The sequence below is a fragment of the Triticum urartu genome, chromosome 2 (genome assembly GCF_003073215.2).
Source record: "Triticum urartu cultivar G1812 chromosome 2, Tu2.1, whole genome shotgun sequence".
In the NCBI taxonomy this organism is placed as follows: Eukaryota; Viridiplantae; Streptophyta; class Magnoliopsida; order Poales; family Poaceae; genus Triticum; species Triticum urartu.
Window position 1 is genome coordinate 454,254,135 of NC_053023.1, and position 72,089 is coordinate 454,326,223.

General features: G+C 45.9%; 1 protein-coding gene and 1 long non-coding RNA gene across 11 annotated transcripts; both read right to left on the bottom strand.

The window, feature by feature from the left end:
• Nucleotides 1–10,512: 10,512 nt before the first annotated feature.
• On the bottom strand, nt 10,513–17,256 carry LOC125537842. 10 transcript variants are annotated; one of them, XR_007296112.1, is made up of 11 exons: nt 15,547–17,255; nt 15,212–15,463; nt 15,053–15,120; nt 14,804–14,898; nt 14,512–14,684; nt 13,840–14,024; nt 13,544–13,690; nt 12,928–13,038; nt 12,514–12,650; nt 11,964–12,105; nt 10,513–10,923 (listed from the first exon to the last, which is right to left on the bottom strand). It is a non-coding gene; the product is annotated as an uncharacterized LOC125537842 (long non-coding RNA). The 10 variants fall into 10 exon arrangements; XR_007296116.1 differs by having other exon boundaries at nt 14,610–14,684; nt 15,547–17,254; XR_007296117.1 differs by lacking the exon at nt 14,512–14,684 and having other exon boundaries at nt 15,547–15,853; nt 16,079–17,251.
• Nucleotides 17,257–26,427: 9,171 nt separating this feature from the next.
• On the bottom strand, nt 26,428–34,876 carry LOC125537843 (probable protein phosphatase 2C 38). Its single transcript, XM_048701159.1, has 5 exons — nt 33,946–34,876; nt 28,993–29,367; nt 28,737–28,854; nt 27,152–27,375; nt 26,428–27,059 (listed from the first exon to the last, which is right to left on the bottom strand). Exons 1-5 carry the CDS (start codon nt 34,411–34,413, stop codon nt 26,658–26,660), a joined length of 1,587 nt encoding a protein of 528 aa, XP_048557116.1. The 5' UTR covers nt 34,414–34,876; the 3' UTR covers nt 26,428–26,657.
• Nucleotides 34,877–72,089: the final 37,213 nt, after the last annotated feature.

The window sequence follows — 72,089 nt, forward strand, 5'->3', positions numbered from 1 at the left end:
AAGTTCATGAAACAGAAGCAAACGGACAACAACAATTTTGGTAACATGAGATTGAGAGCACACACACAAAACATAATTTTGTTTGTCACATTAAAACCCTAAAAGCATACTAGCAGCGTGCACGCTTTGTCGTGAACACTGTTAGTGACATCAGTAGCAGCGTCTTAGGACATCAAACACTGCTAACATGAAGAATACAAATTTCCTACAAGATATCTTAGCAACCTTTTATAAATCCAACAATTGGATATGTCACTAGGAATGATGTACATAATTACATGCATACAAATATGTTATGTCACAAAAATAACATCACCACCATGTCACTCTCAAACCGGAAACTCTCGCCCCTTCGAACGTATATATAATTTGCCGCTTGATCTCTTGAACGTGTATCATAACTTGTGTTTGACCCTTTGAAATTTAACCACTGGTTCAAGTGATCAGTAATTGACACCATGCAATTGTTCCGGCGGTATTTTTTTATTAATTCAAAAGGCAGTTTTAAATAAATTATGTAATTTCAAGTAGCACATATGGATGTTTGGATTTATGAATTAAATTCATGAAACAAAAAAATCGTAGGAGCTTGGGAACACACAAAAAATACCTAATTGCTCTTGTCACCCTAAAATAAAATCTGGCTAGGAAACTAGGCACTGCTAGTGCACTTACTGGCAGTGTTTTATGTATATGATGATCGCTCCTAATATGAGGAGTACTAGCAGCGCTTGCCTTTCTAGAGAACACTGCTAGTTATACACATATATAAACCCACCTCGCGGGAATTGGGGAAATTTTCCCTTCAACCGCTCGACACTGTCTCTCTGCCACTCACTGTTGCTGCCTCTGCTCGGCAACGGTCATTCAGTCGCCTCCGGTGGAGCCCCGCCCATCCGCCGTCTCCCTCATGCCGCGAACCGCTACAATGTGCACACACACCCGCCAGATGTCATCCCTCCTCCTCTTCTCCGGCAGGTTATCCTCATCCCCTCCTGCCTAACTTCTGTTAGTGGCTAGGGTTAGTGGTGAGTGTCACTATTTAGGTAAGTGTTTTGCTTATTGATCTTAGATTTAGTTGACTGGTCAGGATAGTAATCATTGATGGAGTTGATCTGCCCATGCATATAGGTACTTGATGATTGTAATTTTCCCTGGATATATGAATTGATCTATTGATGATTGTAATTTCCTTTGAATGTGCATTTTTGTTAGAAAAGCAGCAGCATATAATTCGGTTGCTTTTGATGTAATACTTTGGGACAGAAGCCGAGGCATTTTGTTTTTGCTTTTCAGGAACATACACATGAGTGCCAATGTTTTGGGGAAATGTTGATTCACCGGTAACAGGATCGTCGTAGAATCCAATTGGGTTCTCACATTTTTATAGAATGGTATTGTCCACTATGAGACGTGATAGACGGATGGCCTGACTAGGATTTGGTGCTATGGCCTGGTCACTATGGACTACGAGAAATAAGGCATTGATAGAGGGACAATTCATCAAACATTCGGCTGATTTGCTATACAAAATGATGTCTTTCTTGCAGTTGTGAAAGCCACTAACAAAGGCGCAAGACCGAAGGCATGTGAAGGAGCTCGCCTCAAAGGTGTGTGCAAAGTATACTGAGCTGCGTCGATCGACACAGGGGGCATCACCGACTTGACGTCGCCCCTTGCTACCACGAGAGCCCCGATCCCGTATTAGCGTTGCGTCGCTTGATCTCGCCTACGGGCATGTATCGCATGGCTTTATCTTCTTTCTAGTTGTACTCTATTAAACTTTGTTAAACTTGTTGAACTCGCAAGGGCCTCAGTTTAAGGCCGGGTAAGCGCCTCTTTTTAAAAAAAAAAATTGATTCATCAATGTTTCACTAAATTTCTGGCACTGGTTTTTTTTTGAAAAATTAGCAAAGGTCATGGCGATTTTTTATGGCCGCTGCTACGCGTAATCCGGCTGATGCAAACCAAAGGTAAATCGCCTTGTCTACCGTTAGATAAGATAGATCATGCTCGTCTGCTAGTCTCCAACTCCTCCAGCACACGCCGCAACGCAGTCTTAGGGCATCTCCAACCGAGCCCCCAGGAACGCCCCCCCGACCACTTTTTTGACACCGGCGCTTAAAAATCGTCCCAGCCACGCCCCCAAGACCCTACTTTTTGCCGGATTTGGTAAAAAATACAGCCGGCGCTCTCGGGGCGAACCCAGGCCACCAGGGGGCTGTTGGGGGCGGAGAGAGAAGATTTTGCATGTCATTGGCCCACCATCAGCCTCCCACTCGGCTCTGTATACTTTTTCTCCTGGGCCCCACCAACGTGCTCTCTCCCACGCCGCCCTCCCCAACCTCTCTCCCGCGGCCCGCCCCAACCTCTCTCCCTACCTCGCCGCGGCCCTCCCCTACCTCTCTCCCTCCCTCGCCGGCAACCGCCTCTCCGGCCCCCTCCCCGCCAGGCTCCACCGCCCACTCCGGCTGGATCCCGCGGGCACTCCCGCTGCTGGTCGCGGCCGCCTCCTTGCCGCGCGCCGGCCTCTGCTCACCGCGCGCCGCGCGCTGCCGCACTGCTCATCGCGCGCCGGCCCGGGCGTGCTGGAGCTGCCGCAGGGCGAGCTCGAGGAGGCCGCTGGCCGGAGCCGCCATACAGCGAGCTCGAGGAGGCCACTAGCCGGAGCTGGCGAGGCGGGGGCGCGGCCGGAGCGCGCGTGGGCGGGGCGGAGGAGAAGCGTGCGTGGCCGGGCGAGGAGTAGCCGCCGAAGAGGCTGCGCGCGTGGCCGTGGCGCGCGGAGCTCCGCCGCGAGGTCCGCCGGTAGGCGTAGAACGACGGGCTGGGCACGTACTGCTGCGCCGTCGTCGAGTTCCTGGACGGCGAGTCCGGCATCGTCGCGTAGCTCTGGCTGTTCTGCTCTTCTCGTCATCAATGTACCTCTCCTCCACCCACCGATCCAGCCAGTTCCTCCAGCTATTCTACTCCGGCGTGGACGTGCTGTTGGCGGACGACACGGCGTGGGCGTAGTCGGAGCGGCGCGGATGTGGACTGGGCAGGTGTGTGGGTGGGGCGACGACTGGAACAAATCTCACCCCTAAAGAAAAAAATTCGCCGGGGCCTCCCAGGAGGCCGAAAAAACGCCTCCTGGGGCACAACGGCTGGAGATGCTCTTAGCGCCTGCATCTATCGCTTCGCAAAACTCCTCGTAACATCATTCTAGACGCGGCAGCCCGGAAGCCCCGGCAGCTCCGAAGAGCAGTAGCCGACGGCCGGCTCGCAACACCATACGCCACCGAATGGTATCTCTCCGTTTTTGCTGCAAACTTATCATCTCTGGAGCTAGCTTTAGCTTGCACGGGCTTGAAAGCTTGAAGCAGTGTGTTGTTCTTCATGGTAGCACCAGCGTGCACCTCCTGCGGCGCCTCACAGCGAAAACCTCCCAATACGGCGACGTCCATTCGAGCACGGCGACGACCATCACAAACATCTGACCCACGGCTCCGAACGTCCATTGTCACGCCGGCGACCATCACGACGGCAAAGCCGCAGCTCCGAACTATCGTTACAGAAGAACGACCATCACAACAGCAGCCCGCGGCTCCCATGCTCATTGCAGTGCGGTGACGACCATCACAACACCGGCGCAAAGCTTCGGACGCTCTTTGCAGCCGTGTGTGACCATCACAGCGTGGCGACTATCATCACAACACCAACGGGAAGCTTCCGACTACCATTCAAGTGCTGCGACGATGATCACAACCACGACCCGCAGTCATAACACCGACATGTGGCTCCGGGCGCCTATTGCAGCACGGTGGTGACCACGACAACGCCGGCCCACGGCTTCGGACGCCCATTGCAGCATGTCGGTGACCATCACAACACCGGCCCGCGGTTCAGGTTGCCCATTACACCACGACGGCGGTCATCACAACACCGACCCACGGCTCCGAAAGCCCATTTAAGCACGACGGCAACCATCACAACACCGGCCCGCGGCTCCGGGCGCCCATTTAAGCACGACGGCAACCATCACAACACCGGCCGCGGCTCCGGACGCCCATTGCAGCACGGTAGTGACCACACAACACCGGCCCGCGGCTCCGAACCCCCATTGCAGCACAGTGGACACCACCGGCACGCGGCTCTGGACGCCATTTGCAGCATGATGGCAACCTTCACAACACTGGCCGTGGCTCCGAGCGCCCATTGCAGCACAGAGGACAACACCGGCCTGCCGCGCCGAAGGCCCATTGCAGCATGGTAGCGACCATCACAACACCGGCCCGCGACTTCAAACCCCCATTGCAGCATAGTGGACACTACTGACACGTAGCTTCGGACGCCCATTGCAACATGATGGCGACCTTCACAACACCGTCCTGCGGCTCCGAACGCCCATTGTAGCATAGAGGACAACACAGCCCGCGGCACCGAAGGCCCATTGCAGCAGGGTAGCGATCGTTACAACACCGGCTCGCGGCTCCGAACCCCCATTGCAGCACAATGGACACCACCGACACGCAGCTCCGGACACCCACAACAACATGATGGCGACCTTCACAACACCGGCCTACGGCTTCGAACGCCCATTGCAGCACAAAGGACAACACCGGCCTGCGGCACCGAAGGCCCATTGCAGCACGGTAGCAACCATCACAACACCGACCTGCCGCTCCGAACCCCCATTGCAGCACAGTGGACACTACCGACACGCGGCTCCGGACACCCATGGCAGCATGATGGTGACCTTCACAACACCGGCCTGCGGCTCCGAGCGCCCATTGTAGCACAGAGGACAACACCGGCCTGCGGCACCGAAGGCCCATTGCAGCACGGTAGCGACCATCACAACACTGGCCCGCGGCTCCGAACCCCCATTGCAGCACAGTTGTAACACCCCGGATATGACTTTCCCAATTTGTACTCCAACTCTTGCCGTTTCCGGCGTTAAGTTATTTTATTTTCTCGGGTTCGGGTTTTTTTGTCTCCGTGTGTTGTGGTCGTTGTCATGCATCTTATATCATGTCATCATGTGCATTGCATTTGCATACGTGTTCGTCTCATGCATTCGAGCATTTTCCCCGTTGTACGTTTTGCATTCCGGCGCTCCGTTCTTCTCCGGTGGTCATTTCTACCTTTCTTTCGTGTGTGGGGATTAAACATTTCCGGATTGGACCGAGACTTCCCAAGCGGCCTTGGTTTACTACCGGTAGACCGCCTGTCAAGTTTCGTATCATTTGGACTTCGTTTGATATTCCAACGGTTAACCGAGGGACCGAAAAGGCCTCGTGTGTGTTGCAGCCCAACAGCCCTCCAATTTGGCCCAAAACCCACCAAAACCATCTTCATCATCTAGAGCGTTCGATCACGATCGCGTGGCCGAAAACCGCACCTCATTTGGACTCTCCTAACTCATCATATGCCTATTTAAAGATCCCCGAAATTTCTCCTTCTCCTTCCTCCTGAAAACCCTAGATTCACTCATCATCGCGCGCCGCCGGACAAAACAGCCGCCAACGGACATGTCCGTTTTCCTCCCGCCGCCGCCACATGGCACCACCTGATTCGCCCGCTCGGGCGCCCACATCGCCGCCGACCCCGCGGGCCCGCGAGCCCATGCGGGGCCCTCGCCGGCCCATCCCTACGCGCCGCCCCGCGCCCTTCTTCTTCCCCGCACGCGGCGCCCCTCCTCCCTCCGGCCGCCGCAGACACCATCGCCGGCGGGCTACGGTGCTCCCTCCGGTCGGCGCCGCACCGGGCCGCCGCGGCCACCGCCGCACCCCGACGCCGCGCGACGCCCTCCGACCGGCCGCCGCCTCCCCGACCTCGTCTCCGGCCAGATCCGGCCGCGGGAGAGCCGGATCCGGCGACCCCGTCCTCGCCGGCCGCCATCTTCGTCTTCTCCGGCGAGATCCGCCACCGCCTCGGTTTCCGTGCCCTGTTGACTTTTACCTCGAGGTTGTTTTTTTGCACTAAGTCCCTGATTCCCAAATCCATATGCTCATGTTCATCGTGCCGTAATTTTGCATCCGTAGCTCCGTTTTGGACATATAGCATATCAAAATGTTCATATCAGAGAGTACATCATTTTATTTCATTGCATCATTTTCATTTGAGTTCATCTTGATGCCCGAAATGCTGTTAGAAGAGTGCTACTTGAGATATTTGTCAGATCTGCTACTCCATTTAGGTATTTGTCATTTTTTGCCATGTTTATTGTGTGCATGATATGCCCATGAGCTCTACATGTGTTTTGTTAAGGGTTTTGCCATCTTTCCAGAGGTGCAACCCATGTATTTTTGTGATGTGTGTGGTGACTAGCACAAGCTTGCAAAGTGGGACACTTGCTAACGCTGATTTCAGGGACTTAGCATTTCCACTAAGTCCTTGAGCTGTTTATCTCATATGGCCATATGTTCATGTTGTTTCCTAGTGATCCGTGCCTCTTTTGAGGATGATCGGTAAGGAAGTTTTGTTATTATTGTAGTGCTCTATCCATCCATGTCTTTGTTTGCAATTATGGAGCACCCTATCTTGAGTCAATCGAGCTCTACTTTTATTACTTCGTGAATCTGGGCAGATTGTCTACTTATTAGCGATTTTGCCGAGGATGTTGTAGTTGATCCGTGCATGCTATGCTATTGTTCTTGCTATGTCTAGTTTGCATTTTGTGTATTCTTGATGGTTTTATGCTTAGTTGGTCATGACTTACTCCGTAGTGAGTGCATCGAGCTCGTAAACATGCCTACTTGATATCTGTTTTCAGCATGCTCCAGTTTTCACTAAGTCTGAGAACTGATTATGTTTTTGCCATGTTCACATGCTTGCAATTGTATTTTCTGATCCCTTTTGGTTTAAGGTCACTAAGGTACTTTTGTTAAGCTCTTTGAGTATCTCCATTCCATGCTTTACTTTGCCATGTTCAGGTCCTGTAGCATCTAGTTTTGTTGCTCCGAAGAGTGCTATCTGATCTGAAATTCCAGACAAGTGTTAATTTCACTAAGTCTGAAATCTGTTTGTCATATGCATTTTTGCCATACTTGTTTGAACCTGTTAATGGATGAATTGGCCGTAGCTCAGTGCTAGACTTTTGTTAAGCATCATCAATGCATCCCTTCCATGTATTTTTATGCCATGTTTGGGTGCTGTAGCATGTTCATCTCGTTGCATTTAGACGGCTACTTGCTGTAAATCGCAGACCGGTGTCATATTTGAATCGCTTGCCATTTCCAAACCGTAACTCCGATTCCGGCGTTCTTTATATAGTTTTCAAGCGATTTCATCTCATCTTTCCAGTGGCACACTTGGATTTCCAAGTTGAGGCCAGGTTCATGCACCCCTTGTCAAATCTTGCATATGCATCCCGCATCGCATCCCGCATAGCATACCATCTTTGCATCATATTGTTTGATCATTGCACGTGGTTGATTGTGTCCTTATTGCTTGTTTGTCTTGTTTGGGTAGAGCCGGGAGACGGGTTCGCTAACGAGGAGCCCGTTGAGTTTGCTTTCGAGGATCCAGTCAACTATGACAACTTTGCAGGCAAGATGATCATACCCTCGAAATCACTACTATATTTGCTTTGCTAGATGCTCGCTCTTTTGCTATGTCAATGTACGATGCCTACCACTTGCTTTCAAGCCTCCCAAATTGCCATGTCAAACCTCTAACCCACCTTGTCCTAGCAAACCGTTGATTGGCTATGTTACTACTTTGCTCGGCCCTTCTTATAGCGTTGCTAGTTGCAGGTGAAGATTGAAGACCGTTCCTTGTTGGAACATTATTTACTTGTTAGGATATCATTATATTATCTTGTTATCTTAATGCATCTATATACTTGGTAAAGGATGGAAGGCTCGGCCTCTCGCCTAGTGTTTTGTTCCACTCTTGCCGCCTTAGTTTTCCGTCATATTGGTGTTATGTTCCCGGATTTTGCGTTCCTTACGCGGTTGGGTTATAATGGGAACCCCTTGATAGTTCGCCTTGATTAAAGCTTTTCCAGCAATGCCCAACCTTGGTTTTACCATTTGCCACCTAGCCTCTTTTTCCCTTGGGTTTTCGGAGCCCGAGGGTCATCTTATTTTAAACCCCCCCGGGCCAGTGCTCCTCTGAGTGTTGGTCCACCTGTCAGCTGCCGGTGGCCACCAGGGGCAACTCTGAGCTGGCCTACCCGTACCTAGGACAATCTGAGTGTGCCCTGAGAAAGAGATATGTGCAGCTCCTATCGGGATTTGTCGGCACATTCGGGCGGTGTTGTTGGATTAGTTTTAACCTGTCGAAGTGTCTTGAAGAACCGAGGTACCGAGTCTGATCGGAACGTCTCGGGAGGAGGTCTATTCCTTCGTTGACCGTGAGAGCTTGTCATGGGCTAAGTTGAGACTCCCCTGCAGGGATTTGAACTTTCGAAAGCCGTGCCCGCGGTTATGGGCAGATGGGAATTTATTAATGTCCGGTTGTAGATAACTTGAACCTTAACTTAATTAAAATGAATCAACAGTGTGAGTTACCGTGATGGTCTCTTCTCGGCGGAGTCCGGGAAGTGAACACGGTGTTGGAGTAATGTTTGCGCAGGTTGTCCTCTAGTTTCTCGCTCGCGCTTTGCCTCCTCTTCTCGCTCTCTTTTTGCGAACAGGATAGCCACCATATTTGCTAGTCGCTTGCTGCAGCTCCACATATTTACCTTGCCTTACCTATAAGCTTAAATAGTCTTGATCGCGAGGGTGCGAGATTGCTGAGTCCCTGTGGCTCACAGATTACTATTACACCAGATGCAGGGCCTGATGATTCCGCTCCAGGTGACGCGCTTGAGCTCAAGTGGGAGTTCGACGAGGACTCTCAACGATACTATGTTTCCTTTCCTGATAATCAGTAGTGGTGCCCAGTTGGGGGTGATCGGGACCGTGTCGCATGTTGGGTTATCTTTTATTTTGACGCCGTAGTCGGGCCATGAGTGTTTGGATGATGTAATGTTATTTATGTACTTGATTGACGTGGCGAGTGTAAGCCAACTATGTTATCTCCTCTTTTATTATCTATATTACATGGGATGTTGTGAAGATTGCCTAACTTGCGACATATGCCTTCAATGCGATTATGCCTCTAAGTCGTGCCTCGACACGTGGGAGATATAGTCGCATCGAGGGTGTTACAACAGTGGACACCACCGGCACGCGGCTCTGGACGCACACTGCAGCATGAAGGCGACTTTCACAACACCGGTCTGCGGCTCCAAACGCCCATTGCAGCACATAGGCTTGTGGTGCCGAAGGCCCATTGCAGCATGGTGGCGACCATCAGAACACCGGCCCGCGGCTCCAAACGCCCATTGCAGCACAGTGGACAACACCTGCCTGCGGCGCCGAAGGCCCATGTAGCACGGTGGCGACCATCACAAGACCGGCCCACGACTCTGGACGCCCATTGCAGCACGACGTCAACCCTCACAACACCAACCCATGGCTCCAAACGCCCATTGCGGCATGACATCGACCCTTACAACACCAACACACGGCTCCAAACGCCCACTGCAACACGACGGCGACACATGGTGGACAACACCGACCCGCAGCTCCGGACGCCCATTGAAGCACGGGGCCACCATCACAACACCGGCTCGCGGCTGCAGACGCCCATTGCAGCACAGTGGATAACACCGGCCCACGGTGCCAAAGGCCCATTGCAGCACAGTGGCGACCATCACAAGACCAGCCCACGGCTCCGAACGCACATTGCAGCATGGCGGCGACCATCACAACACTGACCCATTGTTCCAGACGCCCATTGCAACATGGCGGCGACACATGGTGGACAACACCGGCCTGTGGCACCGAAGGCCCATTGCAGCATGGCGGCGATGCATGGTGGACAAACACCGGCCTGCGGCATCGAAGGCCCATTGCAGCACGGCGGTGACCATCACAACACCGACATGCAGCTCTAGATGCACATTGCAACATTTATAAAAAATATAAATTGGCAACTTCACGCTATTACAAAGCTCGATGCCTTGAAGAACCCTGTTCTAGACATGGACATCTAGCACAGCAAAGATAGAAATACTGTAGGGGCCATCTAGCACAGCAAAGATAGAAATACTGTAGGGGCAGCAGGCCGTCGACCGTGTGCATATGGAGTTGTAGGTGCCTAGCCGAGCTTCCTGCTCAGCAACGACAAGGCTGGCAACGGCGGTTCTGCAGCCGCACTATATACTCCTGATGTAAAAGTAGCAGCAACCGAAGAAGTGAGTGCGTGATGGATTAATCCTACTAGATGACCAGTTGCGCCAAATGACACAAAGACCCGTTTAAAACCATGTTTGTGTTGAAATTTTTTGCATTTTTTCAATAGCCGTATATTTGAGTACATTTGGTAAGAACTTATACCCCCTATACATAAAGGAAATTAAATGCAAATATTTTCTAAAGGTAATAATGCCACAAATTAGATCAGTAGGTCAAAATAGTTGAGTCTGCAATTAGGAACGCCGAGTAGCTGTAAACTTGCATTAAAAAGAGAAAGCACAAGTGACACAATAAAATGTACTTAATACATGAACTCGTGAACATTTGTACATGAGAAGTTAATAGAAATAGTGGTCAATTACATCATATAATTTGGTTCTATACTCTTGTGTATATATCCTGAGTGCTACCCCTTTGTGATCAACTCTTTGTCCCTCGAATCGAATGGCACGGCTACTGCCCCTTGTAGAAAAAGAAAGGACTCTATAATACCCATAAACGTAAACTTATAATTGCAAAAAAAAAAAACCCGCCACAAGCACCATATATAAGGAAATATTACAAAATACAATGCAGTTCATAGGCTCATTCTTCAATTGACATTCTGGACATCAAATCAAAATTATGAGGTATTGTTGTGAATTGCAAAACTTCTAAACCAGGTGCTAGCCTCAGAACATCCTTCAGTATGTACCTACCACAAATTATAGTAAGATTAATAAAATACATATCCCTTTTTAGAAGCAAAAATACACAACCATCTAAAATAGGGAAACTTGGCGGCATGCGGCATAAAGAAGATATTGCTCATGCTCGCTTGAGACAAGGAATATAGCTAAAGAATTTTCCAAACCTTGAGAACGAACTACAATAAACAGCCAAAAAAATCTAATATTCTACATATGCTGGACACATGGATGTTACTACAAAAAGGGAAGGCATCAACAAGCATAAGTATCTCATTTTTAGCTACCAATATTAGCAAATATTCTGTTATGAGAAACTATTTAATGGTAGAAACTCTGAAAGACACAAAGTCATTCGTTTCACATCATCATCTTGCTGGTGACCAAATAAACACTATTGTTTCATGTGTAGTTCAAGGCTGTATTTCAGAAAGTCTAACTGTGTCGGAATTTTTTTTTGAAACCAACACTGTAAAAAAAAGCGTGCCTAAAACTGTCAAAAATTTGAACCTAGTCCAAGCACTTCCTAAAATACCTTGTTATGTTCTCTATGAGTGCACTTATTAATCTGTCAGTTGGTGTCGTAAAGAGCATCGGCGAGACACTTTACTATGCGGCAGCTAGTGTCATGTAAAAAGGGGTGGAATCATCAGGTGAAGATTTTGCATCCCTGAGTATAACTAATAAGGATATTGCACTACCTCCTGGTTGTCCTACCAGTAAACAATCATATCAACATATGAACCACATAGTTGCTGGGAAAACAATGGTTTCTAGGTGGGTTTTTAACACCAACCCTTAGAATATCACAATGTTACTCATGCTGATACATCAACTCTATTCAACAGTGTACCAAATATGTCTTGCTTCAGACAGAGATAATGAATTAACAATTCCATCCTGTGTTTTTCAAACCCAGCAATTCTTAATGTTGCATGACCTTGTGGAGTCAGGTAGATATCACAAAATTCTATCAAAGACTACCAGCCAAAATGGCAAAAGAAAAGAAAGTTCAGCAGAGCAAAGAGAATAGAAAATTCATTATTACTTGGAAGCGACACATGTTCATTAACTGGGGGAGGCATGGTGTCATCTGTTTTCAATGGCCTGAAATCAATCCAACAAGCTTCATCTACCAACGAGATAACCCATTAGGCCTTTTAACACTCTGCATCATCATCCCATCTGATCTGTCAGGTTGATAGTCAGCGAACAATACTTCAGCTTTGCACATGATTTAAGGACAATCTAATGGGAGCAATCATAGCAAAGTAAATCAACAGTGAATTGTTGTTTTTGCTTTTTTGGAGACATCTCTTACGATTAAAATACCTATCCAGAACAATCAATATAAGGCATTGTGAGCAGATAAACATTATTGTTTCATTATCTCCCAACAAGCTAGATCAAAAGCATTAACCAACTTAGTGTGTGCCTAGCCTTACAGAATATCATAGCACAGACATTCATTGAAGAAGACAAATGATTATAAACTCTGAGCCAGTCACACTACCACAAAAACATGATAAACCTTGAAAAAAATACCAGCTCGAAGGTATGGAGGCAAAAGCATCAAAGGTATATGGGGAAGAACTCACCAGAGCAAAACCAATGGAACAATTAGTAATCCCACTTACATGCAGCACCAGCGAAACCAATGATAAATTTAGACCGGTGCTTCAGCAAGAAATTACTTCACCACAATGGCAACCAACCACAACTCCTTTAAAGATGACTATAATGAATTTAACAGAGTAGTAGTTTAGTTTCCACAAGTGAAACAATGAACAAGCTTATTGTATAAGTTTACTTAATTTGGTCACAGTAATAGGGAGGCACATTTTCTTCAGTCCTGATTACTGAATGGCAGGTACTAACTGAAGTAAACCAAGCATGTATGTGCTCTGAATATTCACAATTGCCAGTAAACAAAGTAACTAACTATATTTACCAAAATGTACAATGCCCAAGCTCAGCGAGGGAAACAAACACAAGGAATAGAGGTCGCACACCTGAAACCTGCTGAACTTTGCGTCGGTCTCCCTCTCAAGGGCCAATCTAGAAGCAAAATCAGCAAGCTATGTGCCTCCATGGTAAGTTTTCCATCTATAATTGAGAAGCACCTGCAAAGATGGAATAGACATCAGCCATAAATCACAAGTTCTAGGCAAAGAAAGAGAATTCCTATAAAGCAAGTATCAAAACATTGCTCCCTTCAAGATGCTGTCCCCTCTGCATCATAACATTTTTTCCCGACCTTTGAAGACACTGCACTGAACCCTCTTCAGCAAATAGAGCATAGATTCATGAAGAGCTCCAGAAGAGATTAAATGGGTACAAATGACCATTACACATGTCATGAGTTAAATAGGTTCGTTATAATGACAGGAGCAAAAGCAAGTATACTATAAGGAATTAATTACGGTATGGGATTACAACTTTGAGAAAACACTATAATAGGGAGAAATAATAAGGTACCCGAGCAAATCGGAAGAGCGGCGACAGAATAATAAGGTACATAGATATTAGAGGCAAATTGTTATCCGAAAATATATACATGATTCAGTCTTATTTCAGAAATTAAAATTTTGATTTTTGTGTGACCCACATTATAGAATAAGTGCTAACCTTTTGACGAGTCCTATGCAATATCAGGAATCTAGATCCAACCAATGCACTCGACTTGCCCTGCAAATATATACTCCCTCCGTTCCGAATTACTTGTCGCATGTATGGATGTATCTAGATGTATTTTAGTTCTAGATACATCCATTTCTACGACGAGTAATTTGGAACGGAGGGAGTACATGGTTCAGAGTTATTTTCAGAAATTAGGATTTCAGCCACAGTTGCAACTCCAACACCAAAAAGAACTGACCATTCATTTTTTAGAAGTTTGGACAGAAACAAAGAACAATGCTTACCTGATAGAAACCAACAGAGTTGAAACATAGACTCTGATTGAGAAGCCAAATTGAGATGCCATTGAGCACTCCAAATCCCATGAAGGTCCTTCCATAGAAAGATTTGTGCTCAAAGGGCTTCATACATAATGCCACATGAAGTCAATAGAATGGAACAAAGAGATGCCAGGCTGTCAACATGGTTGCTGCACAATAAAGAATAAGGTTGAGTAAACTTTTAGGGTAAACCAATCTACTTTTGTTTTTCTAATATGTTTAGACTGCTACTCTTTCCTTCTCAAAAATATCATTTGATAACTGGTACAACACAATCTCACTCTAGCTCCTTCTGCTCGACATATTCATTTCGGTAAGTCACCCTAGCTGAGTGGCTGTATCATTCGAGTTAAGCTCACGGCTTGTTTATTTTGTTTTAACCATGGTGTGTTACAACCCACAATACCTATACATACCGAAAAACAAAATTTGCAGCTCGCACTAACCAACATAGTTTTTTTTCCTGAATTTACACTTGCGATACCACATACCAAAATGGATGTGGTAGTTACGTGGAGTAATTAGGCTGTTAAAAATAATATGTAAATCTATCGATGCTCCAAGTATATATTAATTAAAAGCCAACCTAGTGTAATTTTCATTTAAGAATAATATAGCATTGACCCTGCGATATACTTGTATGCGGATTTTCTCAGAATCACACTTGCTTCGCTATTTTGTACACCGGCACGCTCTCTTCCATACTAAGCATATGTTGGCTACTTCAGTAGCACCTATCCATATCTTCACTTTGCTAGGATATCCGCTGGAAGAGAAGAAGTGAAGACTCTGTTCTTCAACTTTGTTGCCTATGCATACATACACATATTCAGTTGACGAAACATGGTTTACTTTATACTTACACACATGATCCTAAATCTGAGAAACCAGAAATGGCCTAGTCAAGCTACAACCTTTGAACACATACCTTATTTTGCCAGATGGTGTGCAGTGTGATGGCCACGAACAACAAGACCTGGACCAAAATACCGAAGATGATTCCCATCCAAAGGCCCTACCCACCTGTATAAGGAAGCAAGTGAAGGCAAGTTCAAAAGCAAGCATGAGAACACATGATAACCGAGCTAATATGTTCACTGTTCGTTGTTTTTTCAGAAGGGGGTGACCCTGGCCTCTGCATAAGTGATGCACACAGCAAGTATTGACTGATGCATACCAAAACATTTTGTGGCTTCACATCCCCGTGACAGACTCCAGGAACAGTAATGAATGTACACGAGCCCCCTGAATAGACACCACCAATGTAGAATTGACTTAGAATAGTTGCACAATGGAAGACACACATTTCACATTTATTCATTGACAATTCACAAACCTGATAGGTGTAGAGCTTGATGTAGATAAGTGACATCCCCTGTTTGGCATTACTGTAGTTCTTAAGCCCGCGGTAGAGCGTCTCCGGGACATACTCCATGACAAGGTTCAGAAACAGCTCACTCCACTTGTGGTTGAGAAGAAGCAGTGCTTGAGGGAGACAACATTGGAATGGTTAATCGAACGCATAAGCTGCAGCTCCCGACAGTACCTTCTTAGTGGCCACCGTCTCCCCAGTTTCCAAGCATTTAGCCTACACATGCAACCATTTCGCTAAACATCAGGCTGGTGATGGACAACACAAACAGAGAAACAAACATTGGCTAGAATAATCACCTGAAAGACGGCGCCAAACGAACCAGTGCCCAAAATGTGCTCTGCCATGTAGCTTTTGCGTTCCATCTGGTTTCATCCTTTCCAGGTCTGAATTTTGAGCAGGCAAATAAACTCGTCTCATGGAGCAGCAACTGCCAAATCCACCTTCTTTTGGCACTCTGGTTTTCCATCACATGGCTTCTTTGTCCAGTGATTTTCAGGAAGGTGGCAATCTCCCAACATACTTCTCATAACAACTAACAGGCAATGCCGTTCCTACCAGTGTGACCACCAGCAGAACCCATTCGGGCTTCCATGGCCTTATCCTCTATTATATATTTATATGAAGACTGGTTAGTGAAATAGGCAAAGTAGTAAAGTAACTGATTTGTGTATCATAAGTACAAATTTCTGATTACTGCGAGTAATCAGTAGTAGTAGCATCTGGGACGAAATTTCAGTTTGGACTCAACAACACATCTCACTAAGGCAATACTGGCCGTAAAACTCAGCCCAAGAGACACAAGGGAAACATAAGAGACGGACAGCGCACATGTCACCGGCCTGAGCTCGACCGCATGTTGTCCTCGTTTCCTCCAACTCGAGGACGGCGTGCGGAGGCAGGGGAGGAGTCGCCGCTGGCGAGCAAGAGGGATAGGAAGAGGGCAAATCAGAGGGAGCAAAAGGGGCGGAAGGAAGACCAACGAAGGCTACGACGGCGTCCTTCCCTGCCTCGTACCCTCCCCAGATCGGGCCCCGGAACAGCCGCCACCATCTCCGTCGTCTCGTGCCCGAGCGGCACCTCATCGCAGCTCGACGCCGCCACCACCGCTCCTCTCGCGCCGCCGCCGACGCATCCGCCGCTCCCCCGCCTTGAGCCGGTCCGCCGCCATGGAGCCTTAGCGGGAGGAGTAGAAACACGAAGGGGAGGAGGCGGAGGGGGTGACACGGGGCTCGAGAGCGGAGGGATTGGTGGCTGGAAGACGCGAGGGGAGGCCCCAGATCGAGCGGAGCAGCGGCGATGGAGGGAGAGGAGGCCGCCGGAGTTGGGGTTTGGTGGTTTGGGCGTGTGCCCCCGCCCGCTACCGCCCGTCGGCTCTGCAGGCCGCGTCCCGCGCCACCCGCGCGAGCCCGCTGCTGCTTCTGGGCGCCACCCACGCGCGCTGCTGCTCGCCCCGCCTGACAACCCCGTGCGCGGCTCGTTTGCGCACCGCACGCGCCGGCCGCGCCCTGTCCCGCGCCCTTCAGCGCTGCCCCGCGCACGCCCGGCGCTGCTCGCTTTCGCTGCGCCCTTCCGCAGCCGCCACGCCCGCCGCCGCCGCGGTCCGACCGCGTCCGCTTCCCTTCACCGCCCGCCTACGCCTGCCGCTGCACGCCCAGCGCTGCTTGCTTCTGCTGCGCCCTTCCGCAGCCGCCACGCCCGCCGCCGCCACGGCCCGACCGCGTCCGCCTCCCTTCACCGCCCGCCTACGCCTGCCGCTGCCTCCCGCTTCGCCGCTGCGCGCCCACAGCCGCGGCGACTGCAGATGGAGGATGGGGAGGCGTCGTGGGAAGAAAGAGACGAGCGGCGACGGCTACAACGCGCTGGGCCTTCGAGAGGAGGAGGAGAGAAGTGGAGGGGAGGAGGAGGCGGCGCAGCGAGGAGGGGACGCGGAGGATTGTCCCGAGAGCGCTAGGTTTCCGGGAGAGGATTGGCCTGGCTCTTGTCAAGGATCTCGTTTTCGGAAGTGGATTGGTCTGCCTCGTTCACCAGATTCTAGAAAACCCTCCCTCTGCTCTATGGGCCTATAGGCTCGCGACCCCACCCATCATCCTCTTTTGAAGCAGTCACGAAGGTTAAAAAAAGTGGACGGCTGACCAGACGCCAGCAGCCAAAAAATACACTGTTGCACTTCGAGCAACCCAATCCTGCGGCGAACGTGTCGCGCGCTCGCAATGCGGGCGGGTATTTTAGCAATGTTTGGCATTGTGCCAAATATTGGCAACTATTTGGTTGACTACGAGTTGTTTTGTCTCTCTCATATAAAGTTGTCAATAGTTGACAAGTCTCGGTATTGCCAATAGTTGACAGTGTCAACATTTGACAAGTCAAATATTGGTAGCAAACCAATTATGCTTTATATGTTCAACTAGACCATGATAGCCCACGTCGTCGCGCCCGACAAGTTTTACAGTTAAATGATAGGTACTGCTGAAAATATATATTTGCAACCATAAAATATAAATGTGTCCATAGCAAAACTACATGTTGCTTATTTTTAAGTTGGTCTATTTTTCATTGCTGATGTCATCAACACATTTTGATGGTAGTAACAAGAAAGATTAAATAGAAGGATTTGGCAAGAATGCATTTGATCAAGCCGAATGGGACACATCCATCAGTCAAGAAACCATATGTGGTGCCTCTCCAGGAGAAAAAAGAATTTCATTTTTGAAAGAGCACACACATTTTCTGCAAAGTAGATCAACACAAACTTTTAACAGCTCATGAAAGGAACAACTGGATCTAAAGACAAATTATGCATAGAAATAACATGCCTTTTGCGCCCACTTCGCGATGCTGCCATTCCTTGTTAGTAGGGATGGAACGATGTTGCACCCTGGTACTCGTCTTTACTCCAGTCCTTCCTTCTCACGCTCATCTCGGTCTTCTTGACTTGCCTTGGGAAGCTAGAGGGTGGGAGTGGATGCATCAGGAGTTGAACAAAATAGAGCTTACGGTGGAGCAGCAAGTGAACACGAAGCAGTACCTACATAGGTAACTACAATACCATTGAAGACCAAAAAAGTGTAATATGTGATAAGCATGAGAACATATTTACCGAAACTTTGGACATGATTTGTTTGACACTCAAATCAATTAGAATCCATCATAAGTTAGATGCAGAGCTGACACTTCAGGCTTGGAAACTGGGAATGAATTTTGTTGGATATAACAAAACATGCAGACAGCTTTGAAAATTCTCCAGATGCAGCCATAACTGCCAAAGGTTATAAAAAAACAAGACATACAAAACAGGAAAAGTACTGTTGGTTGAGGATCTGATGTAAGAAGTCACCTCGATTGCATATGTATCGGTCTTTATTTCCTCCCAAACCTGCATGACGTGATTAGTTAAGAGCATCTTCAGCCGTTGGCCCCCGAGAGGCGCTAAAAATCGCCTCTGAGACGCATCGGCGATAAACGACGCGCTCGGAGGTGTAATGCCCCCAGTCACGGCGTCCACATTTTCTTGAAAATATAAATTACGGCACAAACACAGCGCAAATTCAATCAAACTTCGGCGAGTTCGTTCATATTTAAAATATTTTACAAAAAGAAAAAAACTACTAGGTTGCTCCTCGCCATCTCCCTCGCCGCTCCTCGCCGCCCGCCGCCCTTGCAGATCTACATGCCGAGGTGGCTGTAGAACCGCATGTAGTCGCCGCCGCCGCCGCCGTCGTCGCCTCCGCCGCGGCCGCCGTCCCTGCTGCAACCCTCCCTCGGTTGGCGCAGCGGGTTGGATGGTTCGGGGGCGTCGTCGTCGTCGTCGCTGTCGAGGACCACGATGTCGTGCTCGTCCTCGCGCCCACGTTTGCGGGCGGCTATCTCCTCCAGGGCCCGGCGCTGCCGGACTATCTCGTCGCGGAGGTAGTCGTTCCGCGCCCACTGCATGGCGTCCTCGTCGGAGATGCCGCGCCGGGCTATCTCCTCGTACTCCGCGGGGAGCCGGGCTCCGGCTTCGGCCTGACAAGGACGAGGCGGCCAGAGGCGGGGGCGGAGTCGTCAATGCGGACGCCGGAATTGCGGGTGCGCGCTCACAGGCGTGTCCTGGGGCTCCGGCTTGGTGGGGCGGAGGCAGGGAGAGCCGGTCGACCGACCTGACGAGGAGGACGCCCCGGGGTCCATGCGCCTCGGCGTCCACGAGCTCCCACGGCGGCGAGAGAAGGACCGGGGGAGGGGTACTCTAGCCTCGGCGTGTTGCCGCCCTCGATGTACTCGAGGACGGCCTCCAGCGTGCGGCCGGGCACGCCCCACCATCGGCGCCGCCCCTCGGAGTTGAGCCTGCCGGAGGGAACGACGCCGTTCGTGGTCTCGAGCTGCTCGGCGTGGCGGCGGCGGAAGTGTGGCTCCCAGAGCAGGCTGTCGGGGACGTAGCGTGGCCCCTCCCTCGCCGCCCACGACAGGGAGGAGCGGATGCGCGCGATCTCCGCGCGCCGCGCCGCCTCGGTGGGCGGCACGGGACCCCGCCGGCGCTGATTCTCCAGGCCCCGGGCACCCGCATGTCCGGCGGGACCGGGTACTCGGCCTCGAAGAGGAGCCGACTTTCGTACTCGTGAAGGTGGCGGCGGCCGAAGCCGTTCGCCGCCGCGCCGTCATCTGGGAAGCGTTCGGCCATTGTTTGAGCTAGAGACGGCGAGAGGAGAGGGGGGAAGGGGAGAAAGGTGGCGCCGGCGGTGGAGACTCTGTGCGTGCCACCGGCGCGCTGGGGGTCGGCTTTATGTAGGCGGAGGCGCCGCGTGTACGTGTGGCCGTCGCGTTACGCGTGGCATGCGATGAGACGCGCGTCGTCTCGTTTTCACTGCGCCGCCCGTGAGGCATCAACGGCGGAGGCTGACCGGCGCAGCAGCGCGCGGCAGTTTTGGCATTGATTCGCCGCGAGAAACGAGGCGATGAGGACGACGAAGCGGTGAGAAGCGAGACGAGTCACTGGCAAGGAGGGCCCGCGGCTCTTTCGCGCCAAAAACGATTCGCCCAGCGCCCCCAGCACGCCGGGGTCGGGTTGGGTCCGCCGATGCTAATTTCGGCCCGAGACGGCGAAAATTGGGCCCTTGGGAACGCGACTGGACCGATTTTTTGGTGCCGGCGGCCGAAAACTCGCCTGGAGAGCCTTGTTGGGGACGTGGCTGAAGATGCTCTAAGTTAATCTGAATGATTTTTTGTATGCGGAGGATGAGAACCTGAAATAGGGAATGGAACATACAAAGACACCAACATCGTCAAAACTTCATGCCCCACATCGTCCCTGTCCGCCCGCGAGCGTCGCGCACCGTCTCTTGGCCCGATGCTTCGTGTATGGCGGCTTCGATTACGGGAGCGGAGGGCATGCGGTAGAGCTGCAAGGCATAAAGAACGAGAGGAGAGGTTTAGAACCATGGTTCAGCCGAACCTACAGTCAAAGCCGTCCGATCTAGCATGACTCACATGTGGATCCGAAATCTGTCAAGATTCAAATTTCTCTTATGTCGTGCTATCATTCTTAATATGTCTCTCCGTTAGCGATGCCTAGGCTTGGGGTCTCTATATTTTTTTGAGGCATGATGAGCTGGCACACCTTCCCATGCTACTGTAGCACAGGAGCCAAGCACGAGAAATACAAAAATAATTCTATGCCAGGCTTGTCGGAACTGTTTTTTTTATGGAAGCAATGTTCAGTAAAAACTATATGCCACATGTACATCGAGAGAAGTCTGAATATTGCTATTTGAATAACAAACTTTCCACTTATGACTACGAGTCTATTCTCAAGATATCCAAAAAAGCTAGAACTGGAAAAACATTTAATGCCGCCGTATTGACCATAAATTAGAACTCTAGCATGCAACAAAAATATTAGATAGTATTCCAGAAATATTCGATATTGCACAAATTTCAGATGCTCTCACTGTGTTGCCAGTAGATTTATGGTGTATATGTCAACATCTAAAATTTTGTATGCACTAAAACAGCCGTGAACAGTGCAATTGCATGGGAGACAGCTCTCACTTCTTTCAAGAATGGCCCATTATTTTATTCTCTATATTGTTAGCAATCAGTAGCATTAACGCGGGATGGTTCCCGCCATGTGACTTAATTGTTTCCACTATGCATTACCACACTCGTCATACACAGATCTCCACAGAAGCTGCCCTGAGATGTGTGGCTCCGAGCATAGGTTCGAGTGGACCATGGTTCCACACAATATTTTCGAATGAAGGACGATGTAGCAGGAAGGGGCTACGGAGGAGGGGGGGCGAACGTACCGGCGCGGAGTCAGCCGCCGCAGCATAATCTCGCCCACGGTGGATCGCCAGCGCATCGAGGATGGAGGAACGCCGGTGGATCGCCGGCGCATCAAGGATGGAGGAACGCCAGCGTACGGAGAGGAGGAAGAAACGGCGGCACGGAGGAACTGGGGAGCCCCTAGCTGACGCTCGCGTGCGTCAAGAAGATGAGCATTCGCGCAAGGCACGGTTGGATGGACCGGCCCGTTTCTTGGCGTTACAGCGAGCCAGTGCCAAAAATCCCAAAAAAGAATGTTGTACGTAGGAATCAAACTCCCAACCCAACGATAGAGAGTTAGCGTTCCTTACCACTGGAGCTGCTGCGTCATTGCAATCAAAACACTGCGTGAGTACTTGAGAACTAGTATATGTACTGACTGATCCAAAAATAAAAAAATTGATCATTGAACATTTTTTGATATACGTTGAACATTTTCATAATATACGATGAACATTTCTCAAATACCCATTGAACCATTTTTGTCATATATGCTGAACAATTTGAAAAATACATATTTAACATTTTTGTGATATAACCTGAACAATTTAAAAATACACATTGAACATTTATCTTCGGAGGGCAATTCCATAAAATGAACATTTTTTTTAAAATGAATATACGCGCTGAACAATTTTCGGATACACACCGAACTTTGTGTAATATACAATGAACAAAATTAAGAAACATAGTGAACATTTGTATATTCATTGAAAAAACAAAACTAAAAGAGAAAAACCAAAACCAAAAGAGGAAAACAGGACAAAAACCAAAAACCAGAAGAGAAACAGGAGAAAATCAAACCAGAAGAAACGTAAACAAAACTAGAAGAAGAAAACCGGAACAAAACCAGAAGAAGAAAACAAGTGAGAAAACCAAACGTGGAAGAAAAAAAAACTAATGAAAGAAACATGAGCGAACGAAAAAGAAGCACGTGAACCCCGTAGTGGGCCGGCCCAATATGCACGCGAACGAAACAGCTGCGAGCGTTTCTTCGACAGCTTGCCGCCCGCGCGCGTCAAATAGGAATTGCCGAGGAACTGTTCATTCGGGATGGGATAGCGCTGAAACCTGGATAAGTTGGGTTGCGTCTGAGTCGGAATAAGTGGGCCTTAATGGCCCGATTACTGGCAGGAACGGGAGGTAGTTTCCTGGAGCAGCGGCCCAAGAGACGGTGTGCAACATGCGCGGGCGACCAGGGACGCCCGATCTGCATTGTACGTCCTAGGATCCGACGGGTGAGACAGCCAAATCGCTGTGGAGGCTCTTAACTACTCTAGTTGTGTTATACTGTTTTTTAATATCGGAAAAAAAGGCAGTGCGGAAGTCCAGGATCACGGCCGAGGCAGGGGACACGTGGTTGGCTAGCAAGGCGGTTGACGCTGCGCGTATCTTCAGCCGGTTGATTTGAAACGATTTCCATTTTTATTGAATACTATTGTTTTTATAAATATTATCTGTATTTTGCAGAAATGTCTTCACAAGATCCCGGCGCTGCCTCTTCTTCCGAGAGCACGCATTTGGGCAACCAATTCTTAGAACCATCGTCCAATCGTGTGGGTCCGACACACACGACAATTACTCCACGGATGGGCCGGATCAGGAGTACGCGGACCATATGAGCATCTGTACGAGTCAGAATATGGAACAAAAGATAAGTTTAGAATATGAAACAAAAGATAAGTTTGGTTTCATGCCTCGAAGGACAATTTATGGTGTTCATTGCCTTGGAGAAGGCCTGCAGCAAGATATCAATGTGGTGGGCTTTGAAAAAGTACCATCACAAGAAAGTACATTGCCCTCGTCAAGGACATGTATGATGATATTACAGCTACGGGTCAACTTATTAACCCATCCAAGTGTTCCATCTTATTTAATGATGATTGTCCTGATACGGTTTCTGTGGAGATCAAAAGGTTTCTTGGTGTGACTCAGGAAGTTTTTGATGCAAAATATTTGGGTCTCCCTATACCAGACGGGCGAATGCATAAAGGGAGGTTCGAATTCTTACAATCACGTATGAGCAAGAGACTTGTGGATTGGAGTGAAAGATACTCATCTTCGGCGAGTAAAGAAGTTTTGATCAAATCTGTAGCCCAGACCATCCCCACCTATGTAATGAGTGTTTTCAAACTTTCTTTCTCGGTATGTGATGATTTGTCCAAGTTGATGAGACATTACTAGTGGGGCGTGCAAAATGATAAGAAAAAGATGGCTTGGTTGGCATGGGATAAATTTGTTCTACCTAAATCCAAAGGAGGGATGGGGTTCAGGGATATGAGGGCGTTTAATCAAGCTTTGCTTGCTAAACAAGCCTGGCGACTCCTTGTTGCACCTGAATCGCTTTGTGCAAGACTACTACGGGCTAAATATTATCCAAATGGAAATCTACTGGATACAGTTTTTCCGAGTAACTCGTCAGCATATTGGAAGGGTATCGAACATGGATTGAACTTGGTGAAAAAAGGTATGATCTCGCGAGTCGGCAATGGTAATCTTATTCGAACTTGGCGAGATCCATGGATTCCTAGGGGTATGCCTTTTACGCCTATTTCCCCTAAAAGAAATTGTCGTCTAAATAAAGTTGCTGATTTTCTGGATGCTAATGGTGCATGGAAGGTAAATTTATTGGAACAATTTTTCTGTCACGTTGATGTTGAAGCTATTTTGAAAATTCGTACGTCGCCAAGACAGCGGGAAGATTTTATTGCTTGGCCTTTTGAGAAGTCGGGATCTTTCACAGTTAGGAGCGCCTATCATTTAGCTATGGGTGAGCACATGGACCGTTTCTCGCAAGGAGCAAGCAACACATGTCCTGGTGGTGAACGTGGTATGTGGAATATTGTATGGCGTGCCTTGATTCCTCCTAAGATGAAAGTTTTTGCATGGAAGGTAATTACTGGTACACTAGCAACTAACTTAGAGAGGAATCGGCGTCATATTGGTACAAGGGCAACATGCGGAATGTGTGGGCGAGAAGATGAATCGTCATTTCATGCTTTACTAGTCTGTCCCAACGCGGCAAGCTTATGGGACGCAATGAAGGACCGTTGACCATTGCCAAACAGGTATGATATTGCATGTACGGGTGATGAATGGTTTCTTCACTTGCTTGCTGGTCAGCAGAGCAATGTTCGAGACATGATCATTATGGTGCTCTGGAGGGTTTGGCATTTACGTAATGAAGTCATGCATGCCAAACCTATTCCACCGACGGAGGTGTCTTGTGATTATCTATGCAGCTATCTTAACTCTTTGCTACAATTAGGCTGTATGGGTGTGGAAGAGGTGATCAAAGGTAAAGCTCCAATCTTGATGGAACCAGTGATTGAAAAAACTCGGTCATCATTGCCATGTCTTCCTTGGCCGGCTCCTCCGCCGGGCTGGGTAGCTCTCTTTGTTGATGGTTCTTATTATGCGGAAGACGGAGCTGTAGGATCAGGTATGGTTTTTACGTGATGACAAGGGTGGTGTTATTTTTGCGGCTTACCGACGCATTTGTCACTGTAATGAGGCGCTGGAAGCGGAGTTACATGCGATTATGGAAGGAGTAAGTCTCGCAATTCAACGGTCGAATCGACCAGTTCAGCTACAATCTGATTGTTTGGCAGCTTTATCAGCACTACCTAATGATTCACTGGACAGATCAGCATATGGTCATCTTTTGGCAGAAATCAAAGGTTTACTGGAGAATAGGGTGTTTGTTCGTGTTAAAGTTTCTCGTGATCAAAACAAAGTTGCACATTGCTTAGCAAATTATGGTAGATCTGGGGATAGCACTGCGTGCTGGCTTAACCAACCCCCTCCTTTTATTTCTGAACTTATTGCTAAGGATTGTAATTCTGTGAGTTTGAAATAAAACACCCTATTTCCATCGCAAAGAAAAAGTGTTTGAGTAAGCGATGATGACACTGATGACTTTCAAATAGGAGTGCACCAAGGGCAGCGTTGAGTCCTTATATTTTTTTTAGTGGTTGAGGTCACAGGAGATATACAAAAAAAGCTATCTCATGGTATATATTCTTTGTAGATGATATGGTACTAGTCGATGATAGTCGAACGGGGTTAATAGAAAATTAGAGCTACGAAGACATACTTGGGAATCAAAATGTTTTAAGCTTAATATAACGAAATTAAGTGCATGAGATGCATTTTAAGTACAAGTAGAGACAATGAGGAGATTAACCTTGATGAGAATTTGGTACCTCAGGAAGACACTTTTGATATTTAGAATCAATGTCGCGGAAGGATGGTGGGACACTATTTTTTTAAGGCAATGTTGCAGAAGGATGTTAATATCGATTAAGGCGTGAGTCATCGAATCAAAACCAGATAGATAAAGTGGCATCAAATTTTGCTAGAAGGCAGGTTTTGTAGGACGGCAATTCAACTTAAGATGTTGTATGGCTAGAGTGTCACAAAAGCTACATGTTCCGTAGGGCAGCTTTTCGAGTTACCATGTTGTATAGCACAGAATGTTGGCCACAGTTAAGTATGCAACATGTTCAACGGTTTAGTGTGGTAGAAATGCACATACTAAGATATGGATATGTTTTTTTTATAGGTTACGAAGATATGGATACTGGCCACACAAGAAAGAATCGGGTTCAAAATGGTGATCCAAACAAGCAGGCCAAAGACAGATCCAAATATTCAAGACTGACGCTTTGACCCGCCGAAAGAGTGAATTTAGGACAGAACCTAAGGTTTACTGGGGAAAAGAAGTCCAAGGCCACAGGTTACGTAAAACCTAGCCCCAGAATAATTTTGCACAGTGAACTAAAATTTTAAAAACAAGCTTCTAATTTCTCGAAAGATGCTAAGAAAATATGTACACATAACACAAATGCAATAACAAAGACACGGCCAGGAGGCATAGATGAATCTAGCAATGCCGTCAACGAGGACGGGTCATTATTATATGGACAAAGAACAAATATAACCAATCACAACCTATAACTGACCTTTTACTTTACAAAAGAACAAAATCGAGGCTTACACCCACTTGCGAGTAGAACTCGCACTGGCTTCCCATCAACATTGGCCAGTGTAAGCAAAACAAAGTCACACAGCTCTTGAACTAACTGAGCATCTCAGCTGGCAGGCAAGTTCAACCTTTCATGCTTTGGTTTGCAGCTGAAGTAGGCGTCAGCAAATTTGTCGGAGTGGCAGGCATTGGGTCGCCGCTAAGGACAGGCCACTCATTACCTGTTACGAATGCGGTAGCAAGATCTGTAGGAACCACAGTGCTTGATTTGACAGTCGAGAAATGCTTACCACCGTCCAGTTCCACATTAGTTGCGAAATCTTTGGTTCCTGAATCGGACGATTTATTTGTCAAATCTGTTTTCAAGAATAGACAGACAGCGGCGCAGTCATCAACTTTTGCTGTGGGAAACCGTGTTCTCCACGTACGGTGAGCCGTTTGGACAAGAAGCCTTGCTGCTGAGGCCTCTGAAGTGGATTCACTGACAATCTTAATGACGTCATCGTTTGAAAGTACATCCCACACCTACAGTGACCAAAGAAATTAGATGATCACATGCCACAAAAACCATCTAGCTCGCAGAAATGTTCCAAGTTAATATGTGGTCAGTTGCTCACCCCATCAGTCGCCAACACAACGAACTCATCCTTTTCTGTGATGTGATGGTACGAAACATCAGGAACAGAAATTACACCATAACTCTTTAGACAAAAGTCTCCAAACGCTCTTGCCATGGCCAACCCTGGGGAGTTGTACTTCGGAAGCCAAACACGAGTAACATCTGGCTCGTTTGGGAGAGAAAATACTCTGCCCTTCCGTTCCCTGATCCGTGCTGCTTCACCTGCAAAACATGCATCTTGCTTCATTTACATGGGCATCTACTCATAACAAATACAGTTCTTCCCAGAGAAAATGTAAACCACAAAAGCATTGTCGTCACAAGATATTAATAAGCTTGTGACGTCCTTAAAGGGAGTGGGACATGAAATCTGAAGTTAAGATTACAAAGTGAGCTATTGGAATATCAAAATCTGCTCCCTGCATAAAATGCAATGTAAAAAAGATTGTCGTTTCGGGCCAGATATGTCAGGTCCAAAATTTTAACATGTGGGCCCGTTCTCAAGTTTGTACTGTCAATGATAAGTTTTTTGAGTGTGTGGTGTCCATGATAGGTTATATTTACACTTTTTATTAGTACCAATTCAAAGTTTTGATATCAAGGTATCTTTAAAGAACTGACTCTGAAGAAAGTCAGATCTAAAACTGAACAGCAGATGCAACATGTTGTTACATCCCTATCAGATCAGAAAAAAGGAAAATCAGATTGAGCTTTTTACTCACAAAAAGCAGGGCAGATTGTAAAAAGTTCAATACAATATTTTTACTTAAATACTCCCTCTTTGTATTGTGGATGTTGAAAAAAATTATAAACTTGGTCAAACATAGAAATGTTTTGAATTATAAAAAACCTAATATGGACTACATTTTGAAACAGAGGGAGTATAATAATTCTCATATCTTACCATAACTTCAGAATTATATTATAATCACTTTTCAAAAAAAATAAAATATTGTTGTCATAGATATTTGATAAAACTACCACATGTCATGTAAATAAACCAACTTCATTTATTTGTTAAAATAATTTTCTAAGGCACAATACATCCTACAGTGTCACGACCTGAGACCTTTTCAGTTATGTTTCCAAATTTTGTGCACATACCATACAAGGAGTTCTTCAATTAGGGTGTTTTTAGTTGGAGGCAGCAAGTAGAATCATGCATCCGATTTTAAGTAACCCACAAGTGAAATACTCCCAGCATCCTAACTGCTCCAACAAGCAAATTAGAAACCACCTAACTAGAAACCAAAAAGTAATCTATAAAATATCACCATAGTTGAAGAGCTTTGGTAAATTTAAGAACAAATACAACAGGACACTGGCAAAAAAATTACACGTTTTGCAATGCATATATCATATCATGTAGTTTCATTATCACGTACTGATGCATGATGTATTTAAGAAATTGACTATACGATAACGCTGATTCAGCAAAAATAATGAAAAAAGTGTTACTGCTACTAGAACTCTTTGTAACACAGAAAGTAAAAGGTAGCTAAGAGTCACACAAGGAAAAGGAGGAAAAAATTGTGTTGTAGACCTTTAAAAGAACACACGGGGATCATTAAAATATAACGTACTTGGGATGCTTGGTTTGAGATCGACTGTCAGTTGAAGAGCAAAAAGGTGATTATCCTCATCTTTAGTGGCCAATATAGCTCTAGAGTCCCCCAAGTTGCCGATTATAAGATCCTGCCCCTGTAGAAATAGCAAGAAGAACATGTTAAAATAAAAAATATCAAGCGAAGCTTCACAACAAAGTAAAGTACAAAGTAAGAAATATCAAGTGAAGTTCCACAATAAAGTAAAGTAGAATCATTGTTGCAACGAAAATACCTGCTTGATCAATGTGACTGCTGTGGTTCCACTGAACAGACAATCAATATTTTTATGTGACTTCAAATCCCTGTCCATTACATAAAATGCCCTCAAGAATGAAGTTCTCAATGCTGTGAAGATTTCTGGGTACCCTCCATTCTCTAAAGCTCCAAGGGTAGCATCGGTATCTTCAACCACAGTTTGCACAGCATCTCCTTCAGTTGTCCCATTTGTGACAGTGTTATTTGACAACTCTTTGTATTCATCCCTGGCTATATTTGCACTCAACTTCACAGGGAGAAGATCTCTGACCATCTTGGAAACCAAATGGCCTTGTGGTCCATGGCCATCAAAAACACCACAAAAGATGGTACCATCTTTTGAACCAAAATTCTGCAAGCGGAATGCAAACACGTTAAAATCAACTATATAATGCCCAAAAGGACATCATTGAACAAGGAGAAAGAAGTGCACAATCCGTACAGTTTCAGCCTACAAGCAGGTCAGAACCACGAAGCCTACGCGACTTATAGCTAAAGGAAAACTCTTGGTCATCAGATAACACGTGGTTCCAAGAACGCCAAAGTGCATCAAACGGTGCATGCCATGCATAAATGTGTTGTCAACTGTAGTCCACTAAACAGGGAAAATTATATTTGCTTATATCATATGGGTGAGCTCACAGTTTCGGAGAGTCACATTTGATGGATTTTGATTCACATACTAGTTAAAGATCCTTAAGCTTGATGTGGGCCAGGAGTCCCGGATCCTACACCATGCCAAGCAAGATCTTCGGGCAAGGCTCAAGAAAAGGGTGGTGAGCTTGGCGGTCCTTGAGCATTCAAGAAAGAAGCAATGTGCTCGAATTGCAAATCCGAGAGAGGGCGATGCCAATATCAAATACTTCCATAGGCATGTCAATACGAGAAGGAGAAAGAACCACATTCATCGGGTGAGTATAACAATGGTTGGGTCACCGAGCATGAGAAAAAAGAGGAATCATCCATGATCACTTCTCCCACATCATCCGAAAGGCAAGTGAGAGAAAGGACTTCAACTGGGAACAATTTCATTTTGAGGATTGTGATCTTAGTGCTATTGACGACCCCTTCATCACGGAGGAAGTGTGTCATGTCATTAGCCAAATGTCAAATGACGGTTTTACCGGACTGTTCTTCAAGAGATGTTGGGACACAATTAAAGTTGATGTCATGCGCGTGATCCACCTTTTTGGTAGCCTCCATGTTGCTAACCTCCAATTGCTTAACTCTGCAAATGTTGTGTTCTTGCCTAAGAAAGATGGAGCGGAGGGGATTGGTGACTATAGACCAATTAGTCTAACTCATGCCATCGCCAAGATGCTCGCGATTCGCCTTGGGCCTCACATGAATAGCCTTACCTCCAAGGCCCAAAGTGCTTTCATAAAAAAGAGAAGCATCCATGATAATTTTATGTATGCGTGTACAAACTCCTGCCATTCTTTTCAAGGTTGACATCCACAAAGCCTTTGACTCGGTGCGTTGGGGTTACATTCATGATCCTCTTCAATGGAGAGGCTTTCCAAGTAAATTTTGAGAATGAATTGCTGCCTTGCTATGTACCTCCACTCCTCGGATTCTTCTCAATGTAGCCCCCCCCCCCCACACACACACACACATCAAGCATGGTCGTAGCCTTCGCCAAGGAGACCCCCTCTCACCTCTCCTTTTCGTCACTGCCATTGATACACTCCAACAAGTCCTAGACTTGGCCACTAGGCATGTCTTGCTTCACAAATTTAGAGGCCGTCGAGCTGTTTGCAGAACTTCCATATATGTCGATGATGTGATGGTCTTCATGGCCCCCATTAAACAAGATATTGACAACCTCACACGCATCTTGGGCAGTTTTGCCGAGGTCAACGGTATGGAGGTCAACTTCCAAAAAGGTCCTATGTCCCATTGAGAGAGCAACCCGTAATCTCGAGGACATCCTTCATAGTCTGTCGGCGTCTCACGCCTCACTCCTCATCCGCTACCTGGGCCTCCTCCTCTCCATTTGGCAGCTCAAAAGAGCCGATTTCCAATTCCTAGAAGACAAGGTGGTGGTGACGCTTGTCCCATGGGATTGGCAAAATGTCACTGCTACGGGCATACCACTCTTGTTAAGGCAGTGCTCACCTCACAAGTCATCTACCATACTACTACCCTCATCATTCCGCAGCAGGTCATAATGAGCGTCAACAAAATTGAAAGGGCTTTCTATTGGGTGGGAACAAACAAGATCACCGGTGCCAAGTGCAAAGTTAATTGGGCCACAATGTGCAGACCAAAAGAGCTACGGGGCTTTGGCGTGCTTGACCTTGAAAAGTTAGCATGTGCCTTACGTTTGCGCTGGCTTTGGTATGAGTAGAAGGAACCCGGCAAGCTTTGGGTGGGTATGGGGAACTCGTGTGACAATGTGGACGTTGACTTCTTCTATGCTTCTACCATCACAACCATTGGTAAAGGTGTCATTGCCCCCTTTTGGGACTCCCCTTGGCTAAATGGCAAAAAAACTAAAGGACATTGCACCGCTCATTTACATGGCATCCTCAAGGAAAAATTGAAAGGATGGAGAGGCCTTGGCGGATGATGCATGGATTCACAAGATCAAACCTGACCAGATCCTTTCCATGGAGCACCTACGGCGATTTGTTACGCTTTGGCGACTCCAAAGCCACACACAACTCCATGAGTGGGCATTACTCTTCGGCTTCAGCATATAAGGCACAATTCATTGGATCAACAGGCTCCACCTCGACGTGCTTCATTCGGGGCATTTGGGCCTTGCCAAAGGTGAAATTTTTTGCTTGGCTTGCAATCCAAGATAAAATTTCGACGGATGATAGGCTTGCAATCTAAGATAGAATTTCGACGGACGATAGGCTTGCTCGGCGGGGTTGGCAAAATTGTGACCTTTGCCCGCTTTACCAACTTGCATGAGGGCAGGGCACATCTATTCTTCAAATGTCGCTTCACCGTTAGGCCTTGGAACTTAGTCAAGGATTGGCCTGGCCTTCATGCTATTGACAAGGCGGCTTGGGCAATGAAGTACTCTTTGGCATTGATGGTGCAAGATGTCGAGAAACAACATTCACAATAGGAAGGCTATGGCATCTCTCACCGTACTTGTTAGTTGGACTATTTGGAATGAGAGAAACGCACGTGTCTTCTGACACAAGTCAAAACACCACCACCGATCATTTTTGGCACCATTAAGAGGGGAGCAAAACTTTGGGTTGTGGCGGGCGCAAAAAAATTGAGCAACATCATGTCAGGAGAGTAATGACCCATCACCCATAGTACTATCGGTGTGGTGTAACAAACTCTATTCTCCTTTCTTAATTAATGGATGAGGCAAAGCTTATGCCTCCGTTTTGAAAAGAAAAAAAGATTCAACTATGTTCAAACCTAATTACTAATGAATCGGTATTACAACAGATATTTTGGTTTAAGGACAGGACATGCAAGATGCAATCTGAAGCGCTAGCTTGTTACAAACGTTCTCCTCCTGTTCTTTTTTCAAACGGTCCTTTAGTATTCATATCGTTAAACTTCCTAAAATTTGATCATAGAAGGACTAAAAATTTCTAGATTGGGCAAATGAAAATAGTAATTATTTTCCTTCAAATTGCAGCTCTGATATACAATATAAAACCTTAAATGATGGTGCATTAAGTAAAACATGTAAATTGTAAATGATGGTGTTATAAAATGAACATTTAAGAGACCACGGAAAAATTGATAATAACATTCATAGAGGAGAAAACTGTGAAGACCACACGCTACACAAGGTACTACAACAACAAACCATGGGATTGTATTGTTCAAACTTATTGAACTCTGGAGATAAACAATTTAATAAAATCTCATGGATATAATCAGTGGCAGAGGATGGACCAAAATCGAGGTAGGGCGGACGGATTCTAGAGCGTAAAAGAATATATCATGCAAAACCTTCATGGCCACTTGCCGCTGGCACCACCTCTGCACCGCTCTGCACCCCGCCTACGCTGTTCCGCAGCTGCGTACTTGCTTCCCTGTGACCTGTGGCCTGGAACAGGCTGGCACCCACGCTGGCGCCGCCGTCCGCCTACCTGCTGGTGCCGCCGCATATTGCTAGGCATTCTTGGCTACCCCCTTGTTCGTCCGCCGTCACTGTTGAGGCCATGGCCTGGTCCAGCTGAGCTCCTGGTTCACGGGCTCATGGCCCACCAGGTCTCCCCTTTCCTCCCCCCAACCACAGCGAGTACATGATACAGCGGCGTACGTGTATATTCTTTTGTTCGAAAAATCAAGGTAGGGCGGCCACCCGGCCTTGCCCAAACGAGTCCTCCGCCGATGGATATAATGAAATATGCTCCAGTTAATAAAACACAAAGAAATGACAAGTCTCATGTATTCAACTCTAGGAGTTCATGCGAAGAGAAGATAAGATCGTCCTTAAAAGGAAATATTAAGATAACGATAAGAATCATGTGCCTGCTTACAGGTTTCTCCATTTGGGAGAACAATAATTGAGCCCAATTAAACTACCAGCTAGAACACTCTGCCGGCGATTCAGTCGGCCATATCCAATGGCAATCCATGCCCACTTAAACGAGACAAATGAAAATGGTATTCTATTCCAGAAGTTGTTGAATCAAACAGGCATTCTACAGCAAGACCCCACATGTGCGTCTTACGTGAAAGTAAAAAAATCTTTGTCCAGCTCAAGCATACCTAAGAAGACATGTATTAAAATTTTGCCCCAATCAGACAGTTATGTTTCTTCATGCAAGTATCAGGATTGGCTCACGACGAACAAAATCATGAAGACATCCTTTTCATCGTATCCAAATACTTGTGGAGCATATGCAGTAGGAGTCACACATCACCGAAAGGCACCCGTGGAATTAACAGAAGATAAAAATGGAAAAAAAATACAGAATTAAGAACTCAAAGAGTATACCTCCACGACAACCATGGCGTCCTGGTTGACCCCCTTCTTGCCCTGCATCGTGTAAAGTGAGGCGCTAGCGCAGGCGCCGTTGCCGGCGATGCGTCCGGGCGCGTCCCTAATAAGCCCGGGACGCCTTTCCTCGGCGGAGGCGCCGCTTGGCGAGGAACCCCCGTTCCGCTTCCGCCGCAGCGGTCGAGCGGCCCACTTGAACTGCGCAGGCCCCGCGCTTGCGGGGGTCACGCCGAGCCCCCGGAGCAGGCAAACGAGAAAATCGACGCAGCACCCGTCGCCGCCGCCGCCGCCATACAAAGCGGCCTCCGTGGCCGCGGGCTTCGCGGCGGCGACGCGCGCGGCGACGGCGACCGCCAGCATCCGCTGTTGCTGCGCCTGCGGGTGCTGCAGCTGCTGCTGGCCCGCACCGCAGCCGGACCTCCGGCGGCTGAGCACGGGCCGCCTCCCAGCCGCGACCGCCACCATGCCCTCGCTTCGAATGATTCCGCCCCCTTCCCTCGTCTCTTGCTATCTGCTCAGGTCAGGATCTTGGCGCAAGAAGCGAATCTCTTGGCCGGAGTCGGATCTTGCAAGGAGAGCAGGGTGGTTTGGTAGATGGATGGACCTCGGTGTGGCGAAGAGTAGACGCAAGAACTGGTCGCTGCAAGGGCGCGAACGAGGAGGGCGTGGCGGGCACTAAGGAGGGCGCTGGCTGGGGCGTGGAACACGCACGGTGAATACTAGCAAAGATATTAGTTTTACTGGTTCAATCGACGATATTATTCTATCGCGACGGCGAAAGGGGAGCTGGAGAGGACAAGAAGCCCAACAGGAACAGGTGCCACCTCCCCTCCTCTCCCGTGGCCTGCGCGGCGCCTCCGCGGGTGTGGACCGGAGAAGAGAGGCGGAGGCAAGAATCTCCGTGGCGGAAAGGGAGAGGAGGGGGCAAGTGGGCGGGGAGGAAGAGGGGAGGTGGGGCCTCTTCGTCGGCTGGTTGCGTGGTTGTCCTGAGACGGCGACGGACCCAGAGAAACACGTTGCAAGGGGCTCGGTCGGCAACTGGAGTGAATGGCCATGGGTGTCCCGCTGAAATTTGTTTACCTTTTCCGTTTGTCTGTGAGCACCCTTTCACAAAAGACCACCTATCTTTTTAAGGGAAACACTAACGTCCACATGTGTGGCTGTTTGCATTTTGCCCACACGCGAATCCGCGTCCGTTTGTGAGTGTATAAATCTTGACATGTTTGTGGTGCCACATAGAACTAGACTGGTGTGTAGGCATTCAACGATCGTCCACACGTCCGTTTCACCACACGGAGAGGCTGGTGTGTGGGCATTTAGCAGTTCGCTCACACGTCAGTTTTCACTCACGCATAAGGGTTTGTGTGTGGGCATTTGCCATCTCGCCCACATTGTCCGTCTTCTCTCCCACACCCAAGCCCTAGTATGCTTGTAAACAGATGGCAACTCTCTTTTTTTTACCCGAACATGTCAGTTACCATGTGTTTTGCAGGGTACACGGCAACTACCCTAGTGTGATTGTAAGCAGATGGCAACTCTCTCTTTTACTCGAACATGATGTTTTGTCATGTCTCTTTGTAGCGCTACACGGCAACTGCCTAGTGTTAGTAGGTGACAATTCCTAAGGTTTTCAAATCATGGCAACTGTAGTAAACCTAACCATACATGGCAACTGCTTAGTGTTAGTAGGTGGCAACCTCTAAAGTTTTTAAATCATGGCAACTATAATAAACCAGACCATACATGGCAACAGCTGCAGTTGTCCAAAATGACATCTGGCAACTGCAGTTGAGCAACCATGGCAACTATAGTTGTCCACATGGCAACTGTAGTTCAGCGACATGGCAACTGCAGCTCAACGGACATTGAAGAGGGTCCGGACCATGGCAACTGCGGGGACGCGTGATGACTGTCACACGGGGCGTGCGGGACCGAGAGGTAGGTGGCTGAGAGAGGTCGTGTAGGCGTTATGTATTTTGCCCACACGTAGGCGTGTGAGAGGGACCGCAAGAAAAAAAAGAGGCGTGTGGGCGGTAGTTGTTTTGCCCACATATAGGCATGTGGGCTTGTCCTCTTAGACAGCATACAAAACATATAGGCAGGCCCCTTAACGTCCACATGTGTGGCAGTTATCGTCGTCCTCTTTTAATTATTTTGAGAATAAATACTTTGTAGTATTACTAAGAAAACACTACAACCCCTTTTATCTTATAGCGAACATAACAACATTGTTGTTCGGCCTTCAGTTCTACCAAAGTTTGTCACGAAGTGGCTTACAACATGCTGATAGTAATGTACACATGTAATATTTCGGCCTCTCATATTTTATTTGGCCTTCAGTTCTACCAAAGTTTGTCATGAAGTGGCTTTAATAGTAATGTACACGAGTAATATTCTGATCTCTCATATTATCTTTTATTTCGTATAGTGAAAAAACATAAGCACAATCTGATTGTCTCCGAGCTTCAAACCAAATTCACCACTTTTAGACAGTGGGTCTCGGTTAGAACAAGCAGAGTAGTTCATTAAAGTGCAACCCCTCCATAATCTCAGATAATTCAACTTCTAAAGAATCATAACAAGACATGGCAAAAGTTAAAGATTGCCTTTTCGGCCTGCTCACGCAAAAATCATACTTGTTCCTATTCCCATGGTATAAAGTAGAGGGGGTATCATCTAGTGCATGTGACTCATATGCTTGAAAGTTTCCATAAAGTAACACCCCTTACCTTTGTGACGTCTTGGTTCCGGTACTGGGTAGTCACCAACAACGAGTTGAGGTAGCTTTGAAGAAAGCGTCGAGAGACATTAATAATTAAAGCGGGCTATGAATAGGCCAATTCATTTCTCACATACCAAATACATTCCAATACTGGGTAGTCACCAACAACGAGTTGAGGTAGCTCTGAAAAAAGCATCGAGAGACATTAATAGTTGAAGTGGGCTATGAATGGACCAATTCATTTCTCACATACTAGATACATTATAGTAGCATGAATAACATAATTCGACGTGTTTCCGAAAGCCACATGCAATATGAAGTACCCACTCTGGTCACGTGTTCTGGAGCTTGGATATACTGAAAAAGGCTTTCGCCCCGTTTATATATAAAGTAGAGCCACTACATCCAACGTAAGTTCACACCACACACACACGCGCAAAGAAAATAGAGAAACATAGTGCGAAAGGGTTCTGCTGAGGGCACAGATCAACAAGCCCTTAAAGGAGAAAATGAGGCAGTACAAGCTGCAGCAGGCTAATCCGGCTCAGGAGGTGGTGGAGGAAGCAGCGGCGCCAAGCGAAGAGCCATCGCGTGAAGATCTGCAATGGTGATGTTGACGGCGTCCCGATCCTGGGGGCGGCTAAGCGGCCGCCAAAGCTGCAAATAGCCACACATTTTAAAATTGCGTCAGTGACACATCGAAGAGGAACACGCTGGATCACAAGTTTATTGCAGACGGTTTATTGCAGACGGTCCAAAGCCCAAGCGAGGACCTCAATACCCAGCCACCTAATGTGGCGGACGCACGAAGGGGACACCTGGATTTCCGCAAAGAGGTCAGGAAATTGGTGTTGCACCACTGACCACCAATCATTTCGCGGAAGCAACTCGAAAGGAATTGAGCGGGCACGCTGTCGGATGTGGGGTTCCGGCAAACCCTTAAGGTTCAAACACTGGGGTGCGCGCGAAATCTTTCCCTCCCACCGATCTACGCCCTAACTCGCTAAGATCTCGCGGACGAACTCGATGAACTCGCAACACAGAAAGACACAAGATTTATACTGGTTCGGGTCACCATTGTGGTGTAATACCCTACTTCAAGTTGGCAATGGTTAACCATTACCCACATCCCCGTGGGTAATTACTTTATTAGGGGACGGGGATGGGCCAGCTTTAATGCCCACAGGGAAGTTGGTGGGTTAAATACCTTACCCAGCACACAAGACGGGGATGGGGATGGGATAGCATTACCCGTGCCCATTACCCTCTTACCCATGAAGAGCTTACATGTGAGCTCTGAAAATAGTAGACCCCATGTAATTCCCTCCTTTACCCACCCAGATTTCTTCCCATCACACCCCTTTGGCCAAAAACCCTACGAAAACCATAACCTAGCGACAACATATTATTTATTGTGCTAAAATGCTATTTTTTCTACCGAAATGCTATCGAAGGTTGTTGTTGATTGAGTGCATGGGTTTCCCCATGGGGATAAAAAAATGACGGGGACGGGGATGGGAATGTTTTGATCCCCGCGGATGGGTATGGGTATGGGGACGGGCATAGGAAGGCTATTGCGGGGACGAGGATGGGAGTCCAATACCCGCATGGGTAATCCCCATTGCCAGCCTGTCCCTACTCCAGTGTGGTGGTGGTGGATTTCTTCTTGGGACGATGATGAACAATACAAGGGGAAGGACAACCTCCTGAGGTTGAGGTGTTCTTGTGCTTGGCTAACTTGTGTGGTTGAGAGTGATCTCCATCCTTCTCTGGTGGCTAGCTCTACTTATATATTCCCTGGTCCTCTTTCCCAAATTTTGAGCGGGAAGGGAGCCAACAACGGCGGGCTAATTTGAAGGGGGGCAATTAGTACAAGCCATCCTGACAAAAGTGGTCTTCGTCTGCGAAAATCTCTGGTGGTGACTTCGTCTTGGGCTCCACGATGACCTCCCTCTTGCCGTCCTTCTGGTCCTGGTCTTGTTGCACCAAAATGGCAACCTTTGCCTGATACCTCGGTACTCCTCACATGCGCTGGCCTCCTTAGCACCAAAATAACATGACCAAAGAAAGTTATCCCTATAAAATCATATAGTCTGGCTATGCTCTATCTTCACCACACAGTATATGTAAATCATGCACAACCCCGATGACAAGCCAAGCAATTGTTTCATACTTTTGGTGTTCTCTAACTTTTTCAATCTTCACGCAATACATGAGCGTGAGCCATGGACATAGCACTTATAGGTGGAATAGAATGGTGGTTGTGGAGAATACAAAAAGGGAGAAGATGGTCTCACATCAACTAGGCGTATCAACGGGCTATGGAGATGCCCATCAATAGATATCAATGTGAGTCAGTAGGGATTGCCATGCAAAAGATGCACTAGAGCTATAAGTATATGAAAGCTCAAAAAGAAACTAAGTGGGTGTGCATCCAACTTGCTTGCTCATGAAGACCTAGGGCATTTTGAGGAAGCCCATCATTGGAATATACAAGCCAAGTTCTATAATGAAAATTTCCCACTAGTATATGAAAGTGATAACATAGGAGACTCTCTATCATGAATATCATGGTGCTACTTTGAAGCACAAGTGTGGTAAAAGGATAGTAACATTTCCCCTTCTCTCTTTTTCTCTCATTTTTTTATTTGGGCCTTTTCTCTTCTTTTTTTATGGCCTATTTTTCTTTCTATTTTTTTTATTTTTCGTCCGGAGTCTCATCCCGACTTGTGGGGGAATCATAGTCTCCATCATCCTTTCCTCACTGGGACAATGCTCTAATAATGATGATCATCACACTTTTATTTTTCTTACAACTCAACAATTACAACTCGATACTTAGAACAAAATATGACTCTATATGAATGCCTCTGGCGGTGTACCAGGATATGCAATGTCTCATGAGTGACATGTATGAAAGAATTATGAATGGTGGCTTTGCCACAAATACGATGTCGACTACATGATCATGCTAAGCAATATGACAATGATGGAGTGTGTCATAATAAACGAAACGGTCGAAAGTTGCATGGCAATATATCTCAGAATGGCTATGAAAATGCCATAATAGGTAGGTATGGTGGCTGTTTTGAGGAAGGTATATGGTAGGTGTATGATACCGGCGAAAGGTGCGCGATATTAGAGAGGCTAGCAATGATGGAAGGGTGAGAGTGCGTATAATCCATGGACTCAACATTAGTCATGAAAAACTCATATACTTATTGCAAAAATCTACAAGTTATCAAAGCAAAGTATTACGTGCATGCTCCTAGGGGGATAGATTGGTAGGAAAAGACCATCGCTCGTCCCCGACCGCCACCCATAAGGAAGATAATCAAAAAATAAATCATGCTCCGACTTCATCACATAACGGTTCACCATACGTGCATGCTATGAGAATCACAAACTTTAACACAAGTATTCTTCAAATTCACAACTACTCAACTAGCATAACTTTAATATCGCCATCTTCATATCTCAAAACAATTATCAAGTATCAAACTTCTCATAGTATTCAACACACTCATAAGATTTTTATTATTATTAATCTTGTATACCAAGTATATTAGGATTTTAAGCAAATTACCATGGTATTTAAGACTCTCAAAATAATCTAAGTGAATCATGAGAGATCAATAGTTTCTATAAAACAAATCCACCACCGTGCTCTAAAAGATATAAGTGAAGTACTAGAGCAAAACTACATAACTCAAAAGATATAAGCGAAGCACATAGAGTATTCTAACAAATTCCAAATTATGTATGGCTCTCTCAAAAGGTGTGTACAGCAAGGATGATTGTGGTAAACTAAAAAGTAAAGACTCAAATCATACAAGATGCTCCAAGCGAAACACATATCACCTGGCGAATAAAAATATAGCTTCAAGTAAAGTTACCGATAGAAGTAGACGAAAGAGGGGATGCCTTCCGGGACATCCCCAAGCTTTGGCTTTTAGGTGTCCTTATATTATCTTGGGGGTGCCATGGGCATCCCCAAGTTTAGGCTCTTGCCACTCCTTGTTCCATAATCCATCAAATCTTTACCCAAAACTTGAAAACTTCACAACACAAAACTTAAAGTAGAAAATCTCGTGAGCTCCGTTAGCGAAAGAAAACAAAAGACCACTTCAAGGTACTGTAATGAACTCATTATTTATTTATATTGGTGTTATACCTACTGTATTACAACTTCTCTATGGTTTATAAACTATTTTACTAGCCATAGATTCATCGAAATAAGCAAACAACATACAAAAAACAAAATCTGTCAAAAACAGAATATTCTGTAGTAATCTGTAGCTAGCGCAAGATCTGGAACCCCAAAAATTCTAAAATAAATTTCTGGACATGAGTAATTTATCTATTAATCATCTGCAAAAAGAATTAACTAAATAACACTTTTCAAATAAAAATGTCAGTAGTTCTCGTGAACGCTAAAGTTTCTGTTTTTTACAGCAAGTGTAACAAGACTTTCCCCAAGTCTTCCCAACGGTTCTACTTGGCACAAACACTAATTAAACACAAAAACCACAACCAAAACAGAGTCTAGATAAATTATTTATTACTAAACAGGAGTAAAAAGCAAGGAATAAAAAAAATTGGGTTGCCTCCCAACAAGCGCTATCGTTTAACACCCCTAGCTAGGCATAACAAGCAAGGATAGATCTAGGTATTGCCATCTTTGGTAGGCAATCCATAAGTGGCTCTCATAATAGATTCATAAGGTAATTTAATTTTCTTTCTAGGAAAGTGTTCCATGCCTTTCCTTAATGGAAATTGGAATCTAATATTTCCTTCCTTCATATCAATAATTGCACCAATCGTTCTACGGAAAGGTCTACCAAGAATAATAGGACATGAAGGATTGCAATCTATGTCAAGAACAATAAAATCTACGGGCACATAATTCTTATTTGCAACAATAAGAACATCATTAATTCTTACCATAGGTTTCTTAATAGTGGAATCCGCAAGGTGCAAGTTTAAAGAGCAATCATCAAAATCACGGAAACCTAACAAATCACACAAAGTCTTTGAAATCGTGGAAACACTAGCACCCAAATCACATAAAGCATAGCATTCATGATCTTTAATTTTAATTTTAATAGTTGTTTCCCACTCATCATAAAGTTTTCTAGGGATAGAAACTTCCAATTCAAGTTTTTCTTCATAAGATTGCATCAAGGCATCAACGATATGTTTAGTAAACGCTTTATTTTGACTGTAAGCATGAGGAGAATTTAGCACGGATTGCAACAAGGAAATACAATTAATCAAAGAGCAATTTTCATAGTTAAATTCCTTGAAATCCATAATAGTGGGTTTAGCAACATCTAGGGTTTTAATTTCTTCAATCCCACTTTTATCAATTTTAGCATCAAGATCAAAAAATTCCAAATTCTTGGAACGCCTTCTAGGTAAAGGTAGATCATATTCAGTCCTGATAGAGGCAAAGGTGTCCCGATATTTCGATGATATGGTGGCTATCGTTTTCTGTGGGAGTCGACCTTGACGATCCGACTACGAACGTGCGAGACGTCGCGCCTTAGCAATCACTAAACCAACTTTTGAGGGTTATTGACCACGCCGGAGCACGATCAACCTGACCACGAGGGTCTGTTTCCTGCAAGCAAACGAAGAACAAGCAAGAAACTGAGATTGCAATCTGGATATTGCGAATATAAGATGAAAGCTTTATTGATCAAGGTGGGGTTCTGTGACGCCTTGGTCTGGTCGTTGAACACAAAAGAAGTACGCGAAGTTGCAGCTATGGCGAACTTTTAATCTAAACAAAACTCAAAGTCTAAACGATGCCCTAAGGGCTGTATATATGGAGGAGAGAGGGGGAATTTCGTGGCCCTTGGAGGAGGGGTCCGAAACCAACCCTAACTCTTGTTTCCCCACACATACGGACTCTAAAAACAGCCTATACTTAAGTACTTTGAAAATACATGGGCCTGGCCCAATAATAAGGTGACACATCACCTAAAATAGCCTCTGGATGAAATTTATGAAGTGGCATCTTGTATATTTCGTCCCATGCTTCATGCACTCATTATGGTGGCTTCAAAGTCCTGGAATCATCACTTGTAACTCCGTTCTTGTTCCCCTTGCGCATGCCATCATCTCCATGCTTGAACTTGCTCCAAGGTTCATATTTCTTGTCCAAGCTAGGCCATTCATTTGTAAGCAAAACAAATGTATCCAATTTAGGCAGCATCATATTCTCATGAACATTAGAATCGTTACCAAGAAACGAAAGTACCTGATAATTCAATTGGCGTGCGCGAGCTCTAGTAATCAGTCTAGTATGTATAGCAGCAGGGGCTGTGGGTGTAACAATGGTATTAATGTCCTCATCATCCTCCCCTTCTTGAAATGAAGTCGTCCTCGATGAAAGTTCATCGTCCTCACCCAAATAAGGCTTCAAATCTGCAATGTTAAAAGTGGGACTAACCCCAAAATCTGCAGGCAGCTCAAGTTTATATGCATTATCATTTATTTTCTCTAACACCTTAAAAGGACCATCAGCACGTGGCATTAGCTTTGATTTGCGCAAATTAGGAAATCTATCCTTACGCAAATGTAACCAAACAAGATCTCCAGGTGCAAACACAACATTTTTTCTACCCTTATCTCCAGCAAGTTTATATTTAGCATTCATACGCTCAATGTTTTCCTTAGTTAACTCATGCATTTTTAAAATCAATTCAGCACGTTCTTTAGCATCAAAATGAACCTTCTCCGAAGATGGAAGAGGCAACAAATCAATAGGTGCACGAGGTAGGAAACCATACACAATTTTAAAAGGGCACATCTTAGTAGTAGAATGCAATGAACGATTATAAGCAAATTCAATATGAGGCAAGCATTCTTCCCACATTTTCTTGTTATTATTCAAAACATCCCTAAGCATAGTAGATAATGTTCTATTGACTACTTCAGTTTGTCCATCAGTTTGGGGGTGACAAGTAGTACTAAAAAGCAGCTTAGTCCCGAACTTAGTCCATAAACATCTCCAAAAGTGGCTAAGAAATTTAGTATCACGATCTGAAACTATAGTATTTGGCACACCATGCAAGCGAATAATTTCACGAAAGAACAAATCAACAACATTAACAGCATCATCGCTTTTATGACATGGTATAAAGTGTGCCATTTTCGAGAACTTATCCACGACAACAAATATGCTATCCCTCCCCTTCTTTGTTCGAGGTAAACCTAAAACAAAGTCCATAGATATATCCTCCCAAGGAACACTAGGTATAGGCAAAGGCATATATAAACCATGAGGATTGAGTCGTGACTTAGCTTTTTGACATGTAGTGCAGCGAGCAACAAAACGCTCAATATCCCGTCTCATCTTTGGCCAAAAGAAATGTGTAGCAAGTATATCCTCCGTCTTCTTGACGCCAAAGTGTCCCATTAATCCTCCTCCATGCGCCTCCTGCAACAACAAAAGACGAACGGAGCTACCTGGAATGCATAGCTTGTTAGCACGAAACACAAATCCATCGTTAAGAACGAACTTGTTCCAAGTTCTCCCTTCCTTACAATTCTGCAATACATCTTTAAATTCAGCATCATGAACATATTGATCTTTGATGGTCTCCAAACCAAATATTTTAAAGTCAAGTTGTGAAAGCATAGTATAATGACGAGACAATGCATCAGCAATAACATTTTCTTTACCCTTCTTGTGTTTAATGACATAAGGGAAAGTCTCAATGAATTCAACCCATTTAGCATGTCTACGGTTCAGTTTTGCTTGACTTTTAATGTGTTTCAAAGATTCATGATCAGAATGTATAACAAATTCCTTGGGCCATAAATAATGTTGCCATGTTTCTAAGGTTCGAACAAGAGCATACAATTCTTTATCATAAGTAGAATAGTTCAGACTAGGCCCACTCAATTTTTCAGAAAAGTATGCAACAGGTTTGCCATCTTGTAATAACACACCTCCTAATCCAATTCCACTAGCATCACATTCAAGCTCAAAAGTCTTATTGAAATTAGGAAGTTGGAGTAGAGGAGCATGTGTCAACTTATCTTTCAATACCGTGAAGGCTTCTTCCTGTGCGGTACCCCAAACAAAAGGCACATCCTTCTTTGTAAGCTCGTTGAGAGGTGCAGCAATGGTGCTGAAATCTCTCACAAAACGCCTATAGAAACCAGCGAGGCTAAGGAAGCTCCTCACTTGTGTGACCGTTTTGGGCTGCGGCCAACTCTCAATAGCTTCAATCTTGGCTTTATCAACTTCAATTCCCTGTGGAGTAACAACATAGCCAAGAAAAGATACTCGGTCGGTGCAAAAGGTGCACTTTCCAAGGTTACCAAACAAACGTGCATCATGTAGAGAAATAAAAACAGCACGTAAATGTTCCAAATGTTCCTCCAAAGATTTGCTATAAATCAATATGTCATCAAAGTAAACTACCACAAATCGTCCAATGAAAGCACGTAAAACTTCGTTCATTAACCTCATGAAAGTACTAGGTGCATTAGTTAATCCAAAAGGCATGACTAACCACTCATATAATCCAAACTTAGTTTTAAATGCTGTTTTCCATTCATCTCCCAATTTCATACGAATTTGATGGTATCCACTACGCAAATCAACTTTGGAGAATATTGTAGAGCCACTCAATTCATCAAGCATATCATCTAGCCTAGGAATAGGATGACAATAACGAATAGTAATATTATTAATGCCTCTACAATCAACGCACATACGCGACGTACTATCCTTTTTCGGCACTAAAATGATAGGAACAGCACAAGGACTAAGGGATTCGCGTATATAACCTTTGTCGAGCAGTTCTTGTACTTGACGCATAATCTCCTTCATCTCCTCTGGATTGGTACGGTATGGTGCACGGTTGAGTAATGATGCACCGGGAATTAAGTCAATTTGATGCTCAATCCCTCGAATAGGTGGTAATCCCGGTGGCACGTCTTGTGGAAAGACGTCAGCGAACTCCTGCAAAATGTTAGTGACAGCAGGAGGCAAAGAGGAAGGCACGTCCTCGAATGAAAATAATGCCTCTTTGCACACAAAAGCATAGCAAACAGATTTGCTAAAATCTAGATCATCAATATCAGATTTGGTGGCAAGTAAACATGCACTTTTCAATTTAATTTCAGAAGCAACACTAGATTGTTTATTATTAGGCTGCATTTGTTGCTCAAATTCTTTTGCCGCAATCTGATTTTCACTCTTATTTTTCTCCTGTTTTGCTTTATTAGCTCTATTAATATCATCTTTCAAAATGGAATCAGGAGTCATAGGAAGCAAAGTAATATTTTTATCCATATGAACAAGAGTATACTGATTGTTTCTACCATGGTGTACAGAATTTTTATCAAATTGCCATGGTCGACCAAGTAATAAGGAACATGCTTGCATAGGTACCACATCATAATCAACATAATCAGCATATGTAGAGATACTAAAATGCACACGAACAGTACGTGTTACCTTAACCTTGCCGCTGTTGTTGAACCATTGGATGTAGTAAGGATGTGGATGTGGTCTTGTGGTGAGAGATAGCTTCTCCACCATCTCCATGCTAGCCAAGTTATTGCAACTCCCTCCATCTATGATCACGCGAACAGAACGTTCCTTCATAACTCCCTTTGTATGGAACAAATTATGCCTCTGATTTTTCTTAGCTTGTGTAACCTGCACACTCAAAACACGTTGAGCAACTAAACATTCATACCTGTCAGCATCTTCAGGAGCCATGTATTGTGTCTCATGATCAGAATCGTCTCCACCGTGTTCATCACGTGTAATAAGAGCTAAAGTCTCCTCATCATAGTCACTAGCGGACTCATACCCACCATCCTCAGTAACAATCATCACACGCTTAGATGGACATTCTCTCGCATAATGACCTCCATCCTTGCAACGTCGACAAATAATATCATGTGTTTACCCTGTTGATGCCATGGATGAAGAAGAGCTCTTTGCAGGCCCAGAAGGTGTGCTCTTGGCAGATAGTGGTGATTGTGCCTGCTTTATTGTATCACGGTTGGAGGTGGCAGCCGACGGAGGTGCCGGTGTAGCAGAACGTGTGGAAGTAGATGATGCACGTGGTGTCCATGATGAAGGTCGACCTGCAGAAAAGTTAGTCCACGCCAATGCCTGTCGATCCTGCACTTCACGTTCATCTTTACAAGCAAGATGAAATAAATGAGTGATATTAGTATACTCCTTATACTCTAGAATGGTCCGAATCTCTCTATTTAATCCACCCATCAAACGTGCAAGCATAGCTTCATTCTCCTCAACAATACCACATCTAATCATGCCAGTTTGCAATTCCTGATAATATTCTTCTACAGAATTTTTTCCTTGTCTTAATCGCTGCAATTTTTGAAGTAATTCACGTTGATAATATGGTGGAACCCAATGAGTACGCATAGCAATTTTCAAAGCAGCCCAAGTAGCTGGAATAGGATATAATCTACAATGTTCAGACCACCAAACACATGCAAAGCTAGTGAAAGCACAAACAGCAGCAGTAACACGTCTCTCCTCAGGATATTGTAAACATGTAAATCGTTGTTCAGTTTCTAACTCCCAAGTAAGATATATATCAGGAACATATCTACCCTCAAATGGTGGAATATTCAATTTCAGTTTAGGGAGATGGTCATGATCTCGTACCTGAGGGGGAGCCCTAACATTGCCATTATTTGCATGTGGACGACCTGGTGGTTGTGGTGCTGGTGGTTGCACGTAGTTCTGATTTTGATCAACCTCATCCTCGTAATCTCCCACATAATCATCCTCCTCCACATCAGCAGCAGGAGCCACAGAAGTATCAACAACAGCACCAGCAGTTTGTCCAGGCTGAAGAGGGACACGGCTTGCTTGGCGGAGGGCTGTCTCCCGATGTGGAGGTAGTCGGTGTTGTTGCTGTTGGTGCAGAGGTGCGGCAGGAGCAGCCGGTGGTGGAAAACGCGAAAGCAATTCAGCAAACTTGTTATCGAGCTTTGTTTCAAACGTCTTCTCCATGCCATCTATCTTCTCCATGGCCTCTTCAAATCTGTTTAGCACATCTTCCACCTGTCCACTCATCATTTGCTGAAACTTATCATGTAACTCTTTGTTCGTCATGTTCTCCCAGTCAATCGCGTCGGGTTGTGATCCTGCCATGGTTAGCAGCAATAGAAACACACAAGAATATGAACCTACAGACTACTAGAAAACGGCGGTGGTGGAGTGTCACAAATCCGTCAAGCAAATCTCAAATTCTTACCAGTTCTTACCTAGCAGCAGGCGGTGATCGGCAACCGTCGTAGTCAAAACTCTCAAAGCTTGGATAGAGCGATTACCAGGGAGAGTCAAACGCACGACGTAGATATATGTGGAGCTAGGAAGGCTTATAATATGGTGGCAAAAGGGGCCAGCAATAATCAATTCAGAGATGCAAAGTTGAATAAACGCTCAACGACTATACTGTGCTGGTCCTAGGCTAGACCGTGCTAGAGACGCGAGCCTAGAACACTAACAAAATCACGGCGCTGCAGATAAACAAGGGAAAAGCACACGCTGGAACTTTTTTTCTCTCTTTTTTTGCGCTCCTCTTTTTTTTGCGAAAAATCACTATAATGGCGAGTGTCTCAAAACTCTTCCCTCGTCAAACTGATAGGATGGGCACGAATTTTTTTTTGACTTTTTTTTTCGGAAATCAGGGCAACGACGATGAATAAGTGCGACAAAAAATCACTATGATGGCACGTGGCTCAAAAGACTCAGAAAAGCCTAAAAATAGGATAGGGAAAAAATATTTTTGGTCACCGAAATTTTGGCCTAAAAACTGCCCGGGGGTCTCCAGACTCTTTTTTTTCCCGAGACCTATGCAGGCAAGGAAACACGAATCAGAATTTAGATTGATCTAAAAAATAAACCTAATATGAGAAGAACTCGGACTGGTGGTGGATATATGGTTGTGGTATATGGCAGCGGTGGTGGTATATGGTAGCGGTTGTGGTATATGGATACAGATTGGTGGTGGTATATGGATACGGATTCAGAGCGGTGGCGGATAAGCAATGGTGGTAGATGGCAAGGCGATGATGATGGTGCGGCGGCGGCGTGACAACTTATGACCAGAACTCAAAACTCTAAAAGACTAGACTCTAAGACCAACAACTTGACACGACGATGCAACCACAAATTCAACAAAGCAAAAACCCTAAAAAGATTATGCAAAGGCTTAGATTGGTTAGGATATGATGAACTAACCCTAATTTTTTTGTGGCTTTTTCGTGGACTATAGGTATGAAGAACAGACTCGATCTAATCTACGAAAAACTGTAAAATCTCACCGAGCAACCTGGAAATCGGATACCACTTGATAGAGGCAAAGGTGTCCCGATGTTTCGATGAGATGGTGGCTATCATTTTCTGTGGGAGTCGACCTTGACGATCCGACTACGAACGTGCGAGACGTCGCGCCTTAGCAATCGCTAAACCAACTTCCGAGGGTTATTGACCATGCCGGAGCACGATCAACCTGACCACGAGGGTCTGTTTCCTGCAAGCAAACAAAGAACAAGCAAGAAACTGAGATTGCAATCTGGATATTGCGAATATAAGATGAAAGCTTTATTGATCAAGGTGGGGTTCTGTGACACCTTGGTCTGGTCGTTGAACACAAACGAAGTACGCGAAGTTGCAGCTATGGAGAACTTTTAATCTAAACAAAACCCAAAGTCTAAACGATGCCCTAAGGGCTGTATATATGGAGGAGAGAGGGGGAATTTCGTGGCCCTTGGTGGAGGGGTCCGAAACCAACCCTAAGTCTTGTTTCCCCACACATACGGACTCTAAAAATAGCCTATACTTAAGTACTTCGAAAATACATGGGCCTGGCCCAATAATAAGGTGATGCAGCACCTAAAATAGCCTCTGGACGAAATTTATGAAGTGGCATCTTGTATATTTCGTCCCATGCTTCATGCACTCATTATGGTGGCTTCAAAGTCCTGGAATCATCACTTGTAACTCCGTTCTTGTTCCCCTTGCGCATGCCATCATCTCCATGCTTGAACTTGCTCCAATGTTCATCTTTCTTGTCCAAGCTAGGCCCTTCATTTGTAAGCAAAACAAATGTATCCAATTTAGGAAGCATCATATTCTCATGAACATTAGAATCATTACCAAGAAACGAAAGTACCTGATAATTCAATTGGCGTGCACGAGCTCTAGTAATCGGTCTAGTATGTATAGCAGCAGGGGCTGTGGGTGTAACAATGGTATTGATGTCCTCATCAAGTCCCATCATTATCAAGACTCATATTGCAAAACAAAGATTTAATAGGGGACACATCAATAACTTTTAGATCTTCATCATTATTTTCATAGGAACTAGAAGAACACGCTCTTATAAAGGCATCTTTCTTAGCACGCATCCTAGCGGTTCTTTCTTTGCACTCATCAATGGAAATTCTCATGGCTTTGAGAGACTCATTGATATCATGCTTAGGTGGAATAGATCTAAGTTTCAAAAAATCAACATCAAGACAAATTCTATCAACGTTCCTCGCCAACTCATCAATCTTAAGAAATTTTTCTTTAATCAAAGCATTAAAATTCTTTTGCGAAGTAATAAATTCTTTAATATTAGATTCAAAATCAGAGGGCATCTTATTATAATTTCCATAAGAATTGTTGTAGGAATTACCATACTTATTAGAGGGATTACTAGGATAAGGCCTAGGATTGAAATTTCCTCTTACGCGTTGTTACCAAAATTGTTCCTACCAACAAAATTCACATCCATAGATTCATTATTATTATCAATCAAAGTAGACAAGGGCATATCATTAGGATCAGAAGAAACACTCTTATTACCAAATAATTTCATAAGTTCATCCATCTTTCCACTCAAAACATTAATTTCTTCTATCGCATGCACCTTTTTATTAGTAGATCTTTCAGTATGCCATTGAGAATAATTAACCATAATATCATCTAGGATTTTAGTAGCTTCTCCTAAAGTGATTTCCATAAAAGTGCCTCCCGCGGCCGAATCTAAAATATTTCTAGAAGCAAAATTTAATCCGGCATAAAAAAATTGTATAATCATCGACAAATTTAAACCATGAGTAGGGCAATTACGTATCATTAGTTTCATTCCCTCCCAAGATTGTGCAACATGTTCATGATCAAGTTGCTTAAAATTCATAATATCATTTCTAAGAGAGATGATCTTAGCGGGAGGAAAATACTTAGAGATAAAAGCATCTTTGCACTTATTCCATGAATCAATACTATTTTTAGGCAAAGACGAAAACCAAGCTTTAGCACGATCTCTAAGTGAAAAAGGAAATAGCTTCAATTTAACAATATCATTATCCACATCTTTCTTCTTTTGCATATCACACAAATCAACGAAGCTATTTAGATGGGTAGCGACATCTTCACTAGGAAGGCCGGGAAACGGATCTTTCATGACAAGATTCAGCAAAGCAGTATAATTTCACAAGATTCAGCATCGGTAAGAGGAGAAATCGGAGTGCTAATAAAATCATTGTTGTTGGTATTGGTGAAGTCACATAATTTAGTATTATGTTGAGCCATTGTGACAAGCAAGCAAACTAACACACAAGCAAACAAAAAACAAGCGGGCAAAAAGAGGGAAATAGAGAAAGAGATGGAGGATAGAGAGAGAGAGGGCGAATAAAACGGCAAGGGTGAAGTGGGGGAGAGGAAAACGAGATGCAGACGGCAAAAAATGTAATGCGGGAGATAAGGGTATGTGATGGGTACTTGGTATGTTGACTTTTGCATAGACCTCCCCGACAACGACGCTAGAAATCCTTCTTTCTACCTATTGAGCACTGCGTTGGTTTTCCCCGAAGAGGAAGGGATGATGCAGCAAAGTAGCGTAAGTATTTCCCTCAGTTTTTGAGAACCAAGGTATCAATCCAGTAGGAGGCTACGCGCGAGTCCCTCGTACCTGCACAAAACAAATAAATCCTCACAACCAACGCGAATAGGGGTTGTCAATCCCTACACGGCCACTTACAAGAGTGAGATATGATAGATATGATAATATAATATTTTTGGTATTTTTGTGATAAAGATGCAAAGTAAAATAAAGGCAAAGTAAAAAAGCAAAGGAAATAACTAAGTAGTAGGAGATTAATATGATAAAGATATACCCGGGGGCCATAGGTTTCACTAGTGGCTTCTCTCGAGAGCATAAGTATTCTACGGTGGGTGAACAAATTACTATTGAGCAATTGACAGAATTGAGCATAGTTATGAGAATGTCTAGTTATGATCATGTATATAGGCATCACGTCCGAGACAAGTAAACCGACTCCTGCCTGCATCTACTACTATTACTCCACTCATCGACCGCTATCCAGCATGCATCTAGAGTATTAAGTTAAAAACAGAGTAACACCTTAAGCAAGATGACATGATGTAGAGGGATAAACTCATGCAATATGAGGAAAACCCCATCTTGTTATCCTCGATGGCAACAATACAATACGTGCCTTGCTGCCCCTACTGTCACTGGGAAAGGACACCGCAAGATTGAACCCAAAGCTAAGCACTTCCCCCATTGCAAGAAAGATCAATCTAGTAGGCCAAACCAAACTGATAATTCGAAGAGACTTGCAAAGATAACCAATCATACATAAAAGAATTCAGAGAAGATTCAAATATTGTTCATAGATAGACTTGATCTTAAACCCACAATTCATCGGTCTCAACAAACACACCGCAAAAAGAAGATTACATCGAATAGTTCTCCACAAGAGAGGGGGAGAACATTGTATTGAGATCCAAAAAGAGAGAAGAATCCATCTAGCTAATAACTATGGACCCGTAGGTCTGAGGTAAACTACTCACACTTCATCGGAGGGGCTATGGTGTTGATGTAGAAGCCCTCCATGATCGATGCCCCCTCTGGCGGAGCTCCGGAACAGGCCCCAAGATGGGATCTCGTGGATACAGAAAGTTGCGGCGGTGGAATTAGGTTTTTGGCTTCGTATCTGATCGTTTGGGGGTACGCAGGTATATATAGGAGGAAGGAGTACGTCGGTGGAGCAACAGGGGGCCCACGAGGGTGGAGGGCGCGCCTGGGGGGTAGGCGCGCCCCCTACCTCGTGGCCTCCTCTTTTGTGTCTTGACGTAGGGTCCAAGTCTCCTGGGTCTTGTTCGTTGAGAAAATCACGTTCCCAAAGGTTTCATTCCGTTTGGACTCCGTTTGATATTCCTTTTCTTCAAAACCCTAAAACAGGCAAAAAATAGCAATTCTGGGCTGGTCCTCCGGTTAATAGGTTAGTCCCAAAAATAATATAAAAGTGGATAATAAAGCCCAATAATGTCCAAAACAGTAGATAATATAGCATGGAGCACTCAAAAATTATAGATACGTTGGAGACGTATCACGCGCGCTGGGGCCCGCCTGGTGTCGATCGTCATGGCTCACGTCACGAGAGCCTCGGGAGGTTCACCTCACCTTGATATCTCCGCTCCTCATGAGCCTGCCGGACTAGGCCACTCTAGAGGAGGTCTTGCGTTGTCCGCCTCGCGAGGCTTGGCCCCTCGCGAGGGTCTTGGATGCCTTGTTGATGAAGATGGGCCATACGACCTGCTGGCTTAGCTACGCAGCGGGCCGCGGGCAGGCAAGTCTGGGGACCCCCGTTCCTAGAACGCCGATAGTAGCCCCCGGACCCAAGGTGCGCTCGGGCTTGGCTTCGCGGTGAAGCCAAGGGCCAAGTACGAAGCACCGCGGGCCCCAAAAGCCTGCGGTCTCGGTTGACGCGTGGCGATTGATTGGACGTGGGCGTCTCCGCTTCCCCACGCTGCCTCGGCAACTGCACGACTTGACAAGTCCGTGTGACATGCAAGGAAAACCATCACTACCTGTGATCGTGAGAGGTGCCGGTTGGCCTTCTCTTGCTATAAATGGGGAGGGGGGTTGAGCCCCCGTTGCCCATCTCTTCCTTGCTCGCTTGCTTCTTCTTCCTCGCTCCATTGCTCGCTGTGCCACCAATGGCGCCACGAAGGAAGTTCTCCGCCGCCGAGAAGGAAAAGGCCCCTCGCGAGGGACCCAGCTCGCCGGCGTCCAAGCGCGGACATGGCCGTCCGCGCAAGCACGCCGCGTCCCCTGTCGCGGCCCACTGTCGGAGCGGCGCCACGGCACGCGGAGGGGGTCATCCCAGCCATGGTGATCTAGTTGACGAGGGGAGGCGTGCTTTGGTGGTGCCCCCCGTCCACGCTTCCACACGATGGAAGTGTCGCCGGAGTTTGTCGTCTGGTCGGAGAATCCGGCCGGCAACTGGCTCTAACTTCCGTGCTTCTTCACCGGCGAGCTACCGGCCTCTGGTCTAGGTGGACTCTGGCTACAGGCGGATGGTTGCTGCAACAAGGCCTCTTGGGTTGCAGTCGCGACTTCCGCCGCGGGCAACATAGCCCTGGCCTGCGGTTGGCAGACGTTCGCCCGCGCACGCGGCTTGGGCCGGCGGTGTGCCCTCCACTTCAAGTATGACGGCGAATCAACCCTCTACATGAGGGTGTTTGGGGAAGATGGTCGGCGCGCCGGGTGCTGCCCCGAGGCGAACGATGGTGAGGAGGTGCTCGGTCTTGGGGACGGTCGCGACGAGGATGAGGGCGAGCCGGCCCTCGGGGGCGGCTGTGTCTTGTCCAGCTACGGCGGCTCTTCCTCCGGCGACAGCTTCAGCAGCAGTGGCCACGACCAGCCGCTGCGCCCGCTTTGAAGGCGACAGTGGGTCATTTCATCGTCGCGCCTCCGTGAAGCGTGAAGAAGGATCCGACTAGGCTCGGGGTGCTGCTAGGGATCTACCTCCACAGATTGCTGCAACGCTGCTTTTGTTTTACTCTTTTTCCTGCATCAAGAATGTAACCAGTTTGGGCCCAGGGGGTGTGTATCGAACTATGGTTCCTCGGTTGTGGCACTGTGCGTGTTGTGTCGTTATTTCGTGCAAAGATAATTTAACCTGGTATATCCGGGACGCCCTCTTCCTCGCGAGGCACTCATTTCCTCGTGTCCATCTTGCCTTGGTGGCCTGCATTTGCTCTGGAACTGCAAAAGCTCGTTACGAAGTGCGTTAAAAGATTTGCCGTTCACCCTGGCCCTAACCTGGCGCCTTGTATCGCGGTACCCGAGGGGCATGGACTAGGAGAGGCACGAGCTAACCCAAGCCGGAAAAATGCAGCGAGAGGTGAGGGGGACAAATCAGCAAGGAATGCCAAAGAAAATTTTGATAAAGAAAAAGGGAGCCAAATACGGAAAGCAAATGAAAAGCCGCGTCCGACACCTAATCTAGTCTTCAAGTCTTCTCACCAGCACAGAGCTAAATGCTGCCACTAGGCGTGGGCGGGAGCCCCAGGGCCTTAGGCCGGCACTCCTGAGACTCCGGGGCGTGTACAACCCCAACTCATTATTACATGAGAGTGTCATGGGCGGTGATTCTTCACAGGCACCGGGCCTTCTTCATAGGCTCTAGGCCTTTCTTCTCAGGCTCTGGGCCTTGCTTCATAGGCTCTGGGCCTTGCTTCACAGACTCTGGGCCTTGCTTCATGGGTAAAACTTTCGGAGGTGCTGGATGTTCCAGGCGTTTTGGACTGGTACTCCGTCTTGTGTTTCCAGGCGCACGACGCCAGGCCTGGAGATGTGGACGACCTTGAACGGGCCCTCCCACATTGGTGAAAGCTTATGCAGCCCTTCCCTGGAGAGGACCCGCCTCAGGACTAGGTCACCGTCTCGAGTGTCCTGGAGCGGATGTTGCGGCAGTGGTATCGCCGCAGTGGTTGCTGGTACCTCGCCGCACGTAGCGCAGCTTCACGGTGACGTTCCTCCCCCAACACAGGTCCATCCCCCGTGTGGCGTCCTGCTGCGTTTCGTCGAACGCCAGGATCCGTGCGGAGCGATGCTTAACCTCGTGAGGGAGGACCGCTTGAGCTCCGTAGACGAGGAAGAATGGAGTCTCTCCCGTTGGCTTGGTGGCGGTGGTCCGGATGGACCACAGTACGGACTGGAGCTCGTCGTGCCAGTCCCTGCCGTAGGCCTCCAGCTTCTTCTTAAAGGTCCTGGTCTTGAGGCCCCTCAGGACCTCCGCGTTAGCATGTTCGGCCCGACCATTGCTCCTGGGGTGGGCCACCGAAGCATAGCAGATATGCGTTCCAAGGTTAGCACAATAGGTTTTGAAGAGGTTGCTAATAAACTGCGAACAGTTATCTGTGATGATGCAGTTGGGGACCCTGAAGCGGCTCACAAGGCCCTTGATGAACTTGATAGCAGTGTCGGCTGGGATGGTACGAACGACTTCCACTTTCACCCACTCGGTGAACTTGTCGATGGCGATGTAGAGGTAACGGTAGCCCCCTGGCGCCCGAGGGAACGGGCCTAGGATATCCAGCCCCCAGACCACGAACGGCCATGTGAGTGGGATAGTCTGAAGGCACTGAGCAGGCTGATGGATTTGCTTGGCGTGGAATTGGCAAGCTTCGCAAGACTTCACCAGCTCAGCTGCGTCATTGAGTGCTGTTGGCCAGTAGAATCCACTGTGGAACACCTTGCCGACAAGGGTCCGTGACGACGAGTGGTGTCTGCAGTCCCCGCCGTGTATGTCAATCAACAACTCCCTTCCTTGGTTGCTGGATATGCAGCGTAGTGTGACATCGTTCGGCCGTTTCCTATATAACCCACCATCTTGGATACAGTATGCCGTGGCTTGCCGGGCCACGCGCTCCGCCTCCTCTTCCTTCTCCAGCAACGTCCCGTGCGTTAAGTACTCCTTGAATTCCTTGGTCCAGCATTCCTCCTGGGGCTCGAGCGCCAAGAGCAGTCGAGCTCCGGAGGTCGGTCCACAGGTCGGGGCTCCTGTGGCCGGAGGCTGGGGGAGCTCCTCCCGAGGCTGAGTCGTGCTTGAAAGAGGTGGCGCAACTGATGGCTTGAAGAGCCGCTCCTCAAAGACGCCTGGCTCTTGCGGTTGCCGCTTGGATGCTCTCCTGGCGATGTCGTCGGCTTCCTTGTTGGTGCCCCGGGGCACGTGCTGCAGCTCCAGGCCCGAGAACTGTTTCTCCATCTTGCGCACCTCCGTGAGGTAGACCTCCATATGCTCGTCCTTCGGCTCATACACCTTGTTGGAGAAGTTGACAAGGAGTTGTGAGTCGCCTCTGATGGTGAGGCGCTTCACCCCTAGGGCCGCTGCAGCCTTCAGGCCAGCTATGAGGCCTTCGTATTCTGCGATGTTGTTGGAGACCTTCTCGCCATGCTGAAAGCAGAGTTGCACGGCGTAGTAGAGCTTGTCCTAGGTGGGCGAGAGGAGCACTGCTCCAGCCCCTGCGCCCTGGTGTGCAAAGGCGCCATCGAAATACATGACCCAACCATCCGGAGCCTCACTTCCTGGGGAGGTGGACCGGTCTTCTCCTTCCTCAAGTGTCGGACATCCGTCCATTCTGCCACAAAGTCAGTGAGTGCAGCCCCCTTGATGACCCTGGTAGTGCTGAACTCCAAATGGAACACTTGCAACTCGATGTTCCACTCTGCGACCCTTCTGGCTAAGTTAGGGCTCCTAAGTATCCTTTCTAGTGGGTAGGCTAAGACGACCTTGATGGGGTGGCCCTGGAAGTAGTGTCGCAGCTTGCGTGAGGCCACCAGGAGTGCGGGCAGGAGTTTCTAGGGCATGGGGTAGCGCGCTCTCGCGTCCCGTAGTACGGTGCTGACAAAGTACACCGGGTGTTCGATGAGGGCTGGCACACTGTCGAGGCTCGGGTCCTGTGGAGATCGGGGCATATCCTGAGGTGGAAGGGTCCCTGAGACCCAACTGTCCTTAGGAGCTTCTACGACGCCGCCCTGCTGAGCTTGGCCTTCCACCGCTGATGCCTTTGCTGCGCCTTCCTGACCCCGCGCTACTTCGGCCTTGGCCTGGCGGGGTGCACCCTTGGCTTGGCGCTCCTCCCGAACCGCCACCAACGCCGCGCTGGCGGAGTACGACGTGGCAGCAAGGTAGAGTACCAGAGGCTCGAGGGGCCGTGGTGCCACCATCACTGGGGGCTAGTAAGGTATTTCTTGAGGTCTTGGAAGGCCCGGTCGGCCTCCGGGTTCCACTCGAACAGGCCCTTCCTCTTCATGAGCTTGAAGAATGGTAAGGCGCGCTCTCCCAGTTTGGAGATGAAACGCCCTAACGCGGTCACCCGCCCTGCTAGCTTCTACATCTCTTTGAGGGTCTGCGGCGGGCTCATGTCCTCGATAGCCTTGATCTTCTCCGGGTTCGCCTCGATCCCTCTGTGGGATACGAGGAATCCCAACAGCTTGCCTAAGGGGACGCTGAACACGCACTTCTCCGGGTTGAGCCTCAAGTTCACTTGGCGCTGGCTCTCGAAGGTCTCCTCCAAGTCTTGAATCAATGTCCTTGCCTCGCGAGACTTGACCACTATGTCATCGACGTAAGCCTCTGCGTTCCTCCCGAGCTGCCGCCCAGAGCGATGTGCATCAACCGCTGAAAGGTCGCGCCCGCGTTGCGCAGCCCGAAGGGCATCCAGGTGTAGCAGTACACCCCACATGGTGTCAGGAAGGCCATCTTCTCCACATCTTCCACCGCCATCTTGATTTTATGATACCCTGAGAACACATCCAGGAAGCACAGCAGGTCACACTCGGCGGTGGAGTCGACAATCCGGTCGATGCACGGGAGCGGGAACGGGTCTTGAGGGCAGGCTTTGTGAAGATTGGTGACGTTGACGCACATCCGTTCGTTCCCGCCTTTTTCGGCACCACGACAGGGTTTGCCAGCCATTCGGGGTATCGGACCTCTCGGATGGCACCTGCCGCTTCTAGCTTGCATGTCTCCTGGACGACGAAGGCCTGCTTCTCAGTGGACTGCCGTCTTGCTCGCTGCTTCATAGGACGGATGTTGGGGCATACTCTTAGACGATGTCGGATCACCTCCCTCGAGACCCCTACCAGTTGATTTCCCATGCGAATATCTCATTGTTCGCGCGCAAGAACCTCACCAAGGCTTCTTCTTGTTCCTGGTCGAGACCGGCTCCTATGGCAAAGGTGGCTCCTGAAGGCCCATTGATAACCCACAAGTATAGGGGATCACAACAGTTTTTGATAAGTAAGAGTGTCGAACCCAACGAGGAGCTAAAGGTAGAATAAATATTCCCTCAAGTTCTATCGACCACCGATACAACTCTACGCACGCTTGACGTTCGCTTTACCTAGAACAAGTATGAAACTAGAAGTACTTTGTTGGTGTTGTTGGATAGGTTTGCAAGATAATAAAGAGTACGTAAATAAAAAGTAGGGTCTATTGTAAGTAAAGAAGCAATAAAGTAAATATAGCGAGTGTGGAAAAGTGGTGGTAGGAGTTGTGAAATTGCCCCTAAGCAATTGACTACTTTACTAGATCGATAGCAAGTATTTTGTGGGAGAGGCCACTGCTAGCATGTCATCCCTTACTTGGAATTCTATGCACTTATGATTGGAACTATTAGCAAACATCTGCAACTACTAATGTTCATTAATGTAAAACCCAACCATAGCATTAAGATATATTGGCCCCCCCTCAATCCCGTATGCATCAATTTCTATGCTAGGTTGAAGCTTCTGTCACTCTTGCCCTCCAATACATAGTCCTATCAACATACAACTAACCCTATGGTGTGATCCACGCGTGCGCTCATATGATGGGCACCAAAGGACAGCAACATAACCACAAGAAAATTAAATCAATCATAGCAATTCATCAACCACTGATAAGACAACGAAAATCTACTCAGACATCATAGGATGGCAACACATCATTGGATAATAATATGAAGCATAAAGCACCATGTTCAAGTAGAGGGTACAGCGGGTTGCGGGAGAGTGCACCGCTGTAGATAGAGGGTGGAAGGTGATGGAGATGTTGATGAAGATGGCAGAGGTGTTGGTGAAGATCGCGGTGATGATGATGGCCACGGCGGCGTTCCGGTGCCACCGGAGGAGAGGGGGAGAGGGGCCCCCTTCTTCCTCTTATTCCTTGACCTCCTCCCTAGGTGGGAGAAGGGTTTCCCCTCTGGTCCTTGGCCTCCATGGCATGGGAGGGGCGAGAGCCCCTCCGAGATTGGATCTATCTCTCTGTTTCTCTCTGGTTCTGCGTTCTGTTCTGGCTCTGTTTCACCGTTTCGTATATATATGAAGATCCGTAACTCCGATTGGCCTGAAACCTTCGCCGTGATTTTTTTCCGAATATTAGCTTTCTTGCGGCAAAAGAAGAGCGTCAACCGCCTTATGGTGGGCTCACGAGGGTAGGGGGCGCGCCCTAGGGGGGGCGCCCCCTTGCCTCGTGACCACCTCGGGCACTGGTTCGCGTTGATTTTCTTTCCAATTTTTCCATATTTTCCAAAAATAAGCTCCGTCCGTTTTTATCCTGTTTGGACTCCGTTTTATATGGATATTCTGCGAAACCAAAAACATGCAACAGACATGAACTGGCACTGGGCACCGGATCAATATGTTAGTCCCAAAAATAATACAAAAAGTTGCCAAAAAGTATATGAAAGTTGAATAATATTGGGATGGAACAATCAAAAATTATAGATACGACGGAGAGTATCAGCATCCCCAAGCTTAATTCCTGCTCGTCCTCGAGTAGGTAAATGATAAAAAAGATAATTTTTGATGTGGAATGCTACCTAGCATAATCTTGATCATATGTCTAATCATGGCACGGATATTAAGACACGAGTGATTCAAAGCAATAATCTATCTTTTGACATAAAGACAATAATATTTCAAGCATCCAACGAAGCAATTATGTCTTTTCAAAATAACATGGCCAAAGAAAGTTATCCCTACAAAATCATATAGTCTGGCTATGCTCCATCTTCACCACACAAAATATTCACATCATGCACAACCCCGATGACAAGCCAAGCAATTGTTTCATACTTCTGACGTTCTCAAACCTTTTCAACTTTCACGCAATACATGAGCGTGAGCCATGGACATAACACTATAGGTGGAATAGAATGGTGGTTGTGGAGAAAAAAAAGGAGAAGATAGTCTCACATCAACTAGGCGTATCAACGGGCTATGGAGATGCCCATCAATAGATATCAATGTGAGTGAGTAGGGATTGCCATGCAACGGATGCACTAGAGCTATAAGTGTATGAAAGCTCCAACTGAAACTAAGTGGGTGTGCATCCAACTTGCTTGCTCATGAAGACCTCGGGCATTTGAGGAATCCCATCATCGGAATATACAAGCCAAGTTCTATAATGAAAATTCCCACTAGTATATGAAAGTGATAACTCAAGAGACTCTCTATATGAAGAACATGGTGCTACTTTGAAGCACAAGTGTGGTAAAAGGATAGTAACATTGCCCCTTCTCTCTTTTTCTCTCATTTTTTTTATTTTTTATTTTTTCATCTGGAGTCTCATCCCGACTTGTGGGGGAATCATAGTCTCCATCATCCTTTCCTCACTGGGGCAATGTCCTAATAATGATGATCATCACACTTTTATTTACTTACAACTCAATATTACAACTCGATATCTAGAAAAAAGATATGACTCTATATGAATGCCTCCGGCGGTGTACCGGGATGTGCAATGATCTAGCGTAGCAATGACATCAAAAAAACGGACAGGCCATGAAAACATCATGCTAGCTATCTTACGATCATGCAAATCAATATGACAATAAATGCTCAAGTCATGTATATGATGATGATGAAAGTTGCATGGCAATATATCTCGGAATGGCTATGGAAATGCCATGATAGGTAGGTATGGTGGCTGTTTTGAGGAAGGTATATGGTGGGTTTATGGTACCGGCGAAAGTTGCGCGGTACTAGAGAGGCTAGCAATGATGGAAGGGTGAGAGTGCGTATAATCCATGGACTCAACATTAGTCATAAAGAACTCACACACTTATTGCAAAAATCTATTAGTCATCGAAACAAAGTACTACGCGCATGCTCCTAGGGGGATAGATTGGTAGGAAAAGACCATCGCTCGTCCCCGACCGCCACTCATAAGGAAGACAATCAATAAATAAATCATGCTCCGACTTCATCACATAACGGTTCACCATACGTGCATGCTACGGGAATCACAAACTTCAACACAAGTATTTCTACAATCCACAACTACTCACTAGCATGACTCTAATATCACCATCTTTATATCGCAAAACTATTGCAAGGAATCAAACATATCATATTCAGTGATCTACAAGTTTTATGTAGGATTTTATGACTAACCATGGGAATGACCAATTCCTGTCATCTCTCTAAATAGATATAAGTGAAGCACGAGAGTTTAATTCTTTCTAAAAAATATATGCCCGTGCTCTAACAAATATAAGTGAAGCAAAAGAGCATTCTACAAATGGCGGTTGTCTATGTAAAGAGAAACAGGCAATCCAAACTTCAAATGATATAAGTGAAGCACATGAAGCATTCTATAAAGCCATACTCAAAAGATGTAAGTGAAGTGCAAAGAGCATTCTATAAATCAACCAAGGACTATCTCATACCAGCATGGTGCATAAAAAGAAAAAGTAAAAACCTAAATGCAAAAGACGCTCCAAGACTTGCACATATCGCATGAACGAAACGAATCCGAAAACATACCGATATTTGTTGAAGAAAGAGGGGATGCCTCCCCAGCATCCCCAAGCTTAGACGCTTGAGTCTCCTTGAATATTTATTTGGGGTGCCTCGGGCATCCCCAATATTGAGCTCTTGCCTCTCTTCCTTCTTCTCACATCGAGACCTTCTCAATCATCGAACACTTCATCCACACAAAACTTCAACAGAAAACTCGGTAAGATCCGTTAGTATAATAAAGCAAATCACTACTCTAAGTACTGTTGCAAACCAATTCATATTTTGTTTTTGCATTGTGTCTACTTTAATATAAATTTTTCATGGCTTAATCCACTGATATAAATTGATAGTTTCATCAAAACAAGCAAACTATGCATCAAAAACAGAATCTGTCTAAAACAGAACAGTTTGTAGCAATCTGAACATTCACCATACTTATGATACTTGAAAAATTCTACCAAAATTAGGAAAAATAAAAAATTTGTATAGGAAGACAGTGCAAAAAGAACCAGAACCATTTGACGTTCCAGCTAAAAATGTAAAATCGCACACTACAGCCAAAGTTTCTGTCCTGCACCGTACAATCCATCAAGCAAATGTAAACATCCTAAAGGCAAACCTTGGCACATTATTTTTATAATACAATGGAATTGTACAAGGGGATAATTATTTTTGTTGAAAAGTTTCTGTAATCAAGATTCACAAAGTTTCCATGAGCATGAACAAAGTTCAAGGAGCTCTCCCACTTCAACAGTGCTTGTCTTTCTCACTTTCACTTTCCTTTTTGAAAAGTTTTGGGTTCCCCTCTTTATTTTTGTTGTTTTTAAACTATATGAAAGCACTCAACAGAAATAAATGACTCTCTAAAACTTCCGGGTTGTCTCCCTGGCAGCGCTTTCTTTAAAGCCATTAAGCTAGGCATATAGTGCTCAAGTAATGGATCCACCCGGATCCCAAGGTATATCAAAGCCAATTTTAATTAGCAATGATTTGGCATTTAGTAGTGAGCACAAAGTAACATATATCATGTAATGATGAAGTCTAACTCTCTTCCTATGCATCAACATGTCATAAAAGAACAATTCATGCACACAAAGTAAAGGCCAATGCATAGTATGGACAATTTCTTGCAATTCTATCATATTGGAAACATAGAGAGGTGGAGATATAGTTCCTCTCTCATAATAATTGCAAGTAGGAGCAGCAAGCACATGCATATTATATTCATCAAAATCATCATGTGCAACGGAAAAAGGCAACCCATCAATATATTCCTTAATAAGAGCAAACTTCTCCGATATAGTGTAGTTTGGAGAATTCAAAAAGATAATAGGACTATCACGTGTGGGTGCAATAGGAACAATTTCATGTTTAACATAAGGAACTATAGCAAGTTCATCTCCATAAGCATAATTCATATTGGCATCTTGGCCACAAGCATAGCAAGCATCATCAAAAAGGGATATTTCAAGAGAATCAAAGGGATCATAACAGTCATCATAGCAATCATCCTTCAGTAAGCACGAAGGGGAATTAAACAATGTATGAGTTGAAGAGTTACTCTCATTAGAAGGTGGGCACGGGTGATCAATCCACTCTTCCTCCTTTTGTTCTTCGCTCTCCTCCTCATCTTTTTCATCCAATGAGCTCACAGTTTCATCAATTTCTTCTTCCATAGACTCCTGCAAAATATTAGTCTCTTCTTGGACAGCGGAGTAGTCCTCAATATATAGTTTAACATAAGCATTAGAAGCATAATTCTCATAACAATATTCAAGTATGGCAAAATTTTCAGATTTGTGAAAAGTAGCATCATACTTTTCAATCAAAGAAGCAATTTCATAAGCACCCTCAAAAGCAACAAATTCTTCAATTTGTTGAACATCATAGTAACTATAAACACCTTTAGCATAAGAAGATAGGATTCCATTATCAATAAACTCACATTAGTAGGGAAGGTGTTTCTTAGGGTTTTCAGAACAACAAGTAAAATCATATAATTCACATAAATTCCAAGCATAGCATTGCAAACGTTGAATTTGACTCCATAATAATTTCCCTTTTTCAGATATACGGTGTCGCACATAACAAGCATGCTCATCTAAAGATTTGCCCTCAACTAAGCTAGTTGGGGTTTCAGCACGAGCACATAGGGATCGAAGATGATCCAAGTAATAAGCTTCAGCAGTGTGATAGATTTTGATTGGTTCTTCAACCATTGGTTCGGTAGGTACAACTAATTTTTTTGGTATTTTGCGTTTCCTACCCATAACTAAAGGTAGAAAACAACTAAGAACAGCAAATAAAAATTACTTAGTGATAAAGCAAACAAGCACACACGAGAATATTCATCCCACGCTATTGCTCCCCGGCAACGGCGCCAGAAAAAGGTCTTGATAACCCACAAGTATAGGGGATCGCAACAGTTTTCGATAAGTAAGAGTGTCGAACCCAACGAGGAGCTAAAGGTAGAACAAATATTCCCTCAAGTTCTGTCGACCACCGATACAACTCTACGCGCGCTTGACGTTCGCTTTACCTAGAACAAGTATGAAACTAGAAGTACTTTGTTGGTGTTGTTGGATAGGTTTGCAAGATAATAAAGAGTACATAAATAAAAAGTAGGGGCTGTTGTAAGTAAAGAAGCAATAAAGTAAATATAGCGAGTGTGGAAAAGTGGTGGTAGGAGTTGTGAAATTGCCCCTAAGCAATTGACTACTTTACTAGATCGATAGCAAGTATTATGTGGGAGAGGCCACTGCTAGCATGTCATCCCTTACTTGGAATTCTATGCACTTATGATTGGAACTATTAGCAAGCATCCGCAACTACTAATGTTCATTAAGGTAAAACCCAACCATAGCATTAAGATATATTGGTCCCCCTTCAATCCCGTATGCATCAATTTCTATGCTAGGTTGAAGCTTCTATCACTCTTGCCCTCCAATACATAGTCCTATCAACATACAACTAACCCTATGGTGTGATCCACGTGCGCGCTCATATGATGGGCACCAAAGGACAGCAACATAACCACAAGCAAATTAAATCAATCATAGCAATTCATCAACCACTGATAAGACAACGAAAATCTACTCAGACATCATAGGATGGCAACACATCATTGGATAATAATATGAAGCATAAAGCACCATGTTCAAGTAGAGGGTACAGCGGGTTGCGGGAGAGTGCACCGCTGTAGATAGAGGGTGGAAGGTGATGGAGATGTTGATGAAGATGGCAGAGGTGTTGGTGAAGATCGCGGTGATGATGATGGCCACGGCGGCGTTCCGGTGCCACCGGAGGAGAGGGGGAGAGGGGCCCCCTTCTTCCTCTTATTCCTTGACCTCCTCCCTAGGTGGGAGAAGGGTTTCCCCTCTGGTCCTTGGCCTCCATGGCATGGGAGGGGCGAGAGCCCCTCCGAGATTGGATCTATCTCTCTGTTTCTCTCTGGTTCTGCGTTCTGTTCTGGCTCTGTTTCACCGTTTCGTATATATATGGAGATCCGTAACTTTGATTGGCCTGAAACCTTCGCCGTGATTTTTTTCCTGAATATTAGCTTTCTTGCGGCAAAAGAAGAGCGTCAACCGCCTTACGGTGGGCTCACAAGGGTAGGGGCGCGCCCTAGGGGGGGCTGCCTCATGACCACCTCGAGCACTGGTTCGCGTTGATGTTCTTTCCAAATTTTCCATATTTTCCAAAAATAAGCTCCGTCCGTTTTTATCCCGTTTGGACTCCGTTTGATATGGATATTCTGCGAAACCAGAAACATGCAACAGACAGGAACTGGCACTGGGCACTGGATCAATATGTTAGTCCCAAAAATAATATAAAAAGTTGCCAAAAAGTATATGAAAGTTGAATAATATTGGCATGGAACAATCAAAAATTATAGATACGATGGAGACGTATCACCCGTCCTCGCTGGCCGGCACCTACTTGGTTTCCGCCTTGTCTTGGGTGAACAACTGCTTCTTCTTGGTGGGCGCGGCCTCCCTGGCCGCGGGGGTGCCGGCGTCGGCGGGTTGTGCTGCTGCCGCGGTCTTGAGGGCGAGCCTGAGCGCCTTCACGGCCTCCTTAGTGTCCCCCTTGATGGTAAGGACGCCCTTGCTCCCCGGCATCTTCATGAGGTTGTAAGCCGGGTGAGTCGCCACCATGAACTGAGCAAGAGCCAGGTACCCGAGGATGGCGTTGTATGGGAGACCGATGCGAGCGATGTCGAAGTCCACCAGCTCGGTGTGGTAGTTGTCGCGTGTGCCTAAGGTGACAGGGAGGTGGATCTGTCCCAGGGAGTGGGCAGCTCCACCACCCACTCCCGAGAAGGGCTTACTGAGGCCGAGCCGCTCGAGTGGCACATGCAGAAGGCTGAAGGCTTCCACGGAGAGCAAGTTGAGGCCAACACCACCGTCGATGAGGGTCTTGGTGACGGCCACGTTGCAGATGGTGGGCGTGCAGAGCATCGGGAGCATTTCGGAGCCGGCGGTGGATTCGGGGTGGTCTTCTGAGCCGAAGGTAAGGTCGGCCTCTGGCGCAGCCCGACCCGGCGGAGCCCTTGGGCGCCTGGAGGTGGCCCCGATCTGACGGAGGAACGACTTAGTGTGGCGGTCTGACGGCGGTGCTTGAGAGCCGCCCAGCAGGGCCGCGACTGTGTGGTGCGCCGGCACCGCGTAGCGAGTAATGAAGAGGCCACGGAGCTCCTCCCAAGATGCCACCATGGATCCCGGAAGGTTGAGCAGCCAGGCGCGTGGCTCGCCGGCGAGGGACATGGGAAGCCAGTTGGCCATGACCTTGTCATCACCCCCGGCTTCGAGGATGGCCTCCTCGTACGCCAGCAGGAAAGTTGACGGGTCCGCCGCGCCGTCGTAGCGCGGCGGCATCTCCGGCCTGAACTTGGGCGGCTACTGCACCCGCCGCAGGGCGGGGGCTAGGGCTCGGAGCCCCCTGGCCCCGTTGTCAACGCTGACCGTCGGAGTCGGTGTCAGGGCGCCTGCCATGTGGGCGAAGCGCGGTGGCGACGGAGCGCAGATCGACAGAGGGGAAGCTGCAGCGCACCCCTACCCGGCGCGCCAAATGTCGGATGTGGGGTTCCGGCAAACCCTTAAGGTTCGAACACTGGGGTGCGCGCGAAGTCTTTCCCTCCTACCGATCTACGCCCTAGCTCGCTAAGATCTCGCGGACGAACTCGACGAACTCGTGCTACCTCTTGAGCACTGCGTTGGATTTCCTTTAAGAGGAAAGGATGATGCAGCAAAGTAGCGTAAGTATTTCCCTCAGTTTTTGAGAACCAAGGTATCAATCCAATAGGAGGCTGCACGCAAGTCCCTAGTACCTGCACAAAACAAATAACTCCTCGCAACCAACGCGATAAGGGGTTGTCAATCCCTTCACGGCCACTTACGAGAGTGAGATCTGATAGATCTGATAACATAATATTTTTGGTATTTTTGTGATAAAGATGCAAACTAAAATAAAATCAAAGGAAATAACTAAGTATTGGAAGATTAATATGATGAAGATAGACCCGGGGGCCATAGGTTTCACTAGTGGCTTCTCTCAAGAGCATAAGTATTTTACGGTGGGTGAACGAATTACTGTTGAGAAATTGACAGAATTGAGCATAGTTATGAGAATATCTAGGTATGGTCATGTATATATGCATCACGTCCGAGACAAGTAGACCGACTCCTGCCTGCATCTACTACTATTACTCCACTCATCGACCGCTATCCAGCATGCATCTAGAGTATTAAGTTCATGAAAATAGAGTAACGCCTTAAGCAAGATGACATGATGTAGAGGGATAAATTCATGCAATATGATAAAAAAACCCATCTTGTTATCCTCGATGGCAACAATACAATACGTTCCTTGCTGCCCCTATAGTCACCGAGAAAGGACACCGCAAGATTGAACCCAAAGCTAAGCACTTCTCCCATTGCAAGAAAGATCATTCTAGTAGGCCAAACCAAACTGATAATTCGAAGAGACTTGCAAAGATAACCAATCATACATAAAAGAATTCAGAGAAGATTCAAATATTGTTCATAGATAATCTTGATCATAAACCCACAATTCATCGATCTCAACAAACACACCGCAAAAAGAAGATTACATCGAATAGATCTCCACAAGAGAGGGGGAGAACGTTGTATTGAGATCCAAAAAGAGAGAAGAAGCCATCTAGCTAATAACTATGGACCCGAAGGTCTGAGGTAAACTACTCATACTTCATTGGAGAGGCTATGGTGTTGATGTAGAAGCCCTCTGTGATGGATGCCCCCTCCGGCGGAGCTCCGGAACAGGCCCCAAGATGGGATCTCGTGGTTACAGAAAGTTACGGCGGTGGAATTAGGGTTTTTGGCTCCGTTTGATATTCTTTTTCTTCGAAACCCTAAAATAGGCAAAAAAAATTCTGGGCTGGGCCTCTGGTTAATAGGTTAGTCCCAAAAATAATATAAAAGTGGATAATAAAGCTCAATAATGTCCAAAACAATAGATAATATAGCATGGAGCAATGAAAAATTATAGATACGTTGGAGACGTATCAAGCATCCCCAAGCTTAATTCCTGCTCGTCCTCGAGTAGGTAGATGATAAAAACAGAATTTTTGATGCGGAGTGCTACTTGGCATAATTTTAATGTAATTCTTCTTAATTGTAGTATGAATATTCAGATCCGAAAGATTCAAGATAAAAGTACATATTGACATAAAATAATAATACTTCAAGCATACTAACTAAGCAATTATGTCTTCTCAAAATAACATGGCCAAAGAAAGTTCATCCCTACAAAATCATATAGTTTAGTCATGCTCCATTTTCGTCACACAAGAATGCTCTCATCATGCACAACCCCGATGACAAGCCAAGCAATTGTTTCATACTTTAGTAATCTCAAACCTATAAACTTTCACGCAATATATGAGTGCGAGCCATGGACATAGCACTATGAGTGGAATAGAATATGATGATGGGGGTTATGTGGAGAAGACAAAAAAAGGAGAAAGTCTCACATCAACGAGGCTAATCAATGGGCTATGGAGATGCCCATCGATTGATGTTAATGCAAGGAGTAGGGATTGCCATGCAACGGATGCACTAGAACAATAAATGTATGAAAGCTCAACAAAAGAAACTAAGTGGGTGTGCATCCAACTTGCTTGCTCACGAAGACCTAGGGCACTTGAGGAGGCCCATTGTTGGAATATACAAGCCAAGTTCTATAATGAAAATTCCCACTAGTATATGAAAGTGACAAAACAAAAGACTCTCTATCATGAAGATTATGGTGCTACTTTGAAGCACAAGTGTGGCAAAGGATAGTAGCATTGTCCCTTCTCTCTTTTTCTCTCATTTTTTGGGCCTTCTCCCTTTTTTATGGCCTTTCTCTCTCTCTCTCTCTCTCTCTCTCTCTCTCTCTCTTTTAAATTCCTCACTTGGGACAATGCTCTAGAAAATGATGATCATCACACTTCTATTTATTTACAACTCAATGATTACAACTCGATGCTAGAACAAAAGATGACTCTATATGAATGCCTCCGGCGGTGTACCGGGATATGCAATGAACCAAGAGTGACATGTATGAAAGAATTATGAATGGTGGCTTTTCCACAAATACTATGTCAACTATATGATCATGCTAAGCAATATGACAATGATGATTGTGTCATGATAAACGGAATGGTGGAAAGTTGCATGGCAATATATCTCGAAATGGCTATGGAAATGCCATAATAGGTAAGTATGGTGGCTGTTTTGAGTAAGATATAAGGAGGTTTATGTGTGAAAGAGCGTATCATATCACGGGGTTTGGATGCACCGGCGAAGTTTGCACCAACTCTCAATGTGAGAAAGGGCAATGCACGGTACCGAAGAGGCTAGCAATGATGGAAGGGTGAGAGTGCGTATAATCCATGGACTCAACCTTAGTCATAAAGAACTCACATACTTATTGCAAAAATCTACAAGTCATCAAAAACCAAGCACTATGCGCATGCTCCTAGGGGGATAGATTGGTAGGAAAAGACCATCGCTCGTCCCCGACCGCCACTCATAAGGAGGACAATCAAAGAACACCTCATGTTTCAAATTTGTTACATAACGTTTACCATACGTGCATGCTATGTGACTTGCAAACTTCAACACAAGCATTTCTCAAATGCACAACTACTCAACTAGCACGACTTTGATATTATTACCTCCATATCTCAAAACAATCATCAAGCATCAAACTTCTCTTAGTATTCAAAACACTCATAAGAAGATTTTTACTAATCTTGAATACCTAGCATATTAGGATTATTTAAGCAAATTACCATGCTATTTAAGACTCTCAAAATAATCTAAGTGAAGCATGATAGATCAATAGTTTCTATAAAACAAATCCACCATCGTGCTCTAAAAGATATAAGTGAAGTACTAGAGCAAAACTATATAACTCAAAAGATATAAGCGAAGCACATAGAGTATTCTAACAAATTCCAAATCATGTATGGCTCTCTCAAAAGGTGTGTACAGCAAGGATTATTGTGGTAAACTAACAAGCAAAGACTCAAATCATACAATACGCTCCAAGGAAAACACATATCATGTGGTGAATAAAAATATAGCTCCAAGTAAAGTTACCAATAGAAGTAGACGAAAGAGGGGATGCCTTCCGGGGCATCCCCAAGCTTTGGCTTTTAGGTGTCCTTAGATTATCTTGGGGGTGCCATGGGCATCCCCAAGCTTAGGCTCTTTCCACTCCTTGTTCCATAATCCATCAAATCTTTACCCAAAACTTGAAAATTTCACAACACAAAACTTAAAGTAGAAAATCTCGTGAGCTCCGTTAGCGAAAGAAAACAAAAGACCACTTCAAGGTACTGTAATGAACTCATTATTTATTTATATTGGTGTTAAACCTACTGTATTCCAACTCCTCTACGGTTTATAAACTATTTTACTAGCCATAGATTCATCAAAATAAGCAAACAACACACGAAAAACAGAATCTGTCAAAAACAGAACAGTCTGTAGTAATCTGTAACTAGCGCAGGATCTGGAACCCCAAAAATTCTAAAATAAATTGCTGGCGTGAGGAATTTATGTATTAATCATATGCAAAAAGAATTAACTAAATATCACTTTCCAAATAAAAATGGCAGCAGTTCTCGTGAGCGCTAAAGTTTCTGTTTTTTACAGCAAGATATCAAGATTTTCCCCAAGTCTTCCCAACGGTTCTACTTGGCACAAACACTAATTAAACACAAAAAATACAACCAAAACATAGGCTAGGTAAATTATTTATTACTAAACAGGAGCAAAAAGCATGTAATAAAAATAAAATTGGGTTTCCTCCCAACAAGCGCTATCGTTTAACGCCCCTAGCTAGACATAAAAAGCAAGGATAGATCTAGGTATTGCCATCTTTGGTTGGTAATTCTTCAATGAGGCATCTACCATGCTTAGGAATTTATTTATTTTTAGTTATTATCAAAATTTTAGGCACAAGATTGAAAAATTCATTTGTAACAAATGGTTCCTTAATGATAGGAACAAGATTGGGATGCATACTTATAGATTTGAGATCCGCAGTTCCCTTACTAGAGGATTCACCCTTATTTTTAGGAACATACATAAGCTTGGAAATTTTAGTAGGAGGACTTGGAGTATTCTTTACAGAAGAAAAAGCTGTTCCCAAGTTGGTAATAATACCCTCAAGTTTATCAATTCTAGTGGAATCCTGATTTATTTTCTCATTAACTATAGGTTCCTTTTCTTTAATATTTTTCAAAGTGACTCCTACTTTAGATCCATATTGAGTGA

What these genes read in the sequence shown, in the direction of transcription:
- LOC125537843 (XM_048701159.1), bottom strand. Translation starts at nt 34,413, where the DNA reads ATGGTGGCGGTCGCGGCTGGGAGGCGGCCCGTGCTCAGCCGCCGGAGG. An exon ending in ACGCCATGGTTGTCGTGGAG is followed by an intron (nt 29,368 to 33,945) that starts GTATACTCTTTG and finishes TTCCGCTTGCAG; the next exon opens with AATTTTGGTTCAAAAGATGG. An exon ending in CAGTCACATTGATCAAGCAG is followed by an intron (nt 28,855 to 28,992) that starts GTATTTTCGTTG and finishes CTATTTCTACAG; the next exon opens with GGGCAGGATCTTATAATCGG.